This window comes from Papaver somniferum, chromosome 10 (assembly GCF_003573695.1).
Source record: "Papaver somniferum cultivar HN1 chromosome 10, ASM357369v1, whole genome shotgun sequence".
Classification (NCBI taxonomy): Eukaryota; Viridiplantae; Streptophyta; class Magnoliopsida; order Ranunculales; family Papaveraceae; genus Papaver; species Papaver somniferum.
Window position 1 is genome coordinate 79858883 of NC_039367.1, and position 72089 is coordinate 79930971.

General features: G+C 36.0%; 2 protein-coding genes and 2 pseudogenes across 2 annotated transcripts; 1 reads left to right on the forward strand and 3 right to left on the reverse strand.

Moving 5' to 3' along the window:
* Positions 1-14411: 14411 nt before the first annotated feature.
* Positions 14412-16107, forward strand: LOC113315006 (zinc finger protein MAGPIE-like). The gene is made up of 2 exons (XM_026563322.1): positions 14412-14902; positions 15573-16107. Exons 1-2 carry the CDS (start codon positions 14680-14682, stop codon positions 16061-16063), a joined length of 714 nt encoding a protein of 237 aa, XP_026419107.1. The 5' UTR covers positions 14412-14679; the 3' UTR covers positions 16064-16107.
* An 18205-nt stretch (positions 16108-34312) lies between these two features.
* LOC113315823 lies at positions 34313-36244 on the reverse strand. Its single transcript, XM_026564075.1, has 4 exons — positions 36124-36244; positions 35666-35910; positions 35336-35455; positions 34313-35233 (listed from the first exon to the last, which is right to left on the reverse strand). The coding sequence occupies exons 1-4, from the start codon at positions 36242-36244 to the stop codon at positions 34313-34315; spliced, it is 1407 nt and encodes a 468-aa protein (XP_026419860.1).
* Positions 36245-52723: 16479 nt separating this feature from the next.
* Positions 52724-53674, reverse strand: LOC113319691 (annotated as a pseudogene).
* A 2324-nt stretch (positions 53675-55998) lies between these two features.
* On the reverse strand, positions 55999-59730 carry LOC113319087 (annotated as a pseudogene).
* Positions 59731-72089: the final 12359 nt, after the last annotated feature.

The following is a 72089-nucleotide window of genomic DNA, read 5'->3' on the forward strand; positions in this document are numbered from 1 at the left end:
CTATGGTTTTGGTCTGGCAGCCTACGACACGTGTGTACACCCACGATGAGAAATGTGAGTAAGTCGTGCAAGAAGTTGAAGGAGTTTGCAAAGTAGTAGATGGACAATCAACCAATTATCTCACGCACGTGGAACTGGTTTGACCACGATTTCCCACTTTCCCACTCTAACTCCAGCAACCGTCACACTTACTGGGGATCAATGTGTTTACTATTCTTGCAATATAAATCAGTTTCTGAGTCCACGATTGAGCGACAACAATTTCGACCAACAAGGAATTATCACTCAATCGATCAGAACTTATTTCATCTAAACTCAACAGTTCACAAACTTGAAAAAACCTTCAAAACATATACAATCCTCGATCATCATTGATCTCACACACACTTCTCAGCTTCCCTCCTACAGATCGACCCTCATCCCTCTTTGTGAACGAATTGACTCTGGAACGACCATTGTCTTGGTTTAGGCCGGAGGCCTACAAATTGATCTCTCGAACTCAAAACACTCCCGTGCACTGCATCTATTTGAAAAAGGTTTAGGCAATTTTCTCGGTCGAGGAGTCTCCACCAGCACGCTCGAGTCTCCACTTTCCTAGAAAACCAGCAAATTGTTTTCACCCATCAACACTAGCAAAACATCTCCATAATCGGGTATGGTATCTTTGAAGTCGAAACTCAAATAATCAGTCTTGGTCCTACTGAGTATGAATCCATTCGATACTAGAGTTTTCCGCCACCACTCTAGTTTCTCCTCTACCTCTGTCTTGGACTCGCCAATTAGCGCCACATCATCTGCGAAGAGGATACACTATGGGATCTCACCTTGTATGTCCCTCGTAACTTGATATACCACTAGAGAAAATATATAAGGAATCAAGGTTGATCCCTGATGTTGCTCTATACTGATCGGAAAATCGCTCTAAACTTTGTCGCATGTTCGTACACCGGTTATAACACCGTCGTACATATCCTTGATTAAGTTTATGTACTTCGGTGATACCTTCTTCACCTCGTGCGGGACTTTATCATATGCTTTCTCGAGGTCAATAAACACCATGTGCAGGTCTCGCTTTTGTTCACAGTATCTTTCCATTAGTTGTCTTACCAGGAAAATTGCTTCCGTGATCAATCTTCCGGGCATAAATCCAAACTGATTTTTCGTTACGCACATTTTTTTCATAAACGACGATTGATGACCCTTTCCCATAGCTTCATGGTATGACTCATCAGCTTGATGCCTCTGTAGTTTGTGCAGTTCTGGATATCCCCTTTGTTTTTGAAGATCGGAAAGATAACACTTCTTAGCCATTCATTCGGCATCCGGTTTGACTGGAAGATTCTATTGAAAAACTTGGTCAACCAAGTTATCCCTTTATCTCCCAAACACTTCCACACCTCTATATGAATGTTCTCAGGTTCCAACGCCTTCTCACCTTTAGTCCCTCTTAAGGCCTTTTTCACCTCGCTCTCGTGGATGTTCGGACAAAAGCGTCATCTCTTGGGTACGCAAGTTTGATATAGCCCCCAAGATTGACCGTAATAGTTTCTCCCAATGCATTGAAAAGTTCATCGAAACATTCCTTTCATCGTGCCTTTATCTTTGTGTCCCCTACCAATACTTGATCGTCCGCATCCTTTATACATTTGACCTAGAAAATCTGCTTTACCATCAAAATGAATTGAATCCATATCTACTCTTTTAACATTTTCTACCAAGTTAAGCTTTAAAAAACGCTCACACTTACGGATCCAATCACGACAATTACTACCATCAAACCTAGGAAAACCAATCTTACAGCGACGAAGATAGTTACCTAAATTATTTGTCGTAACCAGCGTTGTGAACCATTATTCTGAACTGATGAGAATTTTCACTATCAGATGAATCATTAGAAACATAGAAATGAGTAGCCGATACATGCGGTGGTTATATACCCAAGTATTTACAAAAAACTGCAAATTGACCAGTCGTTGTTACTTCAATAGAGTTAGCGTGAGTCAAACGAATTTTCTAAAATCGTCAACCGATTCAAATGAGTTTGCTACACATCAGCAACTTGTTTTACCGTTAGTGGCCTTCTGTCATGAGTCAGGTGCCCAGAAAATGATCTCGGGTACCAATTTTCATATTCTAGGACAAGGACACTTTGATTAGTAATGCGATTACACACATTACCTTCTCACCCCTCACAAAAGTCGAGCCTCAATTAAATTTTCATTCAAGAACTTTTCTAACCTCGTCACTTACAATAGTACCTCATAAAAAGTACCTACTAAAATTATGTCATAAATAGATCAGAACAATCTAGCCTTCAAATGCATACGGAAAATGGGTCATTTGTCCAAATATTTTTAAATCACGGTTCAAATGGACGAGTAAAAAATAGTTTGGTTGAAATGGCCAAAAAAAATAATAATAAGGATGAAATTCATCCTAACTTAAATTTAAAAAATAGTAAGGATGAAACTGGATACATCCTGTGTAAATTAAAAATAAGAAAAAATATTTGAAAATGGGCACGATGAAACTGGTTACATCCTGCCTATTTTTACATTTTTGTCCATTTAAACAGTATCAAAATCTAACTGTCCATTTCACCCAGGAATTGTTGATTTTGGTCTTTTTAACCAATTTTGTGAAATGCATATGTCGAAAAATCTACCCTAGCTAAAAATATGTGGTGAGCATTTGTCTCGAAATCCGTGGTTCCCACCCGGCATAACGACATTTTTGTGGATGGATGCATGAACATATCACTGGTGGATTGGATACGGATGCAACTTTTAGAATACGACGGATTTTGGATTGGATGCAGATGCACTCTTAAAAATCCATCCGCATATGTAAGATTTACAATACTTATAAGATTCTTATGATATATCATGTTAATGATATATTTTCAATAGTCAGCCGTAAACTCGATTTATAACTTCATCATTTTATTCAATCAAGCTTTTTGGGCTTGAACTTGAGACATAAAATTAAGTCATATTGTATTTTTATTTTTTTTAATTCTTTGATCGGTCATTCAAGTCATTTTTGTTTATTTTTTTAGTTTCAAATTAATCATAAAAGAAATCTGTTGGATCATCCGCATCCAATCCGTCCATCCGTGCATCCATTGATGTAAATCCTTTGGATGATGGATTGGATGCGGATGCCAAATTTAAAATCTTGTAATCTATTAGATTGGATACGGACGAGGCAAAAACCATCCCAGCCCATGCTCAACCCTACTTATAACTACCCATAGTCCCTTACTAAGGCTTAGTCCTATGGGTGCTAATCTAGCAGTCCACGTCAGCCAGGACTACTTCCTAAGTCCTATGAGAGTGCTAATCTAGCAGCTAAATTAGCAGACCACTGCCCAGCTTGTTTGGTTCAGCGCCGTCAGATCAAATTTTGTGATTTTTGTGATCCGTGTGATTTTGTGAGCGCGGAACCATTCAGCGTAAAGGTGATTTTTGTGGCGCTAAACCATTAAGCGCTTCAATCTCGCTGCTAGTTCAACTGCGAGCACATGTTAGGAGAGAGAATTAGTGTTAACTTTTAGGCCACACTTTTTTTGAATTGCAACACTTAACTGCTAATCTAGCTCACAGGACTTTGTCTAACAATCGGAAGGACGAACGAACAAATAGAATAAGCTAACTCAAAACTTAAAGCCCAGCAAATATACCCAAGCCCACAGTTGGAGGACATGCATGTACCACTCTACCAGCATGCTACTCCTTTTAAGTTGAACGTTTTTTTGTGGACCATTGTTTTTTTGGGGACCATGGTTTTATTTTGGGTAAAGACATTAGAAGTAAATATAGGTCATCCCTTATCAAGATATTTATATTAATACCTAAATTACCCTCCTGATTAATTTTGGGTGATGATTAGTTAGTGTAATGATTAGTGAGATGATTAAGTTAAAGATAATTAGTGAGATTAAAAAATCAGATGGTTTTTTTTTAAAGAAGTAGAATTATTGAGAGAGTAAAGTTAGAGAAGATGAAGAAGGAAAACATGAAAAACGATGGATTTTACCAACCACAACCGGAGGAAGGGTATTTGGGTACCCAGGTAGGCTTCAAACTTAGATAATGTTGGTTGAATTGGTCCAAACTTTCAAAAAAAATGAAATTTTTTATGTAGATTTGGGCCAGTTCGGTTACCATATGTCAAGAACATGTAACCGAACACACCTGAAAGTGTAGTTCGGTTACGTTTTCCAAACACGCAGGTTACCGAACTCGCTCGTTAATGGAGGTTTTGGCCGTACAGTGTAATGTTCGGTTACCTAGGATAAAATGGTAGGTAACCGAACTTTTAACTTAACAATTTATTTGGGTACATCTTGTGTGTTCGATTAGTTCGTAAACTTCGACGCAACCAAGTTCCCAACCGAACTGTAGGTTAAAAGTAACCTAGTGTTAGAAGTTCGGTTGGTTCGCAAACTTCAACATATTTTGCGAATCAACCGAACTGGGCTTATATATGCATATATGCAATTAGGCAAACGTTCGGTTACTACGAAATTTATTTCTTGGCGAATTAGGTAGAGTTCGGTTACGAAGTTTCAAAGGTAGAGTTCGGTTATAAAGAAAACTTAACATTTTTGCGAACGAACCGAACTTGTGGACTTCTCATTATTTTCGTAAACTAAAGTTCGGTGATATCCTTATTTTGCGAAGGAACCGAACTTATGGACTTGTGTTGTTCTAATACAAGGAGTTCGGTTAAAAGTATTTTTTTGCGAATCAACCGAATTCTGAGTTCGGTTAAGAAAAAATTAATTCTTGATAACCGAACTTTTCTCTGGAAAAAAAAAATCCTCCATTAAACCTCTTTGCAACTTCCATTTTCAACTCATTTTAATGATTACTTCTAATTTATTCAACCAAAAACGAATGACAAGTAATAGGTTTGTGAGAATATCTTTCTTAATTTTTTAAATTAATCTATATATATATATATATATATTGGTGGTGGTTGGTGGTGGTGGTGGTAATCGGAGGTGGTGGTGGTAATCGGTGGTTGGTGGTGGTGATAATCGGAGGTGGTGGTGGTAATCGGCGGTGGTGGTGGTGGTAATCGGTGGTTGTTGTTGGTGGTGGTGGTAATCGGCGATGGTGGGAGGTGGTGGTGGGAGGAGGTGGTGGTTATATATATAGGTGGTTATTGGGTTGGTTTTAAATTAAATTAGGTAAAGGATAGGTTAGTCATTTCAATGCTTTAGGTTACCCCTTATAACTCTAGGGTAGGTTGCCTAATAGGACCATGGTCCCAAAAAAATCATTCTTTAAGTTTAACAAATAGAATTTCTTTGTCTAAATACTGCCATGAACTACTGTGATAAAAATAGCATTTGCATGCATACCGACTATGGATTTCTGCTTAAAGAAAGAGAAGAAAAAACAACTATGAGATTTGGTGTACCCAAAAAAAAAAAAGGAAAATTCCATGGGATTTGAACTTACATGCGCATGAGTGAAAGCATGTGCTTTTGGATACCAATTTTAAGCAACATCCTATCTTCATATCATGTGTGTGTTTTGTCAACATAAAATTGGTTAAAAAGATCAAAATCAACAATTCCTGAGTGAAATGGACAGTTAGGTTTTGATACTGTTTAAATGGACAAAAATGTAAAAATAGGCAGGATGTAACCAGTTTCATCGTGCCCATTTTCAAATATTTTTTTCTTATTTTTAATTTACACAGGATGTATCCAGTTTCATCCTTACTATTTTTTTTTTTGGTCATTTCACTCAAATTATTTTTTACTCGTCCATTTGAACCGTGATTTAAAAATATTTGGACAAATGACTCATTTTCCGTTTTGGCAAACCCTAGCTTAATTATCTTCCTTTTTAAAGTAAAAGTTTATGGCTACAAATACATTTTATATTTGTGTGTGTTTCTCCAAAAAGTTTAAACAACATAAACTAATCATTTTTTTTGAAGCATATACTTATTATAAAAGGATTTAGTTTACAACTTGTCTTGGGTATTTGGTACCCACAGAATCTTGAAAGAAAATGTGACTAATAAAAGATGGGATTTCCTGGTCCCAGATTTTGGTTGAGTAGTTTCTTGTTTGACTTCCATCTGCTGCACGGTTTGCCAGTCCGTCCGCTGCTTGATTTCCTTCTCTGTAGTTGTGTTGTACAGCGACTTGCGGAATTTGTCTCAGTCTGTTTTTTATTTCTTTAATCATTTCTGCTATGTACCACGGTGGTGTTGTAGTTGTTGTGATGAGACGCATGAGGTTCTCTGAGTCTGTTTCAAAGAGAATTCTAGGCCATTGTCTCTCTGTTGTTGTTCTTGAAGCCAATAGTAAGGCCCATGTTTCTGAAGTTAGTGCCATAGTAATTCCTAATGGTTGTGCCAAAGATATTATTGTTCGTGCATCAGAGTCTCTGCAGACGAAACCCTCCCCTGCAAATCCTGGGTGGCCTCTGGCTGCTCCATCTGTGTTAATTTTGATCCAGTTGGTATTTGGAGCGGACCAGCCTACCAATATTGTTGTCATCCTTTTATCAGTTATTATGTGGTTGACTATTGGTGTAGCTCCTGGTATGATTGGTGGTGAAGCTCACTGTACCCAGGCTAGTATTTCTTCTGATGTTGTTTGTTTTCGTTGGTAAATTAGATCATTTCTGGATAGCCATAGGGTCCAGAATAGAAAACAGAAGGAGGAGATTGTCGCAGTTGATGTTGGTTGTTGTAGGATTTGAGATATAGTTGTTTGTGGAGTTAAGGTGAAGGTATGGGTATGGCTGGTGTTTGGTGTATTTGTAAGTTGATTGAATAAGTTGTTCCAGGAAGTAGTTGCAGTTGGACAGTAAATTAAAAGGTGGCTTGCTAGTTCCTTATCATAATTGCATCTTGGGCATATGTCTGAGTTGGTCAAATGGATTCGATGTAAGAGAGAGAAGGTTGGTAAACCTTCATTGATGACTTTCCACAAGAAAATCCGAATTTTTGGTGGACATGGTAAAGTCCATAGGAATTTGGTAGGTTGTAAAGGTGTGTGGGTTGGTTGACCATGGGTTAGACATTTGTATCCTGAAGATGTAGTGTAGCTTCCTGATTTTGAGTGTGGCCAGATAATTTTATCTGGGGTATTGTTTTGTGGAAGGTGGATATTGATGATTTTTTGAATTGTTTGATTGGGAAAGGTGCTCAATTTTTCATGATTCCAAGAGTGGGAGAAAGGGTCGATGATATCCTCTACCATTTTGATTGGGTAATAATGTGTTGGATCTAGATTTGGGGAGTGTGGAATCCAGTTCGCTTCTATTGGTGTTGATAACCCATTTCCAATACGATGGAAAACTAAATTTTGCATGGTAGGGATAATTGAAGCAAGTTGTCTCCATTGAGGGATGGAAGAGGATGGAATGGAGATGTTTCCTTGTAGAATTGGTTGTTCATTAAAGTATTTTGCACTGAATAGACTTCCGCATATAGAGTTAGGTTGTTCATGTAAATTCCAAATTCTCTTCATGAGAAGGGATTTATTATGGTCAGCGCTTTTCCTTATTCCCAATCCTCCTTCGGCTATTGGTTTTGTTGCTTTATCCCATCCTATGGGGTGTAGTTTTTTGGTTGTTGAGTCATGTCCCCAAAAAAAATTCCTGGTTATACGATCTATTTGTTTGTGTATATTTTTGGGTAGGTTTTGTGTTTGCATTATGTGATTGGAGGTTGGTGTTAGGGAGGTTTTGATGAGAACGAGTCTTCCTGCTGGCGTTAGGCATTTTGTCATCCATCATTTTGCTTTTCTAGCTAGTCTTTGTAGAAGGGGAGTGAAAGTTTGGTTTGTTGCTCTTCCCTGTTTAAACTGTATGCCTAGATAGGTTGGAGGTTTTGAAGTGGTTGGCATATTAAAAAAATGTTGAAGATCATTTATTTTGATTGGGTCTAAATTAGGGTGATGTATGATTACTGATTTGGTAGTATTAATTACTTGCCCTGCAGAAGAACTATAGGCTTGGAGGAGGGTTTTAAGGTGTTGATTACTCTGATCTGACGCTTTATACGTAATCAGAAGATCATCTGCATACATTAGATGAATTATGAGAGGTGCTTTTTGTGATATATTAAGTCCTGGAACTAATTTTTGGCTTTGGAGGTTTCCCAGGTTTGTCGATAGGATTTCAGCACATATGATAAAAATATAGGATGATAGTGGGTCACCTTGTCTAATACCTCTACTTGGTGTGATGTATCCATGGGGTGTACCGTTTATTTTGATGGAGTATGTAACTCTTGTAACGCATAACATGATGTAGTCTATAAAGGATGATGGGAATCCCAGTTTTGTAAATGAAGTTTTGATGAATCCCCAGTCTAGGCTATCATAGGCTTTTTGTATGTCTAATTTTAGAGCTATTTTTGGATCTTTGGCGAGTTTTGAGGTTCTGATATTATGGAACAGTTCCCCAGCAATTGCTATATTGTCGTGAATTGATCTTTGTGGAACAAAAGCACTCTGAAAAGGGCTTATTAGGAAGGGGAGAATAGGTCTAAGTCGGTTGACTAATATTTTTGAAATGATTTTATAAGTGACGTTACAGAGTCCTATCGGTCTGAATTGTGAAGGTTTTGAAGGGTGGTCTATTTTAGGTATTAGTGTTATGTTTGTGTGATTCATGAGAGGGTGCATATTAAGATTATTAAAGAAGGCCTTAACCATTACCAGTTGAGGGTTAGTTGTTTCCCAGAAAACTTTAAAGAACTTACTTGTATAGCCATCCGGTCCTGGAGCACCTTCAGAATTTATGGATAAAAGGGCTTGCTTGATTTCTTATGTGGTTACTTCCTTCGTAAGTTGGTCCGATTGTCTAGGAGTCAGCCTCGATCTGATGTTTACAAAAAGATCTTCATTTATTTCTGTAGGTGGGGCCGTGTATTGTTGAGAATAGTGATCTAGAATGATTTGAACTACGTCTTCTTTTTTGGTAATCCAGTTGTTTTGTGTGTCTTTAAGTTGTTGTATATTGTTGCAAGCTCTGTGGATGGTAGCTTTAGTGTGGTAAAAAGTTGTGTTGAGATTGCCTGATTGAAGTCATTGAATTCTAGATCTTTGTTGCCAGTATGTTGCATGACATTGTAATATTTCTTCATGTTCTATTCTTAGTTGTTTTTCTAGAATCAACCAGTGATCCAGATCTGAACCTGTTTGGGTTGCACATTGGTGTTGGGCATTCTTTATGTTGGTTGTTGATTCCTTGATCTTCGTTGGTAGGTGTACAAAAATTTCTTTGTTCCATTCTAAGAGAGTTTGTCATGTTGTTATGATCTTTAGTTGGAGGTTGAGTGTCGCTTCATTATCCTGTTATTGTTCCCAAGCCGATTCGACTATTTGCTTAAGTTGGGGATGAGAGAGCCAGAGGTGTTCGAATTTGTAGTTTTTTGTTCCTTGTCAATCCATTGCTTTCTTTTGTAAAAGTATTGGGGCATGATCAGATGCTATTATTGGAAGGTGTGTAATTGCCGCATGGAGGTTTGCTGTTCGCCATAGTTGGTTTGCTAAACCCCTATCTAGTCTTTCTAGGATATTATCTTGCCCCAATTGGTTGTTTGTCCAAGTGTAAGGATCTCCTCGGAATCCTAAATCTATAAAACCCATCTGGTCCATTAAAGTGAGAAGCGGTTGAGATTGAGCATATGTCACTTGTCTTCCTCCTTTTTTTCTGATTGGTTTAAAACGCCGTTGAAGTCTCCTATCAGTAGCCAAGGTGTGGAAGGATTGATATTGTTGAATATTGTTGGAAAATCATGCCAAAGGTTTTTCTTTATATCTGGATGTGGAGGGCCATAGATACCCGTAAAGAACCATGGTTGTTCTGGAGGTGGTGGTGTAACCTTTGTGTGGATGAAATTTTGAGAATGTAATAATATTTGGATGTTTAGGTTATCCTCCCACATTAGGAAAAGTCCTCCTCGTCTTCCAGTTTTGGGAATGTTGAAGTAGTTATTGAATTGAAGGGATTGTGCTAATCTTCTTATGTGTTGATCGTTAGCAAGCGTTTCGGAGAGAAATAGGATGCTAGGATTGTGAAGAGAGACTAGTCCTTTTAAATGCTGAATTGCGGGTGGGAGGTTTATGCTTTGACAATTCCATGAAATAATATTCATATTGAAAAGGTAAATTGTCTAATTTGGCTAAGAGGTGGAGAGGAAGAATAAGTTTAGGTTCAGTGTTGGTTTTATTTAAATGGGCTTTGGGGATATGGTAGAATTTGGTTTAAATGGGCTTAATGATGAAGCAGGTGTTTTGTGGAAAAAGATTAGATATTGTTAGACTATGAAAATTATAACATTCAACATGGAATATTGTGCATAAAAGAAGGAGCTGAGTAATTCTAACGAAACTTAAAGCAGTAACAGATGCAGAAACAAGTCTTTGAGAATTCTATAATTACAAGGTAAGGTAAATAATTGAGGAACTGTTAAGACCGTTAAGTGTCAAATGTGCAACATGGATTGAGGTTAAGAAGCTTAGAATTTAGTAGAGGTCTGAGCAAAAAAAAAAATGTAAGGACAGTCTATGAGAGTGTAAGGAAAGATGACTTATAATACTAAGGATTTTCTTCAAGTGTGAAAGCTTAGAAAGGGACTGCAAAGAGTCAGATATCAAGAAGATTCAAGCAGATTTACACTAAATGAGGAGTTACTGAGTTATATCAAGTGCCAGTCTAAAGCAATCTAAATTGCAGAGAGAAGCAGACTTATTAAATCAGAATTGTGACAGTAAATGCAAGAAAAGGGAAGATGTTAATAATCAGATGCCCTTGGAAGCAAAACACAAATCAGCCTAAAATGCAGTGAACAAGGATGTAAGATAACAACTGAGCTGGGTAAATAGAGATCAGAACAAATTTAAGAAAGTGTTAATGAGTTAATCTAAAAGCAGAAACACAAAATACACATTTAATCTGTAGTTGCAGATAACAACAAAATAATAACTGAGTCAATTACACTAGATATGGAAGCAAAATGTGTCAGAACTTAAGAACAAATTGCAGGTCAGAGACAAGTATACCAGCCGGTTAAAGAACACTAATGGAATAGGCTATAAGAAAAATATTGATTTAGAGGTTGTCAGAGTGAAAAAAGAAGAAAAAAAGGGGAAACCAGATTTCTAATTCATAAAGAAGTATAGCAATCAATTGTGACAAGCATAAAAAACAGTCGATATCAAGCTTAAAAGTAGAGAATAAAAAGGAGTAAGGAAGACAAACCAAATGATAGACAATAAGACAGTCTAGTAAATAGTATCTCACAGTTTATAAGAGGCCAGATTAGCAAAGAGATGAATGTAAGTTTTAGGGCAAAAGACAACGCAGTTTCAATCAGAAGATCTAAAAGAAGGGAGAATCTACAGAATTAGTAACCAGAAGGTGTTAGAAAACAGGTGAAGTCTAAGTTATCAACCAGGTTAGACTATATTTTAGGGGGAGATATGCAGATTATAAGGTTCGAAGACAGAACTCAAGATACTAATTGGGAAAATTACTAATATCAGAGAAAATGGAAAGCATACCGAAATTACACAAGCTAGTAAACTAATCTATATAAGGATCAGGATCCAAGTTGAGCAAACTTATACTATACATAAGATTATAACATATAAACATAGATATTTATATCGAGCAACCAAAAAAGGTGGAAACCATCAGCTCAACCTAGATAACTAAACAGAAGCAAGCAAACATATTAAGCAAGCATTTAAAACAAACATTCTACGGATGGTTATAGACAGAGTGAACCAAAAATAAAGGGATGTCAAGAGATATAGAGAAGTATCCACCGGCCCTTTAATGTGTCTTTGTTGCATCGGGATAGTCTGAAGGAGGTGAATGTTGGTGTTATCAAATTACGTTTATCTGGTGGTGCAGTAGATGGTGACATTGTAGAGCTTTCTTCAATAGTAGCTGAAATGAATGTGCCTACGATGGAATTGCTAGAGGGTGTAGCAGCTTTTTGATCTAAGGAGTCAAGTTTGAGCCTTTTTGCTGGTTGATAAACCTCTATCCATTGTACAATATCTTCATCAGTGACTGTTCTTGATGAATCTTGAGCTGATGAGGTGTCAATACCTGCGTTGTGGAGGTAATATTGTTGCTCAGGGTTCGATCTTTTTAGTGCTGGACTTGGCAGGTCAAATCTGATATAAGCTCAGATTCCTCAATGTCTGAAACTAAAAATATTGATGGACTGAAAGGTTGTTGAATCTCAGCAGGTTAAGATGTGGATAAGGATATTAGCTCAGTGCTTGCATCCTCAAAGGTGCTGATTTCTTCTACTATCCTTGGTTCTGAGAATGACTTTGACTGATCTGAAGTAGTATCGGAGTGAAATCCAGTTATCAGGTAGCCTTCCCCGTCGAAGAAAGAAACAGTAGACTTGTCTTGATCAGAGGATTCAGTGGCTCTAGACGGTAAGGATCCCCAATCACTCCAGTCTGGATCAGGGTCTTCAAAAACAACATTGTGAAGCATTTCTTGATGGTAGTCTTCATCATACTCTGGTTCTATAAATGGTCCCAAGGCTCTAATTGCAGGTTGTGGAGGTATTTCAGGAGGTGGTTGGAGCATCATATTTTGAAAGTTGAGCAAGTAAATCTCAATACAGTCCTTGCGTTCGTGCCCTTACTGCGACAGTGGCTGCAAAATAGCCTTGGGAGATCTTGATAAATAAAATCTATCCAGTTGGTGTATCCTCGATCATTAGGAGCATTTGTACCAGAAATGAGTGGTTGAGTGATGTCTAACTTTAGCCTAATTTTCATGGTGTTGTAACCATTGAGGTAGTGAATAGGGTCATCAAAAGCAACAAGAGTACCAAAATTTTGTGTGTTTTGAATGACATTAGGGATTCTAGTTTGTTCAGGGAAAAGCTTGTGTAAAGAGATTTCAAAGGTTTCAGAGGTGAGTTCAAAGTTTTCAGGAAGAACTGGGAAATCACAAGGTTGAAAGAGGAAAGTATCTCCATATACTACTCTAGTTCCTTGCCTAAGGACATAAAACATGTCATTGCCAGAATCAAACTTAATCAGATAGTAACCTCTACCAAGCTTGCTAACAGATATTTCTTTAGAAAGCTTCCATCTATATTTAAGAGCTCTGCCTAGAAAGAAAGAGTTTTTATTTATTTTAGTAAAAAAACAACCGACCAGCTGATGCTGCCAAGAACTATCAGGAAAAAGAACATTCCTAGCATTAAGAACATTAAATCCAAAGGAAGAAACATTTCTAGCGGAAAAGCTAGACATAGAGAAAGCAACATAAGAGAAACAGAAAGAAAGAGAAAAAACTAAACAAGCAAGGAGCTAAGGTAGGATGGATAAAGAGGAAGGAAGGATGGATTGGATTTAGGCAGTATTTATAGGAGAAAAATAGGGTTTGAATATTCAATTTTGTTTCTTTTGAAAATTGATTAACTGATATTGATTCTAAGAAAAATAGGAAAACATGGAGTTGTAATATTGGGTTGTGGTTGATTACAGCTAAAAAATTAGGTTTAGGCTTACCTGTTTAAATCTCATAACGCCACATCAAAATCTGAAGATAAGGAAAGATTTAAAAATTACTGAGAGGACAGCAAAACCAGAGAGGATGAACAGTGAAACCTTGGTACTTGAAGTGAGGACCCGCAGAGCCGATGTATCGCCGCCTGAATAGAGAGGAATTTGAGGTTCATGATGAATTTCGGCTAGGGGTAAAAACAGCATCACTTTTGAGGCTTTATCAGATCCAATTGAAAGATCATCAAATCAGAAGATTCAAGATTTTCAGAATAACAAAATTGCCAGAATTAAAGGTTAAAACTATTGAAGAGACCATAGAGTCTTGAATTAGAAATTTTGCATCACCATGAAATTAGGGTTTTGAAAAGCAATACCAACATCAAACAGACCTATCCCAATCACACTTAAAGACTACATCGTGAACGGGCCGGTGGATAAAAGGTTTAGCTGGTAGAAAAAATTGGAATCATTTGAAATAGGATTGAAATCAGGGTGTTCAAAAAAAGGGGGGATTGAGTCGCTCTCAGCAAAGGTGTTTCTAGGATTTTTTAGGATTTTGGGGATCGATTAGGGCTTTGCATATGAGTTTTTAGGCTTAGAAAATAAATCAGTAGAAGATTTTGGTTTAATTTCTGATTTCGGTTTGATTTAGGTTTCTCTCGAATTGTTCAGTGGGAATTGTTCTTTTATTTGCTTTGCATTAAACTAATCATTTGGTTACGTGCAGTCACACACAAAATTTCCATAACCCATATTTCAAACACCTACCTTTTCCTACATATGGATTATGGACCTCTTAAGTGTCTAAAATAATGCATTAACAAAAATAAAATGCAGAAGAAATTATATATTGGGAGTAAGGTAACAAACATTCAACTACAGTAGCACATAAATGAAGGAGAATTTCTGGTTTTTGTCTTTCCTCTATCTACTTAAGAGAGCAAATCCCGGGTCTTGTGTTCAGTACCCAAAAAACAAACAACGTCAATCTATCCATCTACCTTCTTTTCTCTTCTCTCCATCAGTGAGACCAGCATACATAATTGAACAAGAAACAAAAGGAAGGAAAAGTTAATTTCATCAAAAGAAAGAAAGACAAAAAGAGAGCAAGAAAAATAACTACTTGAATTGTAATTTTTTTCATCATGTCAAACATTTCAGGAGATAGTGGGAGTTTCTCTTCTGGAAACACTACTCAAGAAGCAGTAGCTCAACAACATCTTTATGACCAACAACAACTTCAAGATCATTTAACTCATGATGGCAGCTCTAATTCCATTACTACTACCATGGTTAACAGCAACATCTCCCCTCCCTTACAGCTACCAAGTGTTCTTAAGAAGAAAAGGAGTCTACCAGGAAATCCCGGTAATCTCATCTTCTCTGGCTCTATATGGAGATCAACAAAGTCTAATACTAGTTAATAAGCTTTTGTGTCGCCAACAACATATTCCACCGACTAAAATTAGTTAGTTATCAATATCTTTACCTCAATCTAGCTATATATAGTATTTCCACTTATGAGAGTTTAATCATGTAGAATTTTGATTACTTAGTAACTTAAACACGACTACCTAGCATGTTAGAGGCTTGGTTTTGGTGATCTGATCGTGGGTTTTCGTCTTTTTAACACAGTAATATTAAGAAGAAGAACTCTTATATGACACATTTTCCGACTTTTCATGATATGGGTTCTTAAAATTATGATCTTCACAAATCAATTGTATATTCCTGTTATATAAAAGCAGTAGCTAGAGGATTATTGCGAGTATATATTTTGGTTGTCAGATATACCTAAATAGAGAGAGGCTAGGGGTTCAATTATTGGTTATAGCTATATATATTCATATAGTAGAAAGACTCGCAGTAATTGTCAGGAGGAAGCTTGGCTAACTGCCTCTCCAATATCACTGTTTTCAATTATTGTGCTAAGACTTTATATATCCACATGAAATCACAGTATTTCAAGCTTTCTGGAACTATGTACCAATAGTCACATAAACTCTAATTGTTTTTCGATTTGGTATAAATAATATAGACCCAAGTGCGGAAGTCATTGCGTTATCGCCAACCACTCTAATGGCAACAAACCGGTTTGTGTGCGAAATTTGCAACAAAGGATTTCAAAGAGATCAAAACCTTCAATTACACAGAAGAGGCCATAATCTTCCATGGAAACTCAAGCAAAGGTCGACTACGGAAATTCGAAAACGAGTCTATATATGTCCTGAGCCGTCGTGTGTTCACCATAACCCGGCTAGGGCATTGGGCGACTTGACAGGTATCAAAAAGCATTTCCGCAGGAAACATGGTGAGAAGAAATGGAAATGTGATAAATGTTCTAAGAAATATGCAGTTCAATCAGATTGGAAAGCCCACTCAAAAACTTGTGGTACAAGAGAATATAAACGTGATTTCCGATGGACAGCGCCGCTCATTTACATTCTTCAATCTTTTTTCATATGCTTAAGTGTTAAATTGGTAGTTAACACTAATTGCCAATCATATACATACGCAATCAGAAATTGAATTTTAAGCAATGGAAGACATTTTCAAGTATGTAAAAGCAAGACAACAGCACGTGTTTTCACCTGTCTTCTCAAAAAATAACCTGAAACAGTCGTCTCCATTAAAATGAAGCCTTCTTCGCATTATATCTTATTTATATCAGTTGATCCAAAATAATAATAATTTTGCCACAATCGGGCATGATGAAACAGATTACACAATGACCACCTCCCACAGCGCACATAAATCACCCAAAACGTACAGAAAACCAACCATCTCGTCGATTCCCAGTCAATCATCAACCCAATACCCCCAGCTTAAGGATTCTTTTTGGCATACCTTGAAACAAATTATAAAGAGAACAAGTTATAAAGAGAAATGAATGGAATGGTGAAATTAATCAAATTAGATAAAAAGCCAGTCTTACGCACGAAGCGATGAGCAGTGTAAAAATGTTAATGGGTACTTTGGACTGTACTACGAACACTAACAGTAAAATGAAATAAGATATGATAGACACTAATAGTACTTGTACTCAAAGAAAGAGAGTATAAACTCAGCTCAAAGCTAGAGAGATATCCAATAATTCTCATTCAGTTATTTTACTTCACCACTGTTTAGAAGCTTCACTAGTATAAACCCTAAATTACAAAAAGAAAATCAGGGGTTAGTTGTGGGAGAGTTCGAGAGATTTTAATGTATTTAGGTTTTCTCCTGTTAGTTCTGAGGGAGTTTGAGGGAGTGTCTCCAAATCTCCGTTAGTCGTGGGGGAGTTTAGAGGAGTCTCCTAAACTCTCTAGAAAACACATGTTAGTCGCTGGGGAGTTTAAAAAAAGCTCTTGAACTCCCTGTTAGTCATAAAACCCTACAATACTAGGGAGTTGGTTGCTTTGGGGAGTTCGAAGGAGTTTTTAGTGTATTTTGGTCTCACAACAAATCTCTCAAAAGAGTAGAGATTTGGGAAGGAGTTTGGTGCGTAGAAAACCATAGGAGAAAGAAGAGGAAACGTTTTTTTCCAGGTATGTTTTTTTTCTTCTTTGATCTCCATGATTGTTTATAATAGTTTGATTTGTGTACTATTTTGATTGTTTTTCATGTCTTTGATCTCCATGATTGTTTATTTTGATTGTGTGTATAGTTTTTTTTTGTGGGTACTCTCTCTCTGTCAAAACCCTAATTTGTGGTTCAAAAGATCTTGGTAAGAAATTGCATGATTTGATTATAATGATATCTTTAAATTCAACCGTTGGAATATGATGAAATTTGAGTATGTCGTAGTTTACCTTGTTATAAAAGTACAGTAAAATTTTCACGCGGATCAGGTCATGTTTGCTACTGCAAAGCTTGCACAATATATGACTATGGTCTGCTGAGTTTAAATCCCGAATAGGGGACTGATTCCTATTTATCTCATTCTCCGCTTATCGGACGAAGCTGAAATTTTAGTATGATGTTTGTATATATGAAGGTTACCTACTGTAGAAATTTCACGAAGTTCTGATCACTTTAGGTACACCAAAGTGTGAGAAATCCGGAACTGAATTCTGTATGCACGTATTGAAAGTAGTCGGGTTCTGAGTAATGTATCTTTTTAATGAACCGTTGGAATGCTATGATTTTTGAGTGTGTTGTGGAATATTGAGTTGTAAGTGTACCATAAAAATTTAAAGAGGATCAGGTAAGTATTAGTACTGCAAAGATTTGACAATCTGAAACTGTGTTTCGGTGAAACAGAATTCCTTTACAGCTATCTTCATAATTTGTTATGTCATCATGCATTAATTGGCTTGCTACTTTGCATGGGTGTCATTGAGAATCACTATCACTTGTTAAGTCATCTTATTTAGACACATACTTCTCTTCTATTCTATATGCCAAAGTTCAATACAGTGGCGTACTTCATTCTGTATTGGCGTGTTTTAGCCAATTCATACGGTGTTTTTGTTATAATGATATCTTTAAATTCAACCGTTGGAATATGATGAAATTTGAGTATGTCGTAGTTTATCTTGTTATAGAAGTACAGTAAAATTTTCACGCGGATCAGGTCACGTTTGCTACTGCAAAGCTTGCACAATATATGACTATGGTCTGCTGAGTTTAAATCCCGAATAGGGGACTGATTCCTATTTATCTCATTCTCCGCTTATCGGACGAAGCTGAAATTTTAGTATGATGTTTGTATATATGAAGGTTACCTACTGTAGAAATTTCATGAAGTTCTGATCACTTTAGTTACACCAAAGTGTGAGAAATCCGGAACTGAATTCTGTATGCACGTATTGAAAGTAGTCGGGTTCTGAGTAATGTATCTTTTTAATGAACCGTTGGAATGCTATGATTTTTGAGTGTGTTGTGGAATATTGAGTTGTAAGTGTACCATAAAAATTTAAAGAAGATCAGGTAAGTATTAGTACTGCAAAGATTGGACAATCTGAAACTGTGTTTCGGTGAAACAGAATTCCTTTACAGCTATCTTCATAATTTGTTATGTCATCATGCATTAATTGAATTGCTAATTTGCATGGGTGTCATTGAGAATCACTATCACTTGTTAAGTCATCTTATTTAGACACATACTTCTCTTCTATTCTATATGCCAAAGTTCAATACAGTGGCGTACTTCATTCTGTATTGGCGTGTTTTAGCCAATTCATACGGTGCTTTTGTTATAATGATATCTTTAAATTCAACCGTTGGAATATGATGAAATTTGAGTATGTCGTAGTTTACCTTGTTATAGAAGTACAGTAAAATTTTCACGCGGATCAGGTCACGTTTGCTACTGCAAAGCTTGCACAATATATGACTATGGTCTGCTGAGTTTAAATCCCGAATAGGGGACTGATTCCTATTTATCTCATTCTCCGCTTATCGGACAAAGCTGAAATTTTAGTATGATGTTTTTATATATGAAGGTTTCCTACTGTAGAAATTTCATGAAGTTATGATCACTTTAGGTACACCAAAGTGTGAGAAATCCGGAACTGAATTCGGTATGCACGTATTGAAAGTAGTCGGGTTCTGAATAATGCATCTTTTTAATGAACCGTTGGAATGCTATGATTTTTGAGTGTGTTGTGGAATATTGAGTTGTAAGTGTACCGTAAAAATTTCAAGAGGATCAGGTAAGTATTAGTACTGCAAAGATTGGACAATCTGAAACTGTGTTTCGGTGAAACAGAATTCCTTTACAGCTATCTTCATAATTTGTTATGTCATCATGCATTAATTAGCTTGCTACTTTGCATGGGTGTCATTGAGAATCACTATCACTTGTTAAGTCCTCTTATTTAGACACATACTTCTCTTCTATTGTATATGCCAAAGTTCAATACAGTGGCGTACTTCATTCCGTATTGGCGTGTTTTAGCCAATTCATACGGTGCTTTTGTTGCAAGGAGTTGATAAGGGATTTTCTTTGATTAACAATTTGGCTAAGTAGCTCTGCGTGTTAGTACTGTGTAATCTAGTATCACATTTTTTTATCATGTTTACATTAGACTGTTTGGTGTTATTACTATCCTTGCTTTGTTAAGTTCTAGTATTAGTCTAAGTACTAATGTAGCTAACATGTCACACCATAGAATGGAAAAATCCAGCCAACCTGCTGAAAACAATAAGAAGAAAAAGAATGTTAGGAAGAATAAGAATACGGAACCGGAAACGGAAGTGACTACGAATTACAAACAATGGACAACTCGAGAGGCTGAGGAATTATTGGAACTGTTGGTAGAAGCTACACTTGAGAAGAAGAAAGACACTAGTGGATGTTTTACTAAGAGAATAGTGGAAGAGGAGATACTTCCAAAACTTAACCAAGCATGTGGTTGTGACAAATCTTTTGAGAACTATAAAGGGAAACATAGATGGCTGAAGACTAGATTTGGTCAATACCAGGATTTGTTTAAATCTTGTACTTCTGGATTCGGTTGGGATGATGCTAACAAGATGATTACTGGATCCGACGAGATGTGGAACAATTACTTTGAGGTATGTGTGTGTTACTTACTGAAAACTAAATTTGATATTTTTTTCTTCTATTTTGTGCAGAGTTCTAATTCATGCTTTATCCTTTATTTATTTTTTGTATGTTAACAGAGCCATCCAAACCAAACTAACTTAAGGGAAGATAATGGTAAAGACTATGGTGACTTGCTTATTGTTTTTGGGAATAAATGTGCTTCTGGAAAAGTTACAGTTGATCTTACCCATGAGGGTACAAGTGCTAGAACCTGTGATAAGGAAGATGAACAAGATGATTACTTCGATGTTGATTATACTCAACGAGAGCAATATGATAATGCTTTTAACGTATCATACGTGGGATATGGCTTAGAGGAAAGTGATGAACAAGATAAAGATGAAACTCAAGATATGAACACAAAGAAAATTCCTGTCAGAAAAACGGCACCAAAGAAAAGACCAAGGTGTGACATTGGTGACTCTTCTACATCAACTAATCCTACTGGGCAGTCTGATTATCTAGAGAAATTGATTGCCAACAGTTCATCGATTGCTTCTTCTATTGATTCAATGCATGCTCTTATTGCGAAAGAGAAAGAAGACCGCAAAATTGAAAAAGAAATGCGCAGAATTGATAAGGATAAGAAAGATAACCAAGTATGGGATCTTGTTTATGGCATGAATGAAATTTCTTTGGAAGATAAGCTGAAAGTAATTGAAATGCTGGACAACAATCACAAGAAGAACTTATTCATACGTTTTACTCCTGAAGAGAGAAAGTTGTGGATTGGTTCAAAGTTAAAAGCATAAACCTGTCATCTTTGCAAGTTTCTATTAGGTTTAATGGGCTTTTAGAGTTACAACATTTGATCGTTTTTCTTCATAACTATTAGTATTTAATTTTTCTTTTCTCCTAGTTGAGAACTTATTGTTATGGATTGATTGCTACTAATTTTTATGGGTTGACATCTTTATGGTTATTATGATTGAATTTATGAACTTTATATTCTATATGCTTATTTTCTATATACATATACTTTTATGCTTTTGAAATAATGATGATTCTAATAAAAAAAGTACTTTTATCATCTTTTTAGGTGAATGTCTGATTTGGATTTATCTACTGATAGTGAAGATGAAGCCTTTGATACAGAAGAAGAAAGCAGATGATGAAGAGGTAAGCAGCAATAATGAATTTGAACTATCCATATTTTTGAATATACTTTCAGCGGTGCATTCATGGTTGTGGATATAATCAAGCAATTGCAATACATACAAAGTCAGCGTATTGAAAGACCAATGAGACGCCCAGTTACTTTGTTTGGATATAACTATATAAGGAGAGTTTTGCGTCAAGACCCAGAAGACTTTCGAAGAAGTTATAGGATGTACCCTGATATTTTTCTAAAACTATGTTGTATCATTAGAGAAACTACATCATTATGTGATACAAGATGTGTTTCTATTGAAGAAATGCTTGGTACATTTTTACTCGTTGTTGGCCAAAATTCACGATATTGCACAATACGTGACACATTTGGTCGCTCTCGGTGGACAGTTAGTAAAAACTTCATCAGGATGTTGCGAGCTTTAAATTCTATAGCTCCAAGGATGATGGCTAAGCCAACAAGTGCAACTCCATTTAAAATTCGTGAGAGTACACGATTTTATCCTTACTTTAAGGATTGCATTGGAGTTATGGACGGTACACATATCCCAGCAATGGTAGAGAAAAGAAATGCAGTCGTTTATCGGAATCGACATGGAATTACATCTCAAAATGTGTTAGCGGTTTGCAACTTCGACTTGGAGTTCATATACGTGCTCAGTGGATGGGAAGGGTCTGCTCATGATTCGAAAATACTTAACGACGCAATGACAAAAAGAAATGGACTGAAAATACCGCAAGGTAATTTTACTTTTATCTAATGTGAAGTTTTGAGTTTTTTGGTTAAGTTATATTCGGGTTCTACTTGACGAAGTTTTCTTTTTGTGTTTTATTCAGGTAAATATTACTTGGGGGATGGTGGGTTTGCAAACCGACGATATTGTTTAACACCATTCGTGGCCAACGTTATCATTTGAAAGAATTTTCTGGTACGGGTAATCATGCGAAAAAGGCTGAAGAATTATTTAACATGCGTCATGCTTCTTTGAGGAATGTAGTTGAAAGATTGTTCGGTGTTGTGAAGTCTCGTTTCTTGATCTTTAAGTCTCAACCTCCATTTCCGTATCAGGTGCAAGCGGAGATAATGACAGCTTGTGCAGGCCTACACAACTTCTTACGAAAAGAATGCCGTTCAGATGAGTTTCCGGTCGAGGAAGAGGAAGAGGAAGATAGCCATCCATCAACGCTTGTAAATGACGATGAAATTTTGACACAACAAACTCAAGAACAACAACGTCAAGAAGCTAATACATGGAGAAAGAGTATGGCGGATTATATGTGGGAAAATGTTCGTGAACAAAGGGAGTTAGAATTGTATGGAGACCGTTAAATTGAAGGGAAAAAAATTATCTTGTTGCACAAAATAACATACTATTGATACAGAGATATGATCATTTTCATTTATTTTTTTCTTTTGATTAAAGATCAATGTTATTTGTAAACAAGGGTTTATTGTTTCTTAAAAGAGAATGAGTTAGGAGTGAACTCTCTCAAACTCCCCCAAACTCCCTCTAATAAACTCTCTCAAACTCCCTACACTCCCCCAAACTCCCTGAACTCAAAAACACAAAAGTCTCTCAAACTCCCTACACTCTCTCAAAATCCCTGAGATTTAAAATAAACTCAACTCCCCCGAAATACCTTGAAACAAATTATAAAGAGAACAAGTTATAAAGAGAAATGAATGGAATGGTGACATTAATCAAATTAGATAAAAAGCCAGTCTTACGCACGAAGCGATGAGCAGTGTAAAAATGTTAATGGGTACTTTGGGCTGTACTACGAACACTAACAGTAAAATGAAATAAGATATGATAGACACTAATAGTACTTGTACTCAAAGAAAGAGAGTATAAACTCAGCTCAAAGCTAGAGAGATATCCAATAATTCTCATTCAGTTATTTTACTTCACCACTGTTTAGCAGCTTCACTAGTATAAACCCTAAATTACAAAAAGAAAACATAAAACCTCCAAATTTCATGAAACCCTAAGGTTATAGTTTCGTTTCATTTACAAATTAACACAGTACATCATGTAATTTAGGCATAAACAAGGATTGGGCGTCATTTACTTACTCATTCATCGATCAATACGACTGCAACTATCAACAAATTCAACTTTCGGCGACTTATGTTATTCACCATTTTTCTGAAACGATTTTATCTCTGCAACAAGAAAGAGACAGACGATTTAATCACTGAAAGTTAATGGTGAACAACAATTAAAGAAGAACTCGATTAAGTCTCGAGTTTAAATTACCTTATCTCTCTCTCTATTCTATTCTCTTCTATCTTTAGTTTTTTAGATCCGAAACAAGTGAAGATGAAAACGATATTAGATCGTGAGAACAGTTGGGTTAAAAAGGTAGTTTGCACTGTTGTCAGGTGCCTTTCACGTGCGTATGGTCCTCCTCTAGGTTCGTCGGATGATTAACACTCGTGGCAGGATCTTAGCGGAGTGGGTATTTATGTCTTTTTCTCGCACGTGAGAGCCCACACACATGGACTTGACTGGTTTTCCTAACAGTGGGGCAGCTTTCCAACTTTTTTTAATGTTGGAGCAGTTTTCCAACATACACTCTGTTTTGGGGCATTTTTCTAAATTTTCCTTAGAGTTATATATATAATAGAGCGCGGTATCTCAGGATTTTCTCTCTGTCAGGCACGGCACATTTGAATAGGATAAAGACGTACGTAATACTCCCTCCGTCCCTAATAAGATGACCTAGTTGTAGTTTGCACAAATTTTAAGGCAAGGAGAAAAGTGGAGTATATTTAACTATTTTTTACAATTATACCCTTATAGACAATAATTAGTAAAATTTAGAAACGATTTATCTCTTAAACTATACCACGGTTTTTTATAAACTTTATACCGTTGAAAAGCATTTTAAAACACCTACGCAACGAATATAAACATGACTATCAAATTATACATATTTCTTATAGAAAAAATAATTAATTAAAAGAGTAATTTTATAAATATCCCTTGGTTAGTGAAATAGATCATCTATTTATGGGACAAAATTTAAAAACAAGTAGATCATCTTATTAGGGACGGAGAGAGTATAACTTATAACTAAAGGTTGGTTTCCTGTGTTAAGTTTTGTTTACCACTGATCAAGACATGGAAAACATCTTTGCACGTGGAATATGGAATAGCATAGAAGTAGAACGTATAGAGAGGTAGGCCATCTCTTTGAGTTAGCGCTCGTACACCTTTTAGTAACATAAGGTGGTTATTTAGTAGTAAAACAGGAAGAGAGAATCACAAGGTCAAGGTGGACCTTCTCTTTTGTAAAGGAGGTAGTGGCCAACAACAATGTAATTGAACTAAGTTATTCTCAGTAACGTCAGTTTTATTTAGGGGCTCAAAGGATTCGGTTTTGAGAGTTCTTATGGATGAGGAGGATTAATTTATTATCAAGAATACAAAAATATTCTTTCATAACCAAAATAATTATCAAAGATAAATCTAACTAAATCTAAACATAAAAAAAAAAAAAAAAAAAAACCGTATGTTCTTCTTCCTCTCTTCTTATCCTTCATCGCCTCTTCTTTCTCTTCTTCATTTTTTTTTCAAAGACGATTGATTCTCGATTTTCGACCAGTAATAACTTTAATTAGGTAAGAATCGAAAATTCAACCCTTTTTTATTGCTTTTGATCCCATGAATAGTTAGATTTGATTAAACTAGAGATTAAAAAATTAGTTTCATAACTGAATACGGTTGGGAAACATTGATTTCCCAACCGTATGATTGATTTACGGTGGGAAAATATTAATTTCTTCACCGTATAAATTTTTGACGGTTGGGAAAATATGAACGCCCAACCGTAAGTGAGTTGCCTAACTTTTGTATACGGTTGGAAAACCTAACCGTAAGTTACCCCGGCTTTGTATATGGTTGGGAAAATATGAACTCCCAACCGTAACTTCAACTCTCATAAAAAAAAATTATCCGAGTTTTTGATTTTGATTATCAAACATTAACTATAAATCAAATGATTAGTCTAAATTTTATTACAAAATTTATCACTAATTTTGCTCAATTTAGTTGACGTAATCATTAGTTGTTAATTAATTATTGAGATAAGGGGTTTTGAGATTACTATTTGATGATCTAGATTTGTCATCTTGTGAGCCCTCAAAACCAAAATTTTGGAGCCCCTATAATATGTTTCTTTGTTATCCACATTTTACGTCGTTCTTTGTGATTACTATTGCACATTCATGAACAATATATCTATTTGGAATTTGAGTACTATAAGGGCAACTTTAGTAGGACAGATATATTTTGCTTATTTGCATGTACATACAGGCTTGACAAACGTGATTTTTCACTGTGGTTAATAGGCAAACTTAATTAGGGTACCCATTTTAATATATAAACACCTCTTTCTTTTAACAGATGGGTTTCGCTTTTATGGAAATAAATATTTACTTTTGAAAAGACGAGGGTATCCAAATATACCTCAATCTAAAACTTTTCCACCTATAACTCATTTCTCTGAAAGTGATGGTCTATGGACTGAGTCGAGACAATACAACGAATCGGTTCACACTTCGTGTGATCGTCTACGGATACGAGATCGAGACAGTACGGCAACAAGATAACTTGTGTGATTGACAATGAATACAAGATCGAGACAATACAACAACGAAGTATGATTACTTGATAATAGGTTCGGACTTAACCAAACACTATAGGATTGCTATCAAGTAATTAGAAATTAACGTTTGTGTATTTTACTTCTAATTATAATAAATCAATTATAATTGCGGAAATAGAAAAGTAAAAGACACAGCAAGATTTTGTTGACGAGGAAACCGCAAATGCAGTAAAACCTCGAGACCTTGTCCAGAATTAAATACTCTCAGAATTAAGACGCTATACAAAATCTAAACCAACTTCGTATAGTTGAGACCAAGCAACTAAACCTATAGTTCACCTAGTTCCCTCAGTATCCCTGCGCCTCCAACTTGCAATAAGTCACGCACTTGGAACAATTCCTTTGGTTTGTATTCCAAACAGTAAAGGAACAACAAATTTGTTCAGTAACAACTTTTTTCAAACAACGTGATATGAGTTTGACAAAAGGCTCTTCCGTTTAACCAATAAACTCATTTGTCGGGATCTTAGATCAATCTATTCAACAACTACCAAAGTAATTATTTAGACTATGCAATCAATACTATGATTCACAAAGAAATGTATTGATGCCGATCTACGCAACTAATCAATCCAATCTATCAAAAGATAAACCGATTATATTTGGATCCCCATCCGATCAAGTTTTGTGCACACCAAAGATTATGAACTCAAATAAGAAATCTTATTTGTCTTCAAATCTTCTTAGATCTTCAATAAACACCTGCACACAAACAACTTGAATCTCTTGTGATCAATCACACACAGAACGGAGTCTGTTAATGATGGATTATCACAAGACGTCTTTATATACAAACAGTCTAAAGATCCCCGTCGATACTTCGATCTAGTTTGAGTGAATCTTATATCAGAAGAGAAGATTCACAAGCATAAACAAACTAGGTCCAATCAAGTCCAACAACTGTTAGTCAATCAAATCAATCAAAAACTAATAATAAACTACAATTATCTAGTTTCCCACCAACGGTACTCGTAGAGCTTCTCAATCCCAAAGAAGTATTTAAAACGAGCGGCCGTAAGAGATTTCGCCTAATTAAGGTACTTTCCTCTCCGAATACACGACTCCAACAGTAACAACACAACTAGGTAGTTTCGCTGGCTTTGAGGATTAGTTTGCTCGAAATGAAAACTTCAATATTTATAGACCAAGGAAGTCTGGACACCAAGGAATTTCCAAAACCGAATATTCTCAAAGATATGCAATAAAGAGAAAATCGTTTTTCATAATTCCTGGAAATGCTCTGTCCAAATATTGACCGAAATCTCAGTAGAAAATCTCCAATTAGTAAATGCACATTACCAATTTTTATTTTCTAAAGATATGCATTTAATTGTTGAAAATTAAAAGCATATAAAATTAAAAACCTTAATCAAAAGATTCTCAATTTATTTCGATCCGGGATTCTCCTTTAGTTATTAAGGAATATTTTTTAACAATAATAGATAAGAATTACTGCACATGTTCAAAGTATGTCGACATCTTTACTTTGTAAATCCTTTTTCATATTTACAATCTTGGAACTGATTTGCCACACTTCCAAACGAGTTTAGAATTGGTTCATCTGATTTCCAAGAACTATGTGATTGATCAAAACATTCAGTCTCCATTCACGGGTTTAACGATTCTACCAGACACAAAGTTCGGTTCTACCTCCAAGTGGCTACTAGGATCGGTTACACTAGTTTCCATAAAATGGCTAACTAAGTACCAGAATCGGTTACCACTTTCTCATGGTATTACTTGTGATCGGTTGCACAAGTTATAGGATTGGTTACACCAATTACTAAAAATTGTTAACCTACTACAAGGATCGATTACACATCTTGTGATTAGTCCCACCAAGTACTAGGATCGGTTACCCAATGTCTATGATTGGTCACCAATTACAAATATCGATCATACCATCTAAGGTGATTACTTAAAATTGGTTTCACTAATAAAAGTCATACCGATACATAAGTCAGACATTGTGAATAGTTTTACCAAGATACATAAACAATTTATGAGAGGTTATACTAAACACACATATTGGTAATCCAAAGATTTACAATGAATAACAATACCAATAAGCCTAGCGATTTCCCTTTCGATTCACAAAACAAATTTATGAATTGTATTTCCTTTAAACGAATGTAAAAAATTGTTTCATAGGGCGAAATCTTCACCCGTACCCATACATAATAACAATAGCATTCATACGATTATGTCGATGTCTTATATACGAAGTTCAAAATATAGGCGTTATACTTTGTATTATAATTCCTTAATACTACGTCTAACTAGAGTATAATCATTCACAGCTTCGCAGTTATGTTTTCAATATAACATGACTTGAAAGATACGTTAGGAATGAAACAGTTCAAGTCAAAATATTACTAACCTAAAGAGGAAGGATGATGTCGTCGATGTATCTCTTTACTTCTTCATATTCTTCAAGTCTTCGAGTAATACTTGTAATTCTCATATCCTAATAACTTTCTAGCTAACCTATACGAAGTTGACTCTAGTAAATAATCAAGCGACTCTTTATATGAGTTTTGGTTCACTAAAATATGACAACCAAACTTGACATCCAACGCTTGGTGGGTTCAACCGAGCAATGCTTGAACAATCTCCCCCTTTGTCAATTTTAGTGACAAAACTCTTACATCATATGGATAAACAAATTACAAGAATTCATTATACATACGCTTGATTCCAAGTTTCAACAACACAATAACCTGCATATATTCAATCCATAAATGTCGTTGTTGACATTATAATAACAAAGCTAATACTCCCCCTAAAGGTGAGATAGGTAGATTTTCAATCCACACATCTTTTTTATTTTCTTTTGTAGTCCATATAACTACAAATTATCATATGATATGTTTCTCCCCCTTAGTCAATGTTTTACTCTTTCGTTGGATATAATGTTTTAGCACCATTGTCCTTTCCTTAGTGAATTACATCACTTGTTTACTCCATATATTTCTCCCCTTTTTTGTTAAAAAAAATGACAAAGGTACGAGCAAATAAAGGACAAACCAAGGATCTTACAAATCTAAAAGACTTGCATAACCTATAAGAGTTAAGCACGAAGGTTTCACATACCATTTTAGATAACCAATATCAAAACCGAAACTACAAAGTAATTTTATTTTGATATGTTATCAAGGAAACAATTGCCCGAAGCAATTTTCCCTAATAGTTTAGCAAATTAAAAATTGACTAAGCACCTTAGTTCTTTTGCGAAACCGATTGTACAAATACAATCGCTTGTTTGATAAGACCAAAATAAATATCAGAATTAACTCTATTTTTCTCATCAGGTTCTAATTATTCGAAAAATAACTTAGACCTTTCACTTTAAACAAAACAAGTACTAGGTTAGTTAACTAGTATTTCTTGTTAAGGCATTCGGTTAGACTTGAATAACCGAATCCTCCACTTTGAATAGTCTAACTAAGATCAGAATTAACTTAGTTTCTCTTATCCGGAATCGAATTGGACTAAACAAATGATCCCGAAATTTTTTGTTAAGTCATAAACAATTCATACAAACCAAATAAATCAACTTGCATAATTATTTATCTTAACCGGAAGCAATTGAAACAAACATAGATATTAAAGCACCGCAATTGCACCGAAATTTCGTTAAGCCCAAACAATTGATACCAAACAATAAAGCAAGATAACAATAGTTTTTCTCAACCGAAAACAATTGAATCATACACACATCCATAAACAAATAACGGAATAAACATCAATTGTGCCGAAATTTTGTTAAGCAGAAGCAAAATATATGCAATAAAATCAGGCTTTTCTTAAACAGGAAAACGATTAACTAACAAATTCGTTACCTCAAGTTCCGCATCCTCTTCTCCTTTTCTTCGCATCTTTCTGAGGAAGAATATCATTGTGTTGTCATCCTATCGAAAGAACAAAATAACAACAACAACAACCTTTACCAGAGAAAGGTTGAAATCGGTTTTAATTAATGCAAAGCAAAAGTTGAAACCCCGAAACACATATGCTTTTATGCTAAACCAAAAGCTATTCAACATATTGTGACTTTTTCACACATGAGTTTCAATCGGAACCCCTTATGATCCTTTGATAAAGCCTACCAACTTGGGCTTGAACTCAATCCTGCTAAATCAAAAAGTCACCCAAACCATAAGGGTTCACACAATATGAGATCGAATATTAAGGTTATGAAAACCGAAATCAAACATCCCATAAACACATAGCAATAATATAAAGCATTCAAGCACATGTTATGTTATCGAAAAACTATTAACAAGAAAAATTATAAAATAATAATTTTATTCATATATAATAGATAGTTTTATTCAAAATAGACCTTATACAATTATTGAAGGAAATCAAAAACTGATGTCTATTTTCCTGGATTAAGTCTTACATTATGTAACTTAATCTCTAGTGGTGGTCTTATTGTTTACTGAGTTTTCCTCAGTACTCAAACTTTTGAAGCATCCTCAAGAGACTTGTCTGCAACCACTTCTTGTTTTTCAATTTCTTCAATTAGAACCTTGAGGTCAAGAAGAACACTTCTTGTTTCATCAATTCTTTCTTTCATCCAATCTTGATGTTGAACTGTCATTATGAGATTGGTTCTCAGTTCTTCAAAACCTTTGACATAGTGAATCATACTATCAGAACGAATCCACTTGGTTTCGGTTGGATCTTGAAAGTTGTAAGCCAACATACATGACTCATCTTGTGATCCATTCGAACTATCTGAATCATAATCAGACATGATTTTTGATATGTTTTTCTTCTTCCTTTCTGTATTGATTCCTTGACAATCCTTAACCTTTTGAGCTTCCTCCTTATTAGTCTTTGTGACACTACGAGTTATTGGAGGCATGCTCGGTTATTTAAATGGGGATTAATCAGGGATTCTTAATACAAGCAAGAGATTTTTTCCCTTAAGAAGAACCAAATTTTTGAACCTGGACGCTTGTGGAATACCGAAAATATATATAAAATATATTTTGTTTCCATTATCCGAACTTCTCATGCTGGGAGGTTTATTAAAATTCGAAAATTTCAAATGAAACCTATTCTTGGAAGATCATGTTAAACATGAAAATTATTTTATACAGACATGGATTCGCAGCTATCCAAAAATTGTCACAGATTTTTTTTTGATAACAGACACAAACATTGTGCTCTTGTTTTATGTGCTTTTCTCATCCAAAGTTATGAGAACAAATAGGATGAGTTTGCACATTCTCAATACAACTAAGTTGTATTAGAGTAAGCTTTTTCTAGCGTACAGCGTGTATCAGAAACATAGTTCATGTTTCTCTTCGGGAATTTCTGCCCAAGATATTTTCTCCCAAGAAGGTGATCCTTTCTTGATCTAACAATATGATCATTAGGAGAAACTGTACTGACGTGAGAATTTTCAGAGATGGATAAATCTCTCTTAATTCTATCAATGAGATTTTCATAAGATTTTCTCATTCTAAGGATTTCCTTATGATGCACATCACCATGATTGACTGGAACAATTATCGGGAATTCATGATTGTTTCCATTGGCATAGATTCTCTATTTTCCTTTCTTCTGGAGTCGTTCTTCATCAAAAAAAGAACTGTGTCGATATGGGTGTGGAGGAATCTTTTTCCAGAAGCGATTGTCAACTCTTACTTCTGATTCTTTTGAGTTGACTTTATCGAGATGGGGTAAAATCCGTCTTTCTACTGAGGAATAATCGTTCAGTTTTTTAAGACAAGAAACTTCTTTCAATATTCTTACCACCATATTTTGAAGAAGTATAAGTTTCCTGTCAAGTGACTGAAAGTTGTATTCCTTAAAATCATGAACATGGAATCGATTCAAAGTTTCCTTTGGACAGGATTTCGTTTGATCATCAGCAGACATATAAGCTGGTTTCTCATCCTCTTCTGACTTGATGTAGTTAGGAAAACTACCATCATCATGATCTGTTTCAGATGTGATCAAACAAGTTTAGTTATCACAATCTCTCAAAGTTGAGCAAGGACCTTTGTTTTCTTCATCAGAAGAAGTTACAATAGAATCATTAGTCAGAGTCATATGATGTGTCTCTTTATCTTGAGTAAGAGATTTACCAAGAGCTTCTAATTTGACAGTGAGATCCATATTCTCTTTGGCTAAAATATTCAGTTGAATGTCTTTATCTTTGATCTCATTTTTAAGAAGATTTGACTTTGTCTTTCATATTAGCACTATTGTAGACAGAGATTTTATAGGCTTTAGGAGTTTTACCAACTCTTTATCAGCATCTTCTTTTCTATCAGAGAATGACTTAGATGTACTCTTGATTTTCGTAACTCCTGGATCATGGGTCAACGAGTTGGTAACATCTTCCACTTTTGAGTATTCATACTCTTGCATAACGTTAACTAAATCAGACATATATTCAATTCTTATAGGTTGGATCACACCAAACACATATTTTAGATCTTTTCGTGTTTTCCTACTCTGATACCGATTGAAAAGATGAGGGTACGCAAATATACATCAATCTAAAACTTTTCCACCTATAAGTCCTTTCTCCGAAAGTGATTGTTTATGGACTGAGTCGAGACAACACAATGAATCGGTTCACACTACGTGTGATCGTCTATGGATACGAGATTGAGACAATACGACAATAAGATAACTTGCGTGATTGACTATGGATACAAGATCGAGACGATACAGCAACAAAGTATGATTATTTGATAATAGGTTCGGACTTAACCAAACACTATAAGATTTCTATCAAGTAATTAGGAATTAACATTTGTGTATTTTACTTCTAATTATAATAAATGAATTATAATTGCGGAAATAGAAAAGTAAAAGACACAGCAAGATTTTGTTAACGAGAAAACCGCAAATGCAGAAAAACCACGGGACCTTGTCCAGAATTGAATACTCTCAGAATTAAGCCGTTATACAAAATCTAAACCAACTTCGTATAGTTGAGACCAAGCAACTAAACCTATAGTTCACCTAGTTCCCTCAGTATCCCTGCGCCTCCAACTTGCAATACATCACGCACTTGGACAATTCCTTTGGTTCGTATTCCAAACAGTAAAGGAACAACAAATCTGTTCGGTAACAACTCTTTTCAAACAATGTGATATGAGTTTGACAAAAGGCTCTTCTGTTTAACCAATAAACTCCTTTGTCGGGTTCTTAGATCAATTTATTCAACAACTACCAAAGTAACTGTTTAGACTATGCAATCAATACTATGAATCACAAAGAAATGTATTGATGCCGATCTACGCAACTAATCAATCCAATCTATCAAAAGATAAACCGGTTATAGTTGGATTCCCAGCCGATCAAGTTTTCTGCACACCAAAGATTATGAACTCAAATAAGAAATCTTCTTTGTCTTCAAATCTTCTTAGATCTTCAATGAACACCTGCACACAAACAACTTGAATCTCTTGTGATCAATCACACATAGAAAGGAGTTTGTTAATGGTGGATTATCACAAGACGTCTTTAGATCTACAAACCGTCTAAAGATCCCCGTCAAAATTTCGATCTAGTTTGATTGAATCTTATTTCAGAAGAGTAGATTCTCAAGCATAAACAAACTTGGTGCAATTAAAGTCCAACAACCGTTAGTCAATCAAATCAATCAAAAACTAATAATAAACTGCAATTATCTAGTTTCCCACTAACGGTACTCGTAGAGCTTCTCAATCCCAGAGAAGTCTTTAAAACGAGCGGTCGTAAGAGATTTCGCCTAATTAGGATACTTTCCTCTCCGAATAGACGGCTCTACCAGTAACAACACAACTAGGTAGTTTTGCTGGCTCTGAGGATTAGTTTGCTCGAAATGAAAACTTCAATATTTATAGACCAAGGAAGTTTAGACACCAAGGAATTTCCAAAACCGAATATTCTCAAAGATATGCAATAAAGCCAAAATCGCTTTTCATAATTCTTGGAAATGCTCTGTCCAAATATTGACCGAAATCTCAGTAGAAAATCTCCAATTAGTAAATGCACATTACCAATTTTTATTTTCTAAAGATATGCATTTAATTGCTGGAAATTAAAAGCATATAAAATTAAAAACCTTAATTAAAATATTCTCAATTTATTTCAATCCGGGATTCTCCTTTAATTATTAAGGAATATCTTTGAACAATAATAGATAAGAATTACTGCACATGTTCAAAGTATGTCGACATCTTTACTTTGTAAATCCTTTTTCATATTTACAATCTTGGAACCGATTTGCCACACTTCCAGATGAGTTTAGAATTGGTTCATCTGATTTCCAAGAACTATGTCTTTTTTTTCCTCTTTTTTTTTGCTCGATCAATAATAGATTTTATTAAGCCAAAGACAAATTACAAAAAACAACAAAAGGGATTCTTCTCAGTATAGAAGCCCAAACAGAAAAACATCCCATTACAAATGAAAAAAAAAGTCCCATTTAAAATTGCCCAACAGAATCAATAAGATCTTATGTATGTTCTCCCTGGGACTTCCAAATCTTTTAAGAAAGATGGCTTCATCAAGTATTGCTGACTCTCTCCCTTATTCAATCCAGCACCCCTTTTTTCCAGTGCATTGGCTGTGAAATTTACTTCCTTATAACAATGAACAAACTTCATTTGTAATGAGGAATTCTTTATTCTTTTCCATCTGGAGTTTAAGAACCAAGGCATTTTACCTGTCAAGAAAGATGTTACAGCTGCTTTTGAACCAGATTTGATGATTAAGTCTTGAACCCCATTTTTAGTATCCCATTCTGTATCACACATAACTGCCATGAGTTCAGCTATGAAGGTAGTAGCAATCCCTAACCCCCTTACTTCAGCAAAATAGAAATATCCTTCATGATTTCTAGTGATAAAGCCAATACCAGCAACACCTGGGTTACCCCTTGAAACACCCACACAACAAACCATTATTTGATTTCTACAAGGTAGTTCAAACTTTAATTCCATTTTCTGCAACCTTCTCACTGGTCTATTCTTCAAATCAAAATTTCTGAAAACTTGGAAGTCATAGCTACAATCCCACATTTTGCCTGTAATTCTCAGTTCATTGTCTTTTGTGAATTTTAAGATTTTTCTCTTGAGAGTACCAATATCAGGTCTTATTTCTTCAAAAGCAATCTTATTTCTTAGGAACCACATCTCCATCATTGTTATTGATGCTGACAAAATCCATACTTCCTGAACTGCACTGCTTTTTGATCCAGTTAAAGTCATTACATCTTCATAAGATTGAGGATTTAAGAACAAGAACATGCTCCCCAACCACTTCCGGATTATTTGACTGAAATTGCAGTTCCATAAGATGTGTTCCAAATTTTCAGAATCATTTGCATACATATAACACTTTGAAGCAAGATTGTAACCTCTCCCCTGTCATTTACTATCAGTTGCACAAATACCTCTTACTATCTTCCAAATATTATTAGTTGTGGAAGGATGAAGAACTGGATGCCATACATTTCTTGTCCATACCTTTTTATCATAGTGAGTTCTAATGCATTCTACTGCTGACTTTACAGTAAATTCACCAGTCATAGTACCAGACCAGATTCTTTTATCTTCTCCTGTTGATAAAATTGGTAACTCTTCAAGCTGAAAGTATTGTAACATTCTCTGAGGTAAAACCCATTTTCCATTCTCTATAAAATCAGCCACTTTCATACTCCTTGTATCCTCCATATATGTATCATCTGGGAATAATTCACATAATGGTCTGTCTTTGATCCATACATCATTCTAAATTGAGATTTTTTCTCCATTACCAACCACCCACCTAGTATATTTTTTAACATATTCCATTACCCATTTAAGACCAGGCAAGATTGATGATTTCTTATAACTTGTCTTCAGTTCACCATTATCTGTAAAATATTTTGCTCTCATAAACACAGCCCATTCAGCTTCTGATTCAAGTAGTTTCCATAACAATTTCATAAGAAAAGATTTGTTCACAATTTCCAACCTTTTAATACCCAAACCACCTTCCTCAAGAGGAACACACACTTTATCCCATTTTAGTGTTATTGCTTTTCTAGTATCTGATTCACCTGACCATAGAAAGTTCCTTATCATTCTTTCACACATTTTCACAATCTTAATTGGCCATTTATAAACTGCCATATTATATATAGGTATGCTGCTAAGAACAGACTGCACTAGTGTCAGTCTATCTTTAAAAGATAACAAACTTCCTATCCATCCAGATAGTCTATTTTGAATCATTTCCACTACTCCTCAAATTCTATTTATTTTCACTCTACCTGGTTGCAGAATAACCCCTAGATACTTGTCAGGCATCTTTGATAATGGAAAGTTAAAATCATCTGCTATTTGTTGCTTCCTCCCTTCATTAACTCCTCCCACAAAGACCTTACTCTTCATTTGATTAATCTTTTGACCTGATGAAACTTGATAATCATTCAAAAGTTTTTTAATATATTGAATGTTTCTTTTGATCCATTAAAGAACAAAAAAACATCATCCGCAAAAAGAATATGAGTAGGTTGTATCCCTCCTCTATTCACCATAGGGATTATCTTCTTATCCTGCACCCATTTCTTCAAGTTTCTACTAAGAATATCTTCTGCTATAACAAACAGGATTGGAGACAAAGGGTCACCTTGTCTCAGTCCTCTGTTTACTTGAAAGAAACCCACAGGTCCACCATTCACTAAGACTGATATTCTTGCTGATAGAAATAAAGTATGCAACCATTGTACCCATTTTTCAGAAAAACCAAATCTTTTTAGAGATTCAAACAAAAACTCCCAACTCAAAGAATCATAAGCTTGAGTAATGTCTATTTGTAGACCCACATTTCAAAAACATTCAGTCACCATTCATGGGTTTAACGGTTCTACCAAACACAAAGTTCAGTTCTACCTCCAAGTGGATACTAGGATCGGTTACACCATAAAATGGCTAACTAAGTACCAGGATCGGTTACCACTTTCTCATGGTATCACTTGTGATCGGTTGCACAAGTTATAGGATCGGTTACTCCAATTACTAAAACTTGTTAGTACACATCTTGTGATTAGTCCCACCAAGTACTAGGATCGGTTACCCAATGTTTAGGATTAGTCACACCAATTACGAATATCGATCATACCATCTCAGGTGATTACTTAAGATTGGTTTCACTAGTAAATGTCATACTGATACATAGGTCAGGCATTGTGAATAATTTAACCAAGATACATAAACAAGTTATGAGCGGTTATACTAAACACACATATTGGTAATCCAAAGATTTGCAATGAATAACAATACCAATAAGCCTAGTGATTTCCATTTATATTCACAAAACAAGTTTATGAATTGTACTTCCTTTATACGAATGTAAAACATTATTTCCTAGGACGAAATATTCACCCATACCCATTCATAATCATAATCACAATAACATCCACTCGATTATGTCGATGTCTTATATACGAAGTTCAAAATATAGGCGTTATATTTCGTATTATAATTCCTTAATACTACGTCTAACTAGAGTATAATCATTCACAGCTTCGCAGTTATGTTTTCAATATAGCACGACTTGAAAGATATGTTAGGAATGAAACAGTTCAAGTCAAAATATTACTAACCTCAAGAGGAAGGATGATGTCGTCAATGTAGCTCTTTACTTCTTCATATTCTTCAAGTCTTCGAGTAATACTTGTAAGTCTCATATCCTAATAACTTTCTAGCTAACATATACGAAGTTGACTCTAGTAAATAATCAAGCGACTCTTTAAATGAGTTTTGGTTCACTAAAATATGACAACCAAACTTGACATACCAACGCTTGGTGGGTTCAACCGAGCAATGCTCTAACAACTTTGGTTAAGTCGGACCGGTTATATATTAAAGTAATCAAAATAACTAACTTAAAAATTCAGGAATTTTATAATAAAAAAATTGCTCGGTGGTACTTGGGACGATCGGCTCAACTTGAGACTCGAAGGAAAAAATCTCATATTTGAGGATTTATCCATCCATTTTGCTTGTTTGTTAGTCTCACTGTGGGTGTATAATGGACGAATCTGTTAGTTTTATGAATTCCATTGGACTGGTCTAATATATTATGATGGAGACGGATCCAAAGATTTTTTTTCTCTCGAGTAGACTGGAATGTCATGGATTGCCACGATGGACGAGGGTGACAACATGTTTTTTTGGAACGAATCGCGTAATGAGCAAAGCTCTGGATTAAGGTCCAAAAGTATGACTCTATATAAAGCATCAACCGTGCGTGTTGAAAAATCAATTGGACAGGTCGCGTGAGTTATTCAGGTTTTACCAAGTTAACCTTCCTAATCGAGTTAGGAACAGTAGTAGCAATTGGGAATCATTTGATAAAATGGAGGTTGCAGATGATATCTTGGAATTCTTTGACAAACGGGTATGTGAAATGGGAAGCAATTGAAGTTACTCAGATATTGTTAGATGAAATGCCTGAGAGGGATTTTTTTTTCTTTATTATTCTATTTCGTGGGTACTCAAAATGTGAAAGGGTGGGGGTGATGAACATTGGTTATCCCACAACACCAAGGTAACTATTTTTGATTCTCGGGGTTCTTAATTCTGTTTTTTTTATTATTTTTGAGATAAACAACATAAATTCACCTCTCATCACTATGGATTTTCTTTAACGGAGTAATTCAAGATTCATATTAAAACATATTCAAAATTAAAGATACAAATCTACAATTGAACACATGTATCAGGGTTCCAAATGTTAACATTAAGATTCTAGAGATGGTGGTACTGGTACGAGTCAAAATAGATTATATGGTGCTCTCAGCAAATCTAGCACTGAGCTGGTACCAAGATGATACGAGATAATCCATCTATATAAGCCTTTAAAAAGCCGACAAAGATTTTTTTATTTTTGCAAGTTAAAATTTCATTCAAAGAGCTAACGTAGGGGGTTAACAACCCTTGTATCTGGCATAGTAGATCCATCTAATGTCAAGATGTGTTTGACATTTGATGCATCTACTTTCAGAGCCACAATGATACAAAAAGGAGGCTGGTTTATGCAACTACAAGTGGTTTGAAAAGTCCTAGCTTCCTTGGTGATTGTTATTTTCAATGATGTTGTAGTAAGATGATTCGTTCACTCAGACTTGTTGAGAATTTGTTTTAAAACTTCATAACAAAAATAAGGAAAATATATACAAAAATCATGACGGGATGAAGAGATGACTGGGACTCGGGATTCCACCAATCCTCACATTCATGCAGTTCAACTATTAATTCCGGACAATTAAAGCTCATAAAATAACAAACATCGACTCTAAATCTTTGCCAAGGTAGATTTTATAAAGAATTATATGTAAATCACAAGCACGACGCATCAAAAGTACCTAAGACTAAGCATGCGACATCAAACGAAATCACAAATAATCAAGAAAAATCATAAATCAATTTCAATATTGCAAATAGTCATAAAGGAATTAAATAGAATTATCACATGGGTGAAAAACAGCTTCCTCCGTCGTCCCAAAGAGCTATGAGGACATACATATTCTCAACCTATCTCCAACTAACTAGAATGCCAGAGAAATTTAAGGTGTCAGCTCTAAAGCAGAACAAAGAATAGGGGAGACACATCCGCAACACTGCTAGATAAAGAGATATCCGCCACACAGCTATATAAACATTGTAAGATGCATCTGCTTTACAGTTGGATAAGATTAGGAGAGAGATAAAGATGAGAGGGACATCTGCTACACAGCTGGACTAATTACGTGTGATGAGTTGAACCAATGCTAGAAAGATCTTGTGCCAGATGGAAAGCGGACTAAAGAAGCAACCAATATGCATCTTTCTTCGACTCTCTCATAGTTCTCAGTAGAAACAACGTCTTCTTCGGCTTCAACTGTTGATGATAAACTCTCGAACCTTGACAATTTAACTTTTCTCCTTAATTTCTTGCTTGAAACTTCCTTATAGATTTCTACTTCCCTATGGCCTTATTGAACAAAAAGCTAAAATGATTCTTTTCTCTTTTTTTTTCCATTTCATTTTTCATTTTATTTATTTTTTTTGAAGAGAAATTAACAAGACAAAAATTTACATGGCCATGAGAGAAGGACTTTAGAACTTGGATCTTCACAACTTGTAATGTCTTGGCATTATGAACTTCAACAACTTATATGGTTTGATTTTCTTTGCTCTAAGTCTTCAACTTTGATTTTTTTAATTATTCTTTTCTATTGTTTCTTCTAAACCATAAACGTATTCAACTTTCTTCATAGATTGATGTCGCTCCGCTTGTTGATGATGATAAGTTTCTACTGAAAGAGAGTCGTAATCCAGTATCTAAGACTACATTGTGAGGTTGCTTTGTCTTTCTGGCATTTCCTTCTGACCTACTTTCCTTTCCGTCATGGATGGTTAGGTCCATCATGGTTACCCTCTAAAAGGAACAAGTTCTCTCCTGAATTTCAAAGATCTCAATGTATTTTTCTCTAATGTCTCAATAGAATGTTATCCCTAGCAATTCCAATTTCTATCTTTTCGGTGAGAAGCAATATGTAAACTTAGCTAACCGGATACTAGAAGTTTCTCCCTTACCCCCAAACTTAAATCTAACATTGTACTCAATGTTCTAAAGATAAAATTAAAAACATGAACAAGGAGAAACTATTACCACTTGAGGGAAAAGAAATAAGGAAGAATATTACCGTGTCGCATGAAAATGGGTTACCTCCCAAGAAGTGCTAAGTTTAAAGTCTTCAGGCAGACATTGGAAGAATTAGTCACCTCGTAGAATCATATAGAAGTTGCCGGAATAACTGTGGGTCATCTGGATCAAAAAGTGTTACCCACAAGAAGAGGAAACTGCAACAGACCAAAAAGATACCGAAAATACCCTTGTTTAAGACAACTACATCTAGTTGTGGTTCAGGTTCAAGCTCTATAAAAGGGTCTAAATAAAAGGCTTTCATAGGTTGGATTTCCTCAAAGGCATTCTGAAGATCCGGCTGAAGAGTCTGGAAATACTCAATTAAGAACTTAGAAGGGCATCACAAAAGCCTGAATAATTGGGGATCCTCTAAGTCAATCAGATTTGACTCACACAGCTGACCACAATGAAAGATGTGGTCTTCCTTAAGAAAATGTGTCGACCTTATTCTCCTAAAGTAATTAGGTTTAGTCTCAAAACTTAATAACCGACACATCTGAAAATCATATGTTCCCACAATTGGAAAAAAAGTTTTTGGTGGGAAAACAAAGTCAATCTTGGTTTCATAGCATGTTTAACTACATCAACTAGAGGATGGGTTTCTAAAAACTGAGCTTCTTTCTGGAGATCACTAGGTTCGGGAAATGTGTATGAAGATAATCTTGTAAGATGGTTGAGGCACAAATGTCAAGTCCTACACGAGGGAACTTTCTAAGAGTTAAAGGTAAGGCACCAGGAAAGTGATAATCACCCTCAATGTCTCTAGATAGACTAGTCACAATCTCCCTAATTTCTAGATCATCAGATTCCTGAAAATGGTCAATTGATTCTTCTAAGTTATTATCATGTAATGCATCCTTACTCATCCCTACGAGTTTATCGTCTTCTAAGACTAGTGTTTCTAAATCTCTAGACTCCAAAACAGTATTCTCATGGTAAACTCTTTCCTCTAAACCATAATCACAATCATATAAAGGATTATCAGCGAAAGTTTTTAGTATATGCTCATTAACTGAGGTGTTAATCATAATTACTTCCTCCGATTCACTGATAGGCACATCAAATAATGTATTATCCAACACACTGCAGGTTAAAGGATCATGAACTACATCTAGTCAAATCCACATCCTTTTGAATAGGTGAATAATCATTAAAATTATCGGGATTTGGACCAGAAATAATATTATCATTATGAAGCTCAACTGGAGTAACCATTTCCTGATCACTATGCCTACATATGTATGATTCTCCATCAATATTATTCTCATCATAATCATCATTATAATAACATGAAAAAGATCGAACCTCATCAAAACAAGTAGTGTTACCAATTCTAACCTCGTTATCTTGATTATGTGAATAACTATCTTCATTCTCAAGGGTATTATTGGATACACTATATTGGAAATTCAAGTTATTTCGAGCAATACTTTCGTTCGTCTCTAACTCAAGTCTACGTGTCGACTCAGCTATCCTCTCAAAGGTATCTTCTAAAGAAAGTTACCTTAGTGTTGGATCTAAGTTTTCAGTTAACCTATTGAGGATATCTTCTAAAGAAGATTCAGTCGTTGGTGCATTTCTTTCGTCCATAACTATGTTATTCACCTCATCTAACTTACATGTCGATTCAGCTAACTTACGTGTCGACTCAGCTAAATACCTGAGGGACTCTTCTAGAGAAGGAATAGGAACAGAAGGATCATAAAAAGGACTACTTTTCAAAAGTTTGATTGTATCCTCTAGAGACGAAGAACTAGTATTATAATCTTCTTGCTCGTATGACTGATGCACGTGTGGATAGTAATTGGGCTCACCATGGTATGACCCATAACCTTCAAAAGGTTGGTGTTCCCAACCACTGTTCACACTATGGTCATAAAAAGAATAATGTTCATGTTGCTCAGTCGAATAGTCATTGTATTGGTTATACCAGTTTGACATCCTAACTGCAAGGGAATTCTAAACAAGCACAAAGAAGGCTGACTCGACCACAACAATTCTATTTTATCTAGCAAACAAAAAGCATGATGGCTCCACTTAGATTGTTTCTAGACCGGATTCTATTCTTTCGAAAAGGAATTAGTTACAATCTGAGAAAACCTCTCTGGAATCAATCCGAGTTAAAGTAAGTTGAATAGAGACGAGGGAAGCTCAGTGGAGCTTTGATACCCAAGGCCTCACCGGCATTACAAGGCGGCGTATACAATTTAAGAAACCATCATGAACTTCGAAGTATGCTCAATAGAGCAACCAATATTTTTCGAACGACTTTCCTATTAAGCTCGTTACCCTATCGGTTTCGTTCTAGTCCAAATTTTAAGGCTTAGGTTCGCGTAGTTTACGTGTTCCTAAGGCGGGCAAGAAGGAAACGGTGATGGAATCCGAGTCCTTATCTTGATTTGGCCAGGCCTTGCCCTTTACTAGAAAATTAAATTCGATTTCAGGTCCTCAACATATATGCATACGAAATCATCCAGTAAACCCGCTGACAGGGGATTCGCGGGTGTTTAGAATTCTTACCTCCCATTCCAGACGGGGGATGAACCGTTGAAGTCGACTCGGACCACCGACTCCAATGTCAGTGTACGAACCCGAGGGGACGAGGCGATATCGTAATCGCCGTCCTTCTCTGCAAACAGTTTATATTTAAACTAACCCTTCCTTAGGGTTTTAAAAAAAATGTCCAATGTCCAAAAATAGAATTCAAAAAGTGTCCAAAAAAAATAAAAGATTACATAAATAAAACTCTAATTACAGTTTCTAAAAATAAAAAGAAATAACTATATACAAGGAAAACAAAATTTTCTTCTTCACTCCTTTTGGATTTCTCTTTTATTTCCTTCTTTGACCTTGCTTTTTCTTTTTAGCACTTTTTTTTTCTCTAGCTTAGCTCCGAATCTGAAACAAAACAAAAAATACCAAAAGGCGTAAAAAAGAACAAAAATAATAAAAGTAAAAATAAACCTAAAAACAAATTTATAAACAAGTCTGCGTCGGCGGCGCCAAAAATTAATGGTTATTTTCAATGATGTTATAGTAAGATGATTCGTTCACTCAGACTTGTTGAGAATTTGTTTTAAAACTTCATAAAAGAAATAAGGAAAATATATACAAAAATCGTGACGGGATGAAGAGATGACTGGGACTCGGGATTCCACCAATCCTCACATTCATGCAGTTCAACTATTAATTCCGGACGATTAAAGCTCATAAAATAACAAATATCGACTATAAATCTTTGCCAAGGTAGATTTTATAAAGAATTATATGTAAATCACAAGCACGACGCATCAAAAGTACCTAAGACTAAGCATGCGACATCAAACGAAATCACAAATAATCAAGAAAAATCATAAATCAATTATAATATTGCAAATAGTCATAAAAGAATTAAATAGAATTATCACATGGGTGAAAAACAGCTTCCTCCGTCGTCCCAGTGATGGGTTCTAGATCCACATGGTGAAAAAACTCTCAAGGAATTCTTCATTGCTCAAAAAGATGTTTGCAAGGAGAAAAGGTATAAAGCAGTGTGTTTGTAACAGTTATAATTGTTACAGAACTCACTGTTGCAAAGAAACACTAACATACTGTTGCGAACTGGACTAAGTGTTACAGAAATTGTTACAAAGATATCAAATTTGAAAGTAAAAGCAACGGTTTCTGCGACTGTCTATATGTGTTGTTTTGTGTTCTTCCTCTTCTTCTTCGTTGCAGCAATGGTGATTGTCTGCAACTCGATTCCAAGCCTCTGTTCAATCCCCCAAACTCTCCATACCCTTATCTGATACTCCAGCCTCTTATTTATACTCGACAGGTACAAGAATAACACCTCATTACTTACGGAAATCTTCCCATTACTCGGCAGTCAATGAAAATATTCCCGAGAAGTTTTTTTCCCATTCTTGTCTTTTTCATGCGTCTGTTGTAGTCAACCTCCATCCAAACACTCTTCCACACATCCCAGCATGTGTCAAACACGCTCAGATCACAAGAAATCTTCCCAAACATAACCAGAAATCCCGTAATATCCTCGAGTAAATATTCTTCCCCTGTTTTCTTCTAATCCGAGAATCCAGCCCATTCTAATCGAAACCATCGACCATACCATTCTTGTTTGGTCCAAACATGCCCGTAGAAACCAAAACCAGTGCTCGAGTCTCACTCAAACTTGTCAAAAATCCTTACAGAGTTTCCACATGAAGAAAACCCAAGAATCTGTTCAATCATTATATCCATCATTCTAGCCAATTCTGGTCTAAACGACGACCATTACCTGCCCTGTTGAGTCAAAATAAACAAACCCAGTGAGTTTCGGCCTTTGAATCTCCCTAGAACATGATCAATCTTCAAGCCCTAATTCTGTTATGTGAATATCCAGTTTCCCGCAAAAATCAAATTTCAAACGAAGAAAGGGTCACCCCTTATCCAACAGCTGGGGTGCCAAATAACCATTGGGTGCTAATGACAAATTTGGGCTACACATAGCCGCTGGTGTCCCTTATCAAAAGTGGGGGTCCGTATAGAAAATGTCCTCTGAGTGTGACCCGAGCAACTTTTCGAGCCGAATTTTCCAAAAATGTTTATTTCCCCAAAAATACCTACAAACACATAAAACACCATAATAAGTGCGAAATCGAGTACTAACAATACGGAACATTTAGGACAAATTAGACACATAAATGCGTTTATCACTTAGCAAGAAGGTCAGCTGAATTGTTGGCAGTTCTTGGAATAAAGAAAAAAACTAAAAAAGTTAGAACAAAATCTAATCTCATATTTTACTTTGTCCATAATAGTTTGTGTTCCCAAAATATAGAGGAGGGATTCCCATTCAAATAGTCAAAAGAGATTTTTGCAGTCACCTTCTATGCTGAAGTTTGATAAGCCTTTTGCTCTTGCCCATTTGGCTGTATGAAGAAGTCCCATTGCCTCTGCCTCTTCTGGAGATGTTGTTGTGAATGGTCCTACCTGGCCTTGCTCAAAGGTTCATGTATCATTACGCAAAATTATGGCATAACCTGCTGGACTGTTAAGAGAAAACCAAGCTGCATCATAATTAATTTTGTATTGTGAGTTATTGGGTAATCTCTAAGATATCCTATGGGTTTCCTTGCATTTAATCTGACTAGTGAACTCATTGTAGTTCCAGTAATATAAGTGCCTTTGTATTTCTTGAGCTAATTGAGAACAAGTTATGTTTATTCTCAAACACTCTGTCACATCTTTCCTTCCAGATAAACCAAATTTTTGTTATAATGATTTCCAATAGTAAGACTTTGTTTGGGTGTTCCATCCAAGCTTTGCATATGTCCAAGAAAGTTGTGGTATCACTAAAATGTAATTCTACTGGATTCGGATTAAGGGCCCAAACGGATTGTGCAAAGGGACGGTGAAACAAAATATGTTCTAATGTTTCGTTAGTATCACAACCTAGAGGACATTTCAGAGAGATATCTTTCATGAATCTAGATAATTTGAGATTAGTAGACACTGCATTTTGAAGGCATTTCCAGGTAAAGAGTTTGATCCGCTGAGATAAGTTTAAGGCCCACAACCCTTTCCAGAAGTCCTCAAATAATCCTAAGTTATGTGTATTGATAGTATTTTATGTTAATTTTTGATACATAGGTTTCACTGAGAAATCTTCCGATTCGGTTAATAACCATCTGAGTTTATTTGGTTTAGGATTTGCTTCTCTGTTTATGGCTAATCTGATACTACAAATTTTTCTGGCTATGTGGTTTGGAAAGAGTGATTGAATTAGGTTATTATTCCACTTTTTAGTGGTAGGATTAATGAGATCTTCCACAAGTGCTAAATGAGAGTTAGTTGTTTTCCTAATCTGAAAGATATTCCTGATTAGATAAAGATAGTTGATGGCAAACAATTATATGATCATTCACAACTAAGAGTTGGGTAACTCACTCTAAATGGGAGCATTACTTTAAGTTATGAAAGATTATCCTGATTAGATGAGCTATTAGGATTGAAAATGCGGGGTACCAAAATACACCACCAACTTTTTCTTAGGCAACCTATATGGACTAAACTCAATCCGAGAGTTACAATTTAATGAATCTCATTCAGGAACTATATGAAGAGTTTATATCTCTTTATCTCACAATCAATATGTAAATGGACAATTCCAAAGATCAATATCCAAGATCGATATCCAAAAATCAATATAACGTGAGAGTACTTGGACAATTCCAAAGATCAATCAAGTCGTATCCAACAATTACGAATGCGTATCTTGTATATACTCGTTACCTTTCTAGTTTATCATTGATTGTAGAAGAGAGGAGTCGTGCTCTATTGTAAAATACAACAATTAATTTATTAACAACTCAATTCCATGACTAAACTTGTCAATAATAACATAAATTACACAAAGTGTGATGACAATTCAAACGATACTAGGATTATTATTTTGTTCAATCACTGAAACCAGACAAGCAGCTCTGTCTGAGTCGATCTAACCATAACACCTGATTGGATCATTACAACCCTTGTTTGCAACCTCTTCCTCCACATTTTTCAAGATATTGATGATGATATTCTTTTACGCGTTTTTAGGGGCCACTCAAAAGGATTTAGGGGCCAACAATAAAACAAAAAAGGTCACCCAAAGGGAAAATGTAGCCAGCCCTTATCTCGCGTAATTTTTATTGAAAAAATTACCCTTATATTCGGAGGATATGATAACATTTTTATCCTCTGATTGGAATCAGAAGCCAAAATATTACCCAGACTTCCGATTGTAGTCGGTGCAGTATTAGAATGATTTCTGTTTCATTTTTTCCATTTCTTTTTCATTTTTGAGTTGTTAGAGTTATAGAGAAGAAGGTGGAGGAAAAAAGGGAAAACCCATTTTATCACTACAAAAATGGATGGATATGAAGAAGAAGGTGAGAATCATGGCGAAGAACAAAATGTTGAGGGTTCACGAACGTTTAGAGAAGACGATTTGGGGTATATGTTGAATGATCCAAACTTTTGTGGAGAGGAAAGCCTAGACGACCCTTTCATGGAAGAAAATGGAGAATCGCCTGATATTGAAGCTAACGATGCATGTAAAACACAGGTATTGTGTTAAGAAACTTAAAATACTCGATTTGCATGCGTTTGTGTGCTTTTGTAAACAAGAAAAAACTGATTATTGCATGCATTGAATGCCATGAACTACCCAGATTCGGTAGATAATTTCTCGAATAAACTTATGAATATAATACACTGAGTACCAAATATGTATATTCGGTAGTTCCAAGATAGTAGTTTACCGCCGAATATGAGAAAAAACCCCAAACTGGTTTTCCAAAAAAATCTACATTCGGTAGTTATGTAGAGTTATTTACCCCCGAATGGCCCCAAAAACGAATTCCTCAAAAAATTTCAAAACTCAGTATTCTTATCCTTTACAATCGGTAATAGTTTAACATTATTTGATTGCCGAATATAACATTGGACTCAAAATAAAATTTCCGAAAACTTGAAAATCAGATGTTTATCGATTAAAGTTATCTCCCGGTTATTTATATTCGGTTGTTTTACTATATATTTTAGCTTCCGATTATATCATTTTTTGCACTCAGTAAACTGTGTACATTCATTTGCATAAATCGGGTGTTTTGGGTAACCGATAGGATTCCGAATATAGTATATTCGGCAGTTTGACTTATTTAATAAACTCCGATTATTGTATAATAATTTGTTGCTTTCATATGCAGGCCGTTGAAGAGTTTGTTGATGATTTCTATTTGAGGCCCGACACTTCCCTATACTATGCAAACGATTTGGTATACTCATTACTACTTCTTCTTTTTTAAAAATTTATATGTTAAATGGTTATGCTTATTAGATTTGTTTTGTTTTATGCACGTTTAGACATTTGGAAGTAAGAAGGAGGCAAAGGAATGGCTTATGAACAAGGCAAAAGATAACATGTGCGTGGTAGTTCAAAATAATCATGTTAGTGACACTCGATTTGAAATGATTTGTGAGCGAGGTGGGAAGCGAAAGAGTCATGAGGGAAAGAATAGTAAGTACGTACGAAAGACGAATAGGAAATACCGAAGCAATACCAAGAAGATAGGATGCCCATTTAAGATTGTATTCTATAAGCCCGATGGTATTAAAGGTAAAGAGTATAAAATGTATAAAGTTGATAACGGTTGTCACAACCATGATGATCCGTTGGATTTAATTGGACATGTAATGGTTGCCAAGTTAAAACCACATCAAATGCAGACGGTGAGGTCTATGCGGATCCAAAAAGCAAGTGTGATCTTAAGTAAAATAAAGGCGGACGACCCCGACAACTTGTCTTCTTTGTCTACAATTAAGTCGGCCCTAGCTACGATCAAAAGGACTGAATGGGATGGTAGAACGGTCATGCAACAATCAGAGTGGTTAGCGGAGATACACGGCTACACCTTGAGAAGGGAAGAAAAGGATGGTATAGTGGTTCGTATTTTCTTGGCACATCCTGAAATGATCCAATTGTCTCAATGCTTTCACCAAATTTTGTTGATAGATGCTACTTATAAGATAAAAAAGTATAACATGTCGTTGTTAAGTATTGTAAAAAACAATGGTTAACGATTAAGGAGAGGTTTGTGTTTGCATGGACATATGAATATCGTAACTTCAAGAACGAGGCGACAAGCATTGCAGAGGGGTCTCATGGTCGACTAAAGAAAATACTAATGGTAGTCAAAATGGAGTTGTGTCGATTAATCAATCCGGAACACTTCAATCTGATTAATCATATTCGGGAATTCCATATTTTATCAAACCGCCGATTAATATTAAAAATTTTAATTTACAGCACTCAAACATCACATGTTATTCTTTTTTCCCAGTCCGAGATGCAACAATAAACGCGGCTTCGAAATGTAGAAACGACTCTCCTCTCCACTTGGAATAAGCATCTTGTGCCGCAAACCTGTCGTCTCTGTGCCTGGCAAGAATACGGTTGTACTCGGTGCACAATTTTATAACATGGTGCACCCTTGAAGAAACATGGGATGGTTCATAATTGTGGCGTGGATTCTTGTACTTACCAACAAAAGGACCCAATGAAACGTTAATCCAAAATATATGATCGTCCTGCTGTTCTTTGGGTAGATCTTTCACAATGTAATAATTTTTTATCCATTCGGTCTCTTCCTCAACTTTTTTTAATTTTTCTCTTTGATGGAATTGTTCTTGACCTCGCTTCTTAGACTTGATTTCATCTTCCTCCTCCTTCGTTGCCACTAACGATGGTTTAATTTTTTTGGGTTGTTTGTTCCTTTTTTGTATTTCTTCTTCCATTGATGCAATTGATGTAGTTGTTCGCTTGCATCTTCGAAGTATGTTGTCGATTGATGATGGACTTGCCATTGAAAAGGTTTTTCATTCTGATTTTTACTCAATAATAAGTGAGAGGGGTTACCCTCCTTATATAGATTAGAGTTCCAACGGCTCTAATTTTTGAAAATATGGCCGTTGAGGTTTCTGAAAATATGGCCGTTGAGGTTTCGTATCAATGATGCACTACAATTGGTTGCTAACGATACACGTATTTCCTCCGAATAGGACATTCGGTAGCGAACTTAAATTTTTATCTACCGATTAGGTTGGTATTTCTAAACACGACTATATTATTCGGAGGATAAATTTTTTTTTTGTAAAGTCCCGAATGTACGATGGCCCAAAAATCAGAATTTGGGAAAAACTGATACTTTTCAAATTTTGAACTTGCAATAATCGGAAGTCAACTCAGTTACCCAAACTTCCGAATATGGGTTGTCTAACCTTCTATATTGGCCCTTGGAACCACCTAGAGCCATGGCATGGTTTGTTTTCACTTGTAATATTCGGAGGATAGATTTTTTTTGTAAAGTCCCGAATATACGATGGCCCAAAAATCAGAATTTGGGAAAAACTGGTACTTTTCAAATTTTGAACTTGCAATAATCGGAAGTCAACTCAGTTACCCAAACTTTCGAATATGGGTTGTCTAACCTTCTATATTGGCCCTTGGAACCACCTAGAGCCATGGCATGGTTTGTTTTGAACTTGTAATATTCAGAGGATAATTTTTTTTTGTAAAGTCCCGAATGTACGATGGCCCAAAAATCAGAATTTGGGAAAAACTGATACTTTTCAAATTTTGAACTTGCAATAATCGGAAGTCAACTCAGTTACCCAAACTTCCGAATATGGGTTGTCTAACCTTCTATATTGGCCCTTGGAACCACCTAGAGCCATGGCATGGTTTGTTTTGAACTTGTAATATTCGGAGGATAATTTTTTTTTGTAAAGTCCCGAATGTACGATGGCCCAAAAATCAGAATTTGGGAAAAACTGATACTTGCTCATCAGTTAACGTTCCATTCTTTTCCTTCTCCAAGGTGCCTCGGAACATATTCATCAAAGCTGTAATGTTGATCTGTCTTGTTCTGTAACTTGCATGCCTCCTAAACTCTGTTGTTGTTGTCTCTTCATCCCAACCTAAGCACTTTTTAGTTAGAGCATAAAGTTGTGCCCAACTTAACTGCTTTGTGTAGTTAAACTTCACAGCTGTGCCTTGGTCGGGAAGGTTAAGAATCTGCACAACATCATCCGGGGTAATAATCATCTCCCAAAACGGCATATGGAAAGTATCGGTCTCAGGATACATTCTCTCCACGAACGCCGATATGACCACACGATCATGTTCCAACAATGAATTCTCGGCGACATTAGCTAACCCCGAGTTGGCAACAATTGACTTGAACCTTTCACATTCACCGGATAAAGGCCACACAAGCATTTTTGTTGGTGCGGCGGTAGGTTTGAGTAGACGGACCTCATCTTGACCGCACCTTGGTTGCACCCCTTGTTGTTCTACACTTTGTTCAGCACTTGGTTGCACTCCTTGTTGACTGCTTTGTTCTTGTAAGCTTTGTTGAGCACTTGAATTATCTTTGGCACTCCTTTCCCTCCTACCACTAGCTGTCACTTTCTTCCTCCTTTCTCGACTTTGTCTAAACAACAAAGAAAGGAACAATATTTACAAACTATACAATCGGAAGACAAAGTATGGAAATATAACTCGAATGTACACATTCGGACGTAAGAAGACACATACTGTTCCCGAATACAAAACAATCGAAAGCTAACTAAACATATTTACAACCGAATATGCATCAATTGGAGTTCAGAAGCTCTAAATTTTTCATCCTACACAATCGGAAGACAAAGTACACAATTATAACCCGAATGAACAAATTCAGAAGTAAGAAGACACATATTTTTTCCCGAATGAAAAACAATCGGAATATAACTAAACATGTTTACAACCAAATATTCATCAACTGGAGTTCAGAAACTCTAAAATTTTATCCTACACAATCGGAGGTATAAAACATTATATTGTCTTCCGAATAAATACTGGCCCCAAAATGGGATTTTTCCTATATCAGAAATTTTGAGATTTTTTCAATATATATATATATATATTCGGTAGTGAGTGTACTTCCGAATACTGTGTGTCTACTTAAATATATTCGGGAGCCAAACAATTCATTAAACTACCGATTATTACCAGTTTGTATCCAGGAAGATATGGCCAACAATATTCGGCCGATAACCATCAAATATTTCTCCTGAATACTGTCGATGTTCTTGAGAAATGAAGAACACGACTACATTCGGAAGTAAATAAGCATGAATATCGCCCGAATCTGGATAAATAACCGAAAACCCTAGAAATTTTTTTTCTCGATTCGTCGAATTAAAGCGAAATAAACCCCAAAAATGATAGATTCTTACCTAATTGAGGCCATTTGAAGTTGACGAAGTGTTTGACTATCGGAATCGCAACCACCGACTACATCGACGGGTACTTCTTCTTCGCGTTCTTCTTCATTTGCAACAACAATTTCTTTATTTCTTGCTAAAATCCCAATCTTTGGATCGATACCCCGAGCAACGTTTTTGGTTCTAGGTCTGTGGATTTCATTTCCCTTATCCATTGTTTTATAAACGAATCGATGATGTTTTGATTTTACGCGACGATGTTTCGGTTGAACACAAGAACGAGGGAAAGTTTTTTTTCTTCCACAATCGGAAGATAATATGAAACTGGAAGAAGAAGAGTTGAAATGAGTAGAATTTTTTTTTATTTGGTTTTTATACAGTTTTATCAGAAGGGCATTTATATAACTTCAATATCATATAGGGTACCCCTTAACTAGAGTCTTTGGCTGGGTATAAATTGATGGCCCCTAAATCCTTTCGGGTGGCCCCTAAAAACGCGAAGATATTCTTCAGCTCGGTAAAATTTCTTAGCTGGTAGTATTTCGGTAACTTTTCCTATTGATTCCCTTGCCAACTTTTCCTGATCTCCATTGTAGTAATAGATCCCTGACCTGTATTGTGTTCCTACATCTCCACCCTAAAAAAAGTAAAATTGAACAAGAAATTCCACCAATGTAAATTTGCTGGTCGAGATATGAAATTGAAAAAAACAAAATTAAGCACCCTTGACTAAATTCTATGAAATTCGGGAGAAACCCTAGCTGAAAATTGAAAATTGAAACTTTTACCTGGCGATTGAGGGTAGTAGGATCATGACGAGACCAAAAGAGAGAGAGGAGATTGGTGTAGGGGCAGAAATTAGGATCATAATGAATTCTCACCACTTCAGAATGATTAGTAGTTCCTGTGCAAACCAATTTATAAGTTGGATCAGGAATATGACCTTGAGAATACCCAACTTCTGTCTTTACAACACCTTCAACTCTTTGGAAAGCAAGTTCTACACCCTAGAAACATCCTGCTCCAAATTGTGCCAATTTCAAACCTGGTGCATCAGGTTGATCAAGATCTGGTTGTGAAGCTGGATTGCTATTGTGATTTGACATTGTATGATGATGACGACAATACAATACAAACAATATTGCTGGGAGAATGAGAAGAGAATTGTATAGATATAGATGCACCACAACTTGGAGCTGGGGTTGGACTTTGTTGTATGTTTAAGCTTCATACACGTCGTGGGTGCAATATTCAATTCCCACTAGTGAAGGGGATATTCGGGCTTGTCTAAGGAAGTAAGATATGGGAAGATCAACTACTTCTCTATGAAGAATGTGAGCGAAAATGTAAGAAACAATATCCTAAAAAGAGTTAAGCGGGGCTTAACTCTCATCTGGTATATTTTGCAAACTTCCAATATTACATAAATAAAAGTTGTCTTCCTATCAAATAGAAAAAAGAAAAAAAAAAAGGATATTCGGGATTGTGTATCATTAATTTTCCTACCTGTGCATATGGATAAAAGTTCGCATTCTTGCTTTAGAATTTATTAATCGGTTATTGATTGGCAACAAAAAAGATGAATGCCAATGAGTTCTTTTCTTAGAAATGCAAGGTTATTCAACAAAGCACTTCTTACTAAGGTCGCATTGGGGATTTTTTATTAATCAGATTCATGCGGGACGATGTCTTCAATCTAAGCATTTACAAAATCCTTTTCATTCTTTGCATCATAATAATCATTTACTAAGGTTGCATTGGGATTTTTTCCTCTTAATCAGATTCAAGATTTATAAAGACTCTCGTAATAATCATTTACCAAGGTTGCATTGGGATTTTTTCCTCTTAATCAGATTCAAGATTTATAAAGACTCTATCGCCTAACAAGAGAACTGGAATATCTCTAGGAATTCTCCACAAATCTCAATCGACCAACCCCTGTAAGGGTGGCACTTGACAAAGCGTTTAAAGAGGTCTCCGGTAGCATAACATTTGGCAGGTAAGTGATGGGAACCAAATCAGGTGTAGCATGGCAATCGGATAATACTTCAAGTTACTGCAGAACTTAACTCAAAACAACTTCACAAGAATCACAACCAAGAATCAGCAATAGCGGTTGCAGACCTCATAAAACATGATGGTCACATGGGATCTCTTTGTCCTCGATCAACTTTTACCTCAACACCATGCTAATGATACTGATTAACTGATATGGTGGATCGCCAGATGTGGCACGGTTGCTGACAGTATCTCAGAAATTTAACATAATACCGGTTGCTGACAGTATCTCAGAAATTTAACATAATACCAGTCTCGCAGTAGAACAACTCTCTCAGAAAATTCTGACGTCACCTATGGCACTTGAACTTGAACCAGGAAACAGGGCAGGTTTATATCCCTTATAGAAGACCTTGCTATCCTATGTGTGGAGAGTCCAAGAGTCGGCTTCACACTTGATGGTGAGCGCAGTCATGCTCAATTTATTTGGTTTAGAGTATCACCTATCTCTTTAAAACGTATAAGCAACCTCATCAATTTGCAATACTGGTTCTTCTCCTGTAAACAGCTCAGTTATTATCTCCTTAAAGCATGATTACCTCTCAATCTTGCAACTATCACTTTGTGGCAGACTCGGAAATCCAGATGCAATACACCTTTTAGAGAATCATATCCCTAATACCACAACATTCATAAACTGATCTGCATTGCCAACCACATTAAAAATAATGGTCCATCTCGATCTAGATACTGGTCACTCGCATACTCATTGAGTCATTCCCATATTAACTTGATTGCATCTAGAACTGTTTCTCACATAAACTCATCTCATAATAACACTCAGAGCAATGAACACAGTATCTGGCAGCCATCTCCTACTAATTGGCTTACATAGTGAATTCTCTATTATACTTATCTTAATTTGCTGGCTATGCATTAATTTTATATGCCTGCCTTTTTAGTGGCTACGGTAGAAGATCAACCCATCATTGCCAGATGTCAGTCTTTAGTTCATGATATGGTAGGTGTGTTGTGCCGAGAAGTACATACTGTTCCTCGAGGCATTCCAGGATCTGGCATCAGAAACAGAAACTAAACATTCACCGGAAGCTAATGCACATAGAATACAGAAGGCACGGAGATTTAACGTGGTTCGGCAGTGAGATTACTTCCACAATTGACACTCGACACCCCTTCTTCCACAATTCTCATGGAGAGATTACTTCTCTTCTTTGTGAGGAGATAGACGCCTACAACCTAAGAGTTTAGACAAGATTGATGTAGATGATGAAACCAAGTTCTAGTTCGATCAGGAAACCAAGTACTACTTCGACTTAGGAAACCTAAACTAGCTGAGAATAGGAAAACCCCTGTTTAGATAGGATTCTAAACACATGTCAAAACTGATTTAGGAAATCAGTTAGTTGTTTCCTAAAAATCGAGCCAACATCTAACAAGGTGTTCAAGTGGTCTTTACTAATAGGACTTGTGATACAGCAGCTGATCAGCTAGCTAAGTATGCTAAAAGGACCAATTATAGTCCACAGTGGTAGTTGAAAGAGAGAGTTGCGCTCACGAGTAAATTTGATGATCCTAAGCAACCTGCACTCAGTTATGTTGTTCAGAATCTCATGGCCATTATTGAGGTCGAGTAATGGTAAGCTTAATAATTAATTAGGATGTCCGCCTTAATTTCAGTACCAGCAATCTTTTTGTCGCCTTAACTTCAGTACCAGCAATCTTTTTGTTGTTCTTACAGTACTTGCAGTGTGATGCAAATATGTTACCATTAATGGTAGAGATAAATAAACCAAATTAATCAAATTGCTCTCTCTACTGTCAGTCACTAGATGCCCACATTTACTTCTTGCGTGTATAGAAAGAAGATTTGTACCTTTGAGCTAAACCAAACATCCCTAGAGTGCCACCTGTATGAAGCATCAAGACTTTGGCATCCCCGTTGGAGGAGGAGGAAGCTTCTCTTATGCAAAGACGAATCGCTTGTTCCCAAGCTGCCATGGTGTAGACAGGGTCCAGCAGAATACCACTTTGCTGAGCAATTTTCTGGCATGTCTCTATTTCTCCTTTCAAGACATTGCCAAATCTGAAAGACATACAAGCTTTGGTTCAGGGACAGAATTATCCATATGGAGAAATCAGTAACGCGTGATGTCAGACATCAAAGACCTTTTACCACTTTATCATAATCAACCTAGGAACAAGTATTTGTAACAGAAACAAAATTTGGAATATGAAGGGATCTGCTTCTGCGAAAATGCCTAGGATATTAAGATGGGGTCGTCAAATTCGGTGATCCCCTGAACGTAATATAGCATGGATTTCAGATTCAACAAATATTTAACAAGCAGAGCGAATGGCTAATAAGCAAAATGAAGTACAGCTTACTTTCTTGGATTCGTTCTGTCTACCCAATGCACAATGCTGTCATTATCACCATTTAATGATTGATCCATTTCTTGCGAGCAACAAAACCTTTTGAAATCAGATATTAAGCGCTTTTCTTGCTTCCTGTAACCCTCAATAGTATCAGCCAACATCACTCCAGTTATCTCCCACGGCAAGCTGACATATAAGAAAATAACCATTAGCCATATTTTGGAGCTCCACAACTTGTGTGCATATGGAAGTCTTTTGGAGCTCCACACCTTATGCACATATGGAAGTCATATTGTAAACGGAAACACACCCAAAACAAATAGCTCCGAGGCCTAAACCAACAGCTGTGGTTCCAGTCCCACAATCAACAACAATTTTCAAGGGTTGTTCTTTCCCAAATATATGATCTTGAGACAAGTACTCCACGAGGCGAATGAAACCTGCAGAAGATCACAGGTAAAAAAGATTCTACTCAGGCTACCAAGATAAAGTTCTTAACGCTACTAAAAAGTGATCCAACTGCTTTGCGGGATTTTTATTACCTAACAATCCAGCAGAATCCCCTGCACCCTCATTTATAATGATAACCTTTCTTTGACGATTTTCAGCATTTGACCCTGAGATGACACACTTAGAATAAACCGGCACAGAGTTTGCTTCCTTAGAATTTTTGGTGGTAAAAGATTCGTTAAGAATATCACTAAACCATATCACAGAACCAGTGCTTCCTGCCACAAAATCAGCATGCCCACTGAGCATCTCTTCCCTTTTAGCATACAGAGATCTTGGAACATATATGGCATTTCCATACATCGTGGTTATCAAATTGTAGCCTGTTGGAATATCAGGTTGTTCTCCACGTAGTAGTAAATGTGACGCTAGTCCTCTCTCAGCACAAGAAACAGCTGCACAGTCACATTGAAAGAGAGTGTGAAACTTCAGTAGCAAGTTATTTCGTAACTTATAACAACGAAAGAATACAGAAAAGCTAATCAAATTACACTAAATGGATCATGAAAATCCTACCAACAGCTGCTGCATGTGCACTTTGACAACCTCCACAGGTAACCTGATGAAGTTGTCAACAGTACGTCACTAACTCGAACAGTGCACCTTAATTTTCTTGATCATGATTGCCTTTAACCAGGGAAGTTCTGGCGGCAAAATAAGGTGCAAGTTGCACAAACATATTCATAATTAACCAGGGAAGTTCTGGCGGCAAAATACTTGCACACGTGGAGCATGTGCAGAGAAAAGTGGGTTACAAAATGAATACAAACTAGAGAATCCCATCATGCCAAAGAATAATGGCATTGGTTTGATATTAGTTTTACAGTTCTAACCGGATAGCTCCACTGGTCGCCATTCAAATCAAAGAAAAGCATTTTAAGGGTAAACTCATAAAACTAACTTGGTTTTGTGTTACCTGATCAATACATACTCATAATCACGCGAACAGCCTAACATATTCAAAGAGATTTTTACACCATGTTACAATGAAATACTCAAAACAACATATGCAACTGTGCAAGTATTACTCGTACTAGTTCAGAGGATGATGTCTCACCACATCAGTAACACGATAATCTTCTACTAGAGGAAGCAATCCATCCAACTTTCTCGCTTTGTTACCATTCACAAGGGGATGCAACAAATCATCCCGCACAACATAAAACGACGGGCCTTGTCTTTCCTTCATCATTTCATAACCCAAAGATGGTCTAGTATCATTTAAAAAAGAATATCCACATGTTTCATTTTCTTCAGTATGTTGTTGAAGCTCATCGATATTAGCTTTACTCGGTGAATTTTTGTATCTGGACTAGTCAACGCCCACCTTCTGTCGAGAAATTCCGACATAAATGTTCTATCCCATTGCTTCAAACGGGAAATACCCTGATTAAAATCAACCAACTATCAAATGTTAATGGCATTCAATCAAGTTCACTACAAAGATATAAAGGCACTTTCAAAGTAAGCAATTCTTCGTCCTCATCTTAACTGAACAATTCCTCTAGACATAGTTATCGAAGTAAATAATACAGAGTATTGAGGATAGGAAGAAGTCTAGCAAGGGACACCAATTCTCAATAGAAAACCCCTATCTACACTATTAAGCAACCGCTGGGTTACTAAGTAAATCCAGCTATGGGTGATGCTTCTTCACTCACCATACAACTCAGGAGAATCGACTAACTAGTTTCTTTTGAATACACACAACAGCTTGGTATTTTTTATAGTTTAACATATGAACAAACATGTATGGCTCAAGTATGGTGGAGTAAGTAATTGATGCACGATAATAATGAAGTTTGATTAAGTTCTGCGGGCTTATCACATTGCTACAAGCATACTAAAGAAGGCCACTCAATATTGGTAAGGCAGCGATCCCATAGCCCCGAATCATCATCCACATGCAATGAGAACACAAAACAATAAACTAGAGATAATTTAAATAAAGATGCACTTCATCTCAAAATTCAGCTAAACTAAAAGTAACAGTGAAGATTTCTAATTAATAAACGCCTATAGGCCCTATACTCTCTTCAGAGCCTGCACATTTGGCCAAAAGAAAATAATAATAATAATCTTGTGAAACCCTCCCTATCAAAGTGGTGAGGAAAGAAAGCATCAATCTTTTTTCCGTTTACAAACCCCCATTGTTGAAAAAGAATTTCCAGCAAAACCCAAATTATTAATTCAACTAAAGAGCCTATAATCAAAAGAGAGCTCATGTTATTACTTGTAAAATCACTAGTATATATTTGGTAGAACGTATAAGAAAAAGAAGCAGAAGAGGATATGGCAAAAACCTGGTATTTTATGGGAGATACTCTTGAACGAAATTCCAATTTCATGATGAGATTTGCAGGATTTCTGGATAGACGATGAAGTTTCTGTACCGTTCTCAGTACATAGAAATGAAGATCGAGATAGAATAAGTAAATCTGGGTTCCTAATGAACTCAGCCTCTGCTATAAACTTCAGATAATTTTCATTTAAGAGATAAGGCAGTTGTTCTTACACATTTAAAGTAAATGATTAATCTAACAACAACAAACAGATAAAGGACACGCGTCACTATCTGACCGGCTAACAACTACCCAATCACTAATAAGTATAAGGGCACACCCAAGTAGTACTATGGGCTAGAGCTGTCAATACATAACCCGGCCCGCGGGTTGATCCTAACCCGGCTTGTTTCAACCCGACCCGGCTTGGCTTGTTGTCTAAACCGGCCGGGTTAAGATTGGCATATACAACCCTACTAGAAAACAAGCCGGACTAGGGTTAACCTGCGGGTTACCCGGCAACCTTTCAAATTTTTTTCATCCCTACCAACTCTTTGAAATCCATGATTTTATCCTACTGTATATTGCGATTTAGTTATTTTAGATCGATAAATTTAGTTAATTTTAGATCTAACCAAGTCTATAATACAATATTAGGATTCAAATAATCAATTAATAACTGAGATTCGTCAATCGCACATTTATTTAGGATGCCCCAAATTGATAAGAAAACTAGTATAACAAAGAAAGATCTAAGCAAACACATAAACATATATTTTCCTTATCGCTTTCAATATTCTTGATAATAGATTTAGTATGGCGACAAGTAGGGAGAGTAAAATCAATGGCAGAAGAAATACCAAATGATGAAAAATGGAGATGCAGATCTTGCTGCTATGGATATATATATATATAATTACTGACTGTAAAAATTGAAAAATAAAATTGAGCAGTCAGATATATATGGAGAGTAGGAGTATTTTTTTTCTAGATAGAGATTAAGTGATGGAGGATTGTTTACAAAAGAGAAAATGAAAACAATCAGCAGCTTATCCAAAAAAAAAAGGAGGAGCAAAACTTTTAAACAGTAGTCTTATCGACATTAGAGAATGATAGAAAAATGAAGTTGATGTTAGGGTTCAGTGTCTAGGACCATATGAGAACTAAACTGTCCAGTTAATAGCTAATTAGTGGTACTAGTACAAAGAACGTCCACTTCAGTAGCCCAGTGGTAGTTGGGCTGTTAACTAAACTCCTATTCGACTTAAGTTGATCGACCCTTACAAAATGCACAGCTTAATTCTTTTTGTTTTTTTAATTAAAATCTAACATTAACCCGCCAACCCGCCAGGGCTGACCCGTCGAGGGTTAGGGTTGGGGTTTTGAGCTTGGTCATGAATAGTACTAGAGTTAGGGCTGACCCTAACCCGACCACGGGTTGGCAAGCTAGGGCTGGGTTGACCCTAGCTTTGCCCGTTGACAGCTCTACTATGGGCAGAACAGGACTATGACATTGCCTACTTATGGAAAGTATCCTTGCCCCTCAAGGATAAAATTTCGAAAGTGTGATTTGATGACAGCCACGTCCTCCCAAGTAGCATCCTCAGGTGATGAATTCGTCCACTGGATGAGCACTTGTCTTACTAGTCGCTTGCCCATAAGAATGGTTATGTACTGGAAAGCTTTAGCCGGAACCATGATAACTTCCCATGTATGATCAATAATAGGCAGAGTAGGAGAAGGAATATGCTTCTTACCAATGTGTTGCTTGAGTTGAGATACGTGAAAGACAGGATGAATCCTAGCCTGATCTGGAAGCTTCAACTTGTAAGCCACTACATCAATTTTTTGTAGAATAGGAAAAGGCCCATAGAACTTTGCAGATAATTTAAAGTTCTTCCTGAGAGAAACTGAAGCTTGTCGATAAAGTTGGAGTTTAAGATATACCAAGTCTCCAACTTCAAAAGTTCTGTCCTTCCTTAATTTACCTGCAAAAAATTTCATTCTTTCTTGAGCTTTCTGAAGTGCTTCCTTAAGAATATCAATCATTGCTTCCCTGTCCTTCAAGTATGTCTCTACAGCAGCTACAGAAGTGGTGCTAGTAGATGGAAAAGCCATATGTGGTAGGAGATAGCCATAAAGAGCTTGAAAAGGAGCCATTTTTAAACTAGTATGATAACTAGTGTTATACCACCACTCAGAAAGGAGCAACCATTGACATCATTTACTATGTTTTTGACCAGTAATACATCTTAAGTAAGTTTCTAGACATGAATTAACTCTTTCTGATTGGCCATCAGTTTGGGGATGGTAAGCAGTGCTGAGATTCAAACTAGTGCACAATGCTTGAAAAAGATCTTGTCAAAAGTGACTAGTGAACACTCTATCTCTATCAGAAACAATAGAAGCAGGTAGGCCATGAAGTTTGAATACCTGATCCAAGAAAGCCTTTGCCACTAAAGCAGCTGTATAGGGATGGTGCAGAGCAATGAAGTGGTTTTACTTGGTGAGTCTATCTACCACCACCAGTATTACACTTTTTCTGTCACTTAGGGGTAATCCTTCAATGAAGTCCATTGTAATATGCCGCCATGCATGTTCAGGAATTGGGAGTGGTTGTAAAAGACCAGCATGAAAGGTACTCTCACCCTTATTTCTCTGGCAGATGTCACACTCAGCTACAAATAGAAGTATGTCTTTCTTCATTTGAGTCCAGAAGAAATGGGACTTAGCCCTATTATAAGTGGCCTGCATTCCTGAATGACCTCCAATATTAGAAGAATGAACAGTATTCAAGATGGTAGTTCTTACCCCATATATATCCTAGATTTGTACTTCAATATGTCAGCAGTGTAAGAATAATGCTGAATAGAATCAGCAGATACCAGCAGCTGAGTAATGAGTTGTTGAACTTTAGTGTCCCCGACATAGCTTTAAAGAATGTCATGCATCCAATTTGGTTGAGAGAAAGATAAAGCAGAGCAAGCATCCTGTGCAATTGGTCTTTTAGATAAGGCATCAACAACTACATTTTCCTTACCTCCTTTGTATTTAATTTCATATTCAAAACCAAACAATTTCATTAGCCACCTTTGTTGCAGAACTGTGGTGAGCCTTTGTTCTAAAAAATACTTAAGGCTGTTGTGATCTGTTTGGATAACAAATTTGTTCCCTTGTAGATAGTGTTTCCATTTATGCATAGCCTTGACAATTGCCAAAAATTCCTTTTCATAAGTTGAAAAAGCTCTATCTCTAGGTCCCAAAGGAGAGCTGAAAAAGGAAATTGGCTTACCTTCTTGAGTTAAGACAGCTCCCAGACAAGAATCACTGGCATCACTCTCCACAGTGAATTGCTTTGAAAAATCAGGCAGGGCAAGGACTGGAGTGATGGACATGGCTAACTTGAGTTGCTCAAATGCAGAAGTGGCATCTGAAGTCCAATGGAAGGAATTTTTTCTTAATAGATCAGTTAAAGGCTTGCAGATAGCACCATAGTTCTTGACAAACTTCATATAGTAACCTGTAAGACCCAAAAATCCTCTCAGCCCCTTGAGAGAAGTAGGAATTGGACAACTTTGTATGGCCTTAATTTTGCTGGGATCAGCACAAACACCTTCAGGAGTTATAATGTGGCCTAAATACTCCAATTGTGACTGACCAAAACAACACTTGGACATCTTAGCATATAGATGGTGCCTTCTGAGCAATGAAAGAACTATCCTTAGATTCTCAAGATGGTCAGACATGGATGAACTGTAAATTAAAATATCATCAAAAAATACAAGAACAAACTTCCTCAAGTAAGGAGCAAAAACCTCATTCATAAGGGCTTGAAATGTGGCAGTTGCATTTGTCAACCCAAATGGCATGACTTTGAATTCATAATGCCCATGATGTGTCCTAAAAGCAGTCTTGTGAACATCCAAAGGATTCAATAAGATCTGATGATAACCTTCCCTTAAATCCAGTTTGGAAAGAAATAAAAATCCTTTAAGTCCATCCAACAGCTCATCCACAATTGGGATGGGAAACTTGTCTTTAATAGTGATGTTATTTAGCTTTCTATAATCTACACAAAACCTCCAGGTATTATCTTTCTTTTTGACTAACAGAATTGGAGAGGCAAAAGGGTTGTGGTTGTTTTGAATAATTCCAGAAGAGAGCATTTCCTTCACAAGTTGTTCTACTACTCCTTTTTGAATGTATGGGCATCTATATGGCCTTTTATTAGGAGGTTGAGCACCAGGTTTTAATGGAATAGAATGGTCCAAAGTTATATGAGGAGGTAAAGAAGATGACTCAACAAATATATCAGTGAATTCAGACAGAAATGGTAATATTGGAGGTGGCACTGGAGGTGATATAGGTGAGGTTGTGACAGAAAAAAAAGTGACCATGTAGCCCATGGGTGGTTTTTTCTATAAAATTCTTTACAGCAGAACCACTCATCATTAGGAGAGAATGAGAGGTGGTAGTACCTTGCAATGTAATCTGATGACCAAGATGAAGAAAAGAAACACTGAGTTTAGCAAAGTTAAAGACAACATCACCTAAATTCTTAAGCCAATCAGCACCTAAAACCATATCACAGCCCCCCGGTGGAAGTAATCTTAAATCTTCAGTTAATTGATAACCCTACATACTCCAATGAAGCTGAGAACAAATACCAGTACTCACAGTTTTCTCACCATTAACAACAGTGACTAGCATTGGTGCAGTCTGCTCTACCTTGCATTTGAGCTTAGTGGCCAAAGAACAATCCAAAAAGCAAGTTGTGCTGCCAGTATCAATAAGAATAGAAATGGACTTGCTCTGAAGAAGACCAGGGATTCTTATAGTATCACTTGTAACAATACCAGTGAGGGCATGAAGAGAAATCTCCATGTCAGATTCAATTGGGGATTCCACAACCTCTTCAAAAACTTCTTCATCATGATCTTGTTCTTGGGAGTCAGAACTCTCAGCTTGTACCATAAATAGTTGATGTCTACCCTTACACATATGACCCATTGAGTAAACTTCATCACAATTATAACAAAGGCCATTATCTCTGTGAATGCGCATTTGGTCTTGAGTAAGGCGCTTAATAATTGGGTTAGCTGATGCAGGTTTAAGGGTTGTGGGTGAGTAAGCTTTTGGAGTGGTAGGAGATGACTTAGCAGTAGTGTAAGAAGTTGAAATTGGTTTAGGAGGAAAACTGTCATTAGAGAAAGCTCTAGAGGTTGTGAAAGAACTGGATGATGGATTAATGCTCTTAGAAGAAATAGATTGACATTTCTGCTCCTCCATTCTAGCTAAAGAAAAATCCTGTGCAAGTGACTTTGGGTAAAACATAGCAACAGAGTTTCGTAATTCCTCTTTCAACCCACTAATAAAACTCATGATGAAATAATGTTCACTTAAAGAAGGATTTTATCAAGCATAAGAGCTTTAAGAGCTTAAAATTCCTCAAAATATTCCTCTACAGAAGTAAGCTGAACCAATTTATTAAAACTACCAATAAAATTTTCTTCAACTGGATTTTCGAATCGAGAACAAATATCGTGAGCAATTCATACCAAGTGATACGAGCTCTGCCAACCTGAAAATTTAGAAACCATTGATCAGCCTTGCCGTCCAAATAGATAGTTGTTATATCCACACGACGTGACTCATCAATGTTGTGAAGGAAAAAATATCGGTCACATTTCTGGATCCAACCACGGGGATTGTCGCCATGGAATCGAGGAAAATCGAGTTTTGGAACGCGATTATAGTTATGTTGAGCTCCACCCTGAGTGAAAGTACCAAAGATTGGAGTATTTTCTTCGCCGTTTTTCCCACCAGAATCATCTTTGGAGCTAGATGGTGAAGGTAAATGAGATAGAATTTCATCAAACCGCTTGTTAATCATAGTAAGATTGGAATCAGCCTTTTGTTGTTGCTGAAGGAGCTTGTCTTCCAAAGTAGTGAATCGATCTTCAGAGCTCGCCTGATTCCATTGAACCAGATCCAGAACATCCTTAACAGTTTTGATATCGGAAGCACCCATCGGAATAAAAAAATGGGTTGGCTCTGATGCCAAATGTACCGTTCTCAGTACATATAAATGAAGATCGAGATAGAATAAGTAAATCTGGGTTCCTAATGAACTCATCCTCTGCTATAAACTTCAGATAATTTCAATTAAAGAGATAAGGCAGCTGTTCTTACACATTTAAAGTAAATGATTAACCTAACAACAACGAACAGATAAAGGACACGCGTCACTATCTGACGGGCTAACAACTACCCAATCACTAATAAGTATAAAATCACACCCAAGTAGTACTATGGGCAGAACAAGACTATGACAGTTTCATCTGCTCTCTTTCACTGTTCTGTGCAACGTTGTACCCTCTAGTTTCGCTGATAAATGTTGATCAAAGAACCAGTAAAAAATGAGCCCATCGGATATGGCTCGTGTATTTGTGGTACATGGTGGCTCATACTAATCCGTATCTTCATTTCAGTTATGACTGCTTGTCATGTCTGTTGACTAACCGTCTTCTTGTTTTTCCATCCATCTCTGACATCTATATAAGTCAGTCTGTACCTTTGCCAATCTGTGATGAAAATATATTTTCTCTCAATAATGCAACTATGGTATCAGTCTATCAGATAGAGAAATAGGAGATTTCTCTGGGGTTTTTTTTTTGAAGGAACGAGGGGCTTCAAAGAGCCCCTAAGATTAATTTATTAGACTACCTCATTCAAATTGAGGTTCGAAGGATTACATCGAAGATGTGGTAGATAGACACACCGTCTTGTTTCATCATTATACATTTGGTAGCAACAGAACAATTGTATAATGTAATTTACGTTTTTTGAGATTACATAAAACCAAATAACATGGAAGAGACTAACAGAGGTTTTAATCCTACAAATGAGAAAAATGATGCTCCAAAGAATATCTTGATCATTCCTCATACCGGCTTGTTGACCACCGATTGTACCCCCCTGAATTAGCACATCAATAAGATTAAGATTTTTCTTCAATTGAAATTCCAAAGCACATACCTTTGTCTCATCCTCTAGAGATGAAGTTGTATCAAAATCAGTCTGGTATCCCATTTGTTTTACCAAAAAAACCTGAATATTCTTCATGAAAAACCAAAAAAGATTTCGTCCAACATGACAGATCTTCTCTATTTTTCCTTCTACTGATTGGGATTACATATGTTGATTATATTATCAAATCTCATTAAAAATCCCTGAGGCTTATGATAAACCGTTGCATAAACGTAATAGAAAAATATATTCGCGACATATAATAGCCATGGAAATTAAACAAAAAAAAAAACCTAAACCTAATGTTGCTTAGATGCAATATTTTTATTTAAAAAGAAAAATAAACTAATTATTATTTCCTAGATTTCCTTAGTAGATCTGAAATCTCAAACCAAAACTGAGCAAATTTGGATTAAGGAGGAAGATAATGGAGGAAAACCATAAGAGAAAATTTAGGATTTTTTTAGAAAAAAACGGTTATGCAGAGCGAAAGAGAGAGAAACTTTCCATTTTTCTGGTTTTTTGATCTGATCTTTGCCTTCGCATTTCTTCATTTTTCTCATTTTCATATCTTCTTCATCATTGTTTTTATTTGTTCATCTTCATCTATTTATGTGAATGATTCGTGAATTCTCTGCAACAATGAAAAATCCAACTTCTAATTCAATATCTAAGATTCCCTTAAACCAGTTAACAAACTTTGTTCATTTGAAGTTAACCGAAGATAATTTCATCACATGGAAGAATCTGATGGTTCCCATGTGATCAAGAAATATCATCTGATGAAGTATCTTGATGATCTTACCCATGCCCTGACCAGTATACTAATGCTCGAACTCAAACTAATGGAGTTGAGAATCCTCTCTAACTTGATTGGATTAATGAAGATGCTACTATCACAATGTGGATTAATTCGACAATTTCAAATTCCGTGATTCCTTATTTTTCTAGATCTACTAGTTCTCATGAGTTATGGAGGAACATTGAGGAAAGATTTGCAAGATCTTCTGCTACTCACTCTCTTCAGTTACGAACTCGTCTTTTCTCTATCAAACAAGGTGACAAATTTGTATATTTTTTAATAAATGAGATTAAAATGCTTTCTGATCAATTAGATTCTTCTGGAGATGTAATTTCTATTGTTATCACGTTGGCTGCCTTTAATTCTGATTACATACCGTTTGTCACAACTATGAGACATCGTTATCCTCCTGTTACTAACATTGAACTACATAATAATTTGTTAAGTGAAGAGAGTGTTGTTAGTGATAGGAACAAGGCTCTTGTTACTGAATCACAAAATATGGCTTTTGCTACACAAATGCATCACTTTAGACCTTTTGGTAGAGGAGGTCGTGGTTATACTCCAAACTTTGGTGTAGGAGGTCGATCTCAGTTTTCTTATAGCAGAGGTTCTGATGCTGGTATTCTACAAACACCTCCTTCTGGTTTTCCATCATCAGTTAGACCACCTTCACATTTTTCCTCTGGTGACAAGCCAACATGTCAGACTTGTATGAAATATGGTCATGATGTTGATGAATGTTGGAATCGTCTCAATTTCTTATCAAGGCAGTCAACCTCCTTAACATCTCTAGGAAATGCTTGTTTCAGACTGTAACAATATAATGCGGTCTTTATGAAACCACTTCGGACTGGAATGTAGTTGAGACTGAATCCACCGTCACAGTAATTCAGTTGCAGTCACGCTCTTTATGCCTCTTGAATCTCGCAAAACTCTGTGCAATTGATTCCCTTAGCCGACGTCCTTTGCAGCCTAAGAGTTGCTTCAACTCAATTGAAGACTTTAAACCAACCTGCCTCCTATATGTGATTTCTGCTTTGATCAAAAGATCAAGGTGAGATAGGAAATCATTTGAAATAGACTAAGTCTAACAAACCTCAAAAGTAAAACCTACTCTGATTTCAACAAAGAATCGTTATAGAGGAATATACTTGTGGAATAACAAAGTCTGAGACGAATAAATATTGTGATTTCTATCTATCTTGCCTGATCGGAGTGAGACTCAACAATCAGTAGCAAGATCAAGATACACGAACTATCAAGATAAAGATAGTCGGACCTGGCTTCACCAATCCCTAAGCGAAGTCTTTTTAGTAGGTAAACCTAAAAAGGTTTAAAGGATAGGACGACTTTATTTTACAACTAGGACACACAAAAAAGTATCGGGGATTCAAGGATCCCAGTTGCTTGAGGTTCTCCTTATATATACTTTCAACATCAAAGGTTACTTTAAATTTAAGTTAAGGTAGCTTTGGAATCAATCAATCAATATCCACCGTTAGATGAATCTTTGATTTGAGATTAATACAACAAAATATACACTCTGGTTATGATGAACCGTAACTGAACCGTGTACAATGACTTGTTCATGAAAGGTTAGTCGAAACTAGCCAGACGAACTATAAGCTTAACCATTTTCATATAACAATTTAAGACTTTAATATTGAGTCACAACCATGGGTTATAATGTGATCCAATATGTATAGATGTGTTTTTTTAAAAGAGTTGTTCAAATACCGATTATCTCATAGATATAATTCTAATGCATCTGAAAATATTCGACAGGGTAAGTACGTGTACTTACATCCGGTTTGTGAGTTATTTTGTCATGGTACGTGTACCGGGTTTGTATACCCTTAAGGAAAAACGAGTTCAAGAGTACACAGAACTTTTTCGGTATGCATACTAGGTATGTGTACCAACCTGAGTTCACGAGTCACAGAACCTTTTGGGTTTGCATACTCGGTATGTGTACCAAAAGTTGTTGTTAAACTATAGCTACACCAGTACGTGTACTAGGTACATGTACTGCGGCTCCGTACCTATAACAGTTTGCACCAGTATGTAAGCTGGTACGTGTATTGTCGTGTATCCAGATTTACAGTAGTTCTATATATCTCTAACAATCAATTTGAAACATACCCTAATAATATCAATGACACATATCATTGTTCCAGGCTATTTTCAAATGATAATCTTGAATCATAATTTAGGTCATAAACAATAAATTGTTCTTGACCAAATTCATCAAGTATGAATAAATGTTCTTAAGCTTATTCAACATATTTCGAGAATAATTAACCAGATAAACTTGACTCGAAATTTCTGTTGTGCATGTAAATTCCACTTTAGTCACGCGACATAGTATCAAAGATAGAAAGGTAAAAATTTGAGTAATAGGTGGTTCAGTCTTTATCCAAAAGCTTCGGGTGATCTTCGCCTTCAAACGGTAGAATGTTGTGATGTCTGGTACTCAAATACACACTTTAATCCTAATCTGAGACTTGACTAAGTGTAGATTAGAAATCAATATATAGCTTTGATCAACTAAATTTGATAATAAGCTTGAGATAGCAACACTTCTGAGTTCGACCGAGCAATGCTATAACAATTTCCCCCTTTGTTAATTTTAGTGACAAACAATACATATGGATTCAAAAATAAAGCTTCAAAACACTAGAATCCATCATGCTTGATTTACTTGGTTCTTCAACTCCTTGAATTCTTCGTTACTTCAAGTTGCAATGATTATGAACGTGTTCAACTCAGTTGTTAAAGATCCGTAATGATAACAACTTTGAAAACAAATATTCTCAATCGTCGTCATACAGAAACATAATATTACTATTTTCTCCAAAGTTCAATTGTATCACAACTTCAAAGTAATACTACGATGATATGTTTCTCTCCCTTAGTCAATACTTACATCTTTTTCATAATAGGTGAAACCTATAGATGTTGATTCACTCCCTCTTACATAATGATCCGTAAATCATATGTATGTAGTGCGAAATTACTAATTACTTCTCCCCCTTTTTGTCAATAAAAATTGGTAAAGGTTCGAAAATAATGGGATCTTAATGAATTCCAACAAAATATACTTCATGACTAAAGAAACACATATCAACTTTAATTTAGATGATACCACAGAGTATAAAATACTTAGTATCTCATCTAAGAGATTTAAGATACAAATGTTGATACATGAAAATGATTACCCCTTAACAAGGCTAGGGAGCCCCTAAAAGGAGGATAAACCCACCATAAGACATAAAGGAACTTGGGACTAAAGCCCAAGTCCAATAAGACATGTCCATAAAATAGAGAGGACAAGGAAGGGATTTATGGAAAAGTTGAATGTTATATTAGGAGGTGAAAAAGCGGGGGTACAACAACCACACCCAATATTTCGATTAGCAATCTGTATGGACTAACTCCAATATACTTTCAAGAGAATCAACTAAACTCAATCTTAATAAAGTATATCAAAGAGCTATATCTCTCTTTCTTGATTAAATACTTACTCAAGCAAATAGAAATCTGCGAGTCTAATTGAATACAAGAGAATTCACTTGAACGGCACCAAAGATCAATGTTCAAGTACCAATCAATTTCAATCAACAACCAAAGGTTGGATTTTCCAATTGATTGATTCAAACGCCCAACCTGTGATATTTCAATTATAAAGATAAACAATATAATGTGGAAAAGAAATACACAGACACCAGAAGTTTTGTTAACTAGGAAACCGCAAATGCAGAAAAACCTCGGGACCTAGTCCAGATTGAACACACACTGTATTAAGCCGCTACCGACACTAGCCTACTACAAACTAACTTCGGTATGGACTGTAGTTGAACCCCAATCAATCTCACACTGATCCAAGGTACAATTATGCTCCTACGTCTCTGATCCCAGCAGGATACTACGCACTTGATTCCCTTAACTGATCTCACCCACAACTAAGAGTTGCTACGACCCAAAGTCGAAGACTTTAATAAACAAATCTGTATCACACAGAAAAGTCTACGATAATAGATAAATTTGTCTCCCACAGAAATACCTACGAGTTTTGTTCCATCTTTTGATAAATCAAGGTGAACAGGAACCAATTGATAACCTGGACTTATATTCCCGAAGAACATCCTAGAATTATCAATCACCTCACAATAAACTTAATCGACTAGCGAAACAACTTATTGTGGAATCATAAACGATGAGACGAAGATGTTTGTGTTTACTTTTATATATTGCCTATCGGAGATATCAATCTCAAGCCAATCTTACGATTGTACTCAATACGATAGAAACTGCAAGATCAGATCATACAACTACAAGAAAGTAGTATCGGTCTGGCTTCACAATCCCAATGAAGTCTTCAAGTCGTTAACCTACAGGGTCTCAGTAGAAACCTAAGGTTAAAGGAGAATCGACTCTAACTTATACAACTAGTATCACACAAAAGGTGTGGGGATTAGGTTTCCCAGTTGCTAGAGTTCTCCTTTATATAGTGTTTCAAATCAGGGTTTGCAATCAATGTTAGCTTAGTAATAAAGCATTCAATATTCACCGTTAGATGAAAACCTGATTAGATTCAAGCTAATATCTTTCAACCGTTAGATCGAAAACTTAGCTTGTTACACACAAATGAAATGCACATTTTAGGTTTGTGTAACAGTACCCAAACATGGACATTTGTTGGTTCAACAGTAGTTAACCAAATGGTTAGCC

What these genes read in the sequence shown, in the direction of transcription:
- LOC113315006 (XM_026563322.1), top strand. Translation starts at nt 14,680, where the DNA reads ATGTCAAACATTTCAGGAGATAGTGGGAGTTTCTCTTCTGGAAACACT. An exon ending in GAGTCTACCAGGAAATCCCG is followed by an intron (nt 14,903 to 15,572) that starts GTAATCTCATCT and finishes TAAATAATATAG; the next exon opens with ACCCAAGTGCGGAAGTCATT.
- LOC113315823 (XM_026564075.1), bottom strand. Translation starts at nt 36,244, where the DNA reads ATGAAGAGTAAGGTCTTTGTGGGAGGAGTTAATGAAGGGAGGAAGCAA. An exon ending in AGGGGTTATTCTGCAACCAG is followed by an intron (nt 35,911 to 36,123) that starts GTAGAGTGAAAA and finishes TTCTATGGTCAG; the next exon opens with GTGAATCAGATACTAGAAAA. An exon ending in TCTTGCCTGGTCTTAAATGG is followed by an intron (nt 35,456 to 35,665) that starts GTAATGGAATAT and finishes CAATACTTTCAG; the next exon opens with CTTGAAGAGTTACCAATTTT.